Genomic DNA, 72089 nt, shown 5'->3' with positions numbered 1-72089 from the left:
ACTGTATCTGGGACATTGTCATAAACACAGTGACAACCCTGCAGCCACACTTTAGACCAGATGATTGATCAAGCTATTTCTGTCACCACCCCTTTGAGATCCAGAAAAAGGGAACTGCAACCACAGTGGTCAGCTCTCATATAACATCAGACCAAGTCATAAGAGAGCCAATGTACCATCTTGTTTCACTGATTGGATTCTGCTGAACCAGGACATTGTTAAGTATTCTCACATTCAACTCTTTATTGAGATTGTAGGACACACCCTTAAAACTCGATAAACCCCAAATACCATAACTTAATTAAAACAACGAAACCACCTTTTGGCAAAAAATTGGCCTTTATTGGTTTTTTAAACAACGTATTTAACATCACTTTTTTAATAAATCACGTAAACATAAATTCAACCACACAGAATTCTGTCTGCTCAGTTTTTAGAACTCGAGCAGTAGCACAATTTTTAAATATAAATAACAGTCCCCCCCAGAATCCGGGGTGACCCTACCACATACCAGGTGCTTGCGACTGGGGCGGGAGGGAGGGCACTCCAATCTTCTTGCTGATTCCAGGGCAAAGAGGAAAAACCCCTTTCCTGCTATCCTTATATAGCCTCACACATACCTTCCAGAAAATTCCCTATAACCTGATTGGCTCTTCCTAAATCCTATGCTTAGAGGGGCCACATCCCCATTAATACACCTAATGCTATAGCTACCCTGACCTGTAAAGGGGGAGTCCATGATCTCAAGAAAGTGGACCCATATTGTGTCCCCTTTTTCCATTCTCTGTTGCATTATTGACTCTTTGTCTCTTTGTAATATATATTTTTTTAAATATTATTATTTGCACTATTTTGACCTTTTCCTTATTAAACTATATTTTGAAAAGTGTTAAAACTGTCTATAATGCGCTAATGCAAGCTCTGTCTGAAGAGCGCTACTGTAGTGTCAATATTTGAATAAACCTGTCTGCGGTGCCAATGTGTGTCAGATGTTTATTCTAAAATCATAAGTTGCTATTGCTAATCTTGTGAAAGTTTACTACTTTTCTATGAACGTAATTGGTGGTGGCAGTTTAAAGAGTCAATTGCTTATTAGCCACTTCAGCCCCGAAAAGTTTACCCCCCTTCTTGACCTGGCCATTTTATGCGATACGGCACTGCATTGCTTTAACTGACAATTGCACGGTCATGCTGTACCCAAATAAAATGCATGTCCTTTTTTTCCCCACAAATAGAGCTTTCTTTTAGTGGTATTTGATCACCTCTGCGTTTTTTATTTTTTGAGCTATAAACAAAAAAAGGCCGAAAATGTGGAGAAAAAAAAAACAGTGTTTTTTACTTTCTTCTATAAAACATATCCAAAAAAAATATATAAAAAATCAAATTTCTTCATCAGTTTAGGCCAATTTGTATTTTGTTACATGTTTATATCCCAAAAAGCATAGATTGATTGTTTTTATTACAGTTATAGCGTCTACAAGCTATGGGATAGATTTATGGACTTTTCTATTGTTTTTAGTAGTAATGGCGGCGATCAGCGATTTTTGGTGGAACTGTGAAATTGCAGATGAAAAATCTGGCACAAAGTGACACTTTTTGGGGACCAGTAAAACCAATACAGTGATCCGTGCTAAAAATAATTCATTATAATACATTTATACTCTATAACTGACATTGGCACGGAAGGGGTTAACATCAGGGGCGATCAAAAAGGTTAAGTGTGCTACCTGGGTGTGCTTTATTACTGTGTGGGGGGTGGACTGACTGGAGGAAGAGAGAGATCTGTGTTCTTGATTTACAGGAAAACAGGATCTCTCTCTTCCTCTCTGACAGACCGACGATCTGCCTTGTTTGCATTGGCAGACTGCCATCATGCCTCTCCAACGAATGACTGCGGGTGGCCGGCGGCCAATGCGGCCGGTGGACCTGCTGACTGGCTCCAGCTGTGTTCAATCACAGGGGGAGTGTGGCTTTGCCGGTACCATATTATTAACCACTTGATGCCCGTGCTATAGCCCAAAAGATGCCTACAGCGCAGGCTCAGATTGCCGGAAAGGCGTACTTGGATATATCCTCCTGTGCTTACGCTGCCTACTGCCATGCTCTGTGATCACTGGCCTCTACCACATGATCAGCTGTCAGCCAATGACAGTTGATCACATGATGTAAACAGAAGTCCATAATCAACTTTTCTTCCCTCATGCTGACAGCGTGAGGAGAAAAAAATAAGACGATGGTGTAATTGAGACATCGGTCCCACACAGTGACAGCCATTGCTGCTAACCAGTGCCACCTACCAGTGCCCACCAGTGCCACCTGCCAGTGCCCATCAGTACTGCTATCCAGTGCCACCTGCCAGTGCCCACCAGTGCCATCTATCAGTGCCCACAAGTGCCATCTATCAGTGCCCATCAGTGCTGCCAATCATCAGTGCCACCTATCAGTGCCGCCTTATCGGTGTCTATCAGAACAGTCTGTAAGTGCCCATCAGTGCAGCCTCATCAGTGCACATCAATAAAGGAGAAAAATTACCTGTTTGCAAAATGTTATAACAAACTATGAAAACGGTTGTTTTTTTTCAGAATTTTCGGTCTTATTTTGTTTGTTTAGCAAAAAATAAAAAACCCAGTGGTGATTAAATACCACCAAAGGAAAGCTCTGTTTGTGTGAAAAAAATTATAAAAATGTCATATGCGTAGAGTGTTGTATGACCACAATTGTCATTTTAATGTCGCGTACACACAGTCAGAAGACCGGGCCACCGCCTGTAAAAGAGCTATAAGAAGGCGCGGTGGCCCGGCAGAAGAACCGAAGAGGGGGACAAGACCCCCGAAGTCGGGAGAAGGGGCTGGCGGCGAGGAAGAAAGCCGGACTCCTCCGCTAGCAAAAGAGCTACAAGAAGATAGCAGAGGAGTCCGGCGAGAAGACCCCCGAAGACGGAAGACCCCCGGAGCTGTGCAATAAAGTATTTTATCTCGTGTGTTGTGTTTTTTTTGGTACTTTTATTTTACAGGTGAATGGGTAGGGGTACATTGTACCCCATACTCATTCACATAGGGTGGGGGGCCGGTATCCGGGGGCCCCCTTATTAAAGGGGGCTCCCGGATTCCGATAAGCCCCCCGCCCGCAGACCCCGACAACCAACGGCCAGGGTTGTCGGGGAGAGGCCCTTGTCCTCATCAACATGGGGACAAGGTGCTTTGGGGTGGGGGGGCCGCGCGGCCCCCCCTTCCCCAAGGCACCCCCCCATATTGAGGGCACGCGGCCGGGTAGCGTGCTCGGACAAGGGTCTGTTGTGGACTTGGGGGGGACCCCCACGCCGATTTTTTTTGGCGTTGGGGTTCCCCTTTAAGTCCATACTAGGCGGCGGGGCCAGCGACGTCTCCTTTGCGGGCCCCGCCTACCTGGAGACGCGCTCGAAATGAGGGCGAGTCCGTTCATTTCAAAAGTAGGGCGGATAGTATGGCGGACTTAGTACGCCGTATTAGTCCGCTCAAAAAGTGGTGTGTGTGGTCAAGTCCGTTCATTCGAAAGTATGACGGACTGTCCGTCGGATTGTCTGACGGACTAAGTTGGCCAGACAGTCCGCCCGTGTGTACGCGGCTTTAGTGTTTAGTTTCTGGTTTTATTCGTTTTTTGGTTGGTTTTGAGAGATCATTTTTTTTTTTCATTTCTTGTTTCATTTAGTTCATATTTTGTTATTTTCTGTTTGTATAATATTTTTTTTGTACATTTGGTGATTTTGGTGTTAGTTTGCTGCAATCAAAATCATATTTTTTTTGTCTACATTTTTCTAACTTTTAAAGGAAAAATGAGCAGCAAACAAGGCCAAAAAAGCAGTAAGAGTGCTGCTGGGAGAGTCAGAGCTATGAGCTGTGTACATGAGCAGCAGGTGGGATGTTCTGTCTCTGCGCCCTCTGAGCTCAGCTCACCTTCCATAAAGCTGTGGCGAATGGGAGTGAAGAACGCTGGTGGTAAAGAGCATGGCAAACAGCAGACATTTGCATGTCGCCAGCTGTTCCAGGATTTACCTCCTAGAACCAGCAGCACAATTCATAGCAAAAGTGGCGCTACCACCTCTGCCACTGCTGCTGCTAACATGCTGCCCATTGGTACCTTTTATGGAAGAGGGCAGGGCAAAGGGGTTCCCAGTGCACATACATTTGTGCAGCCAAAGCTGGAGATCCTGGCCATGCAGCAGGAAACATGTCAGGAGGCCGAGGCTCATGATGATGTCACCACCACCATTGCTGCCAGTGCCATCACCATCAGCACTACAGGGAGCTTGGTAGTGGTCAGCAAGGAGACAGAGTTTACTGCTTCTAATGATCACTGTTCCCTTGGCAATGTGAAAGAGGTGGAAGCAGGCTTTCCTGACATTGTTGTAGACAAATTTAATTTCCAGCTCTCTACCCATGTTGGCACCACGACAGCCCAGAAAGTATCTCCCCTCAGTCCCCACTACTTTTTTCTCCTGAAAAGACCCCTGCCCAAGTGCTTCCTAAGCCTCCAGCATCAGAATGGGCCAATGCAACTATTAGACCTCAATCCATCACAGAACCCAAAATACCTGGGATGTTCAGGTCTCTTCCTCCCGCTCCTGCCGAACCTCAGAAAGAGAGTGTGACCACTGCAGTGGAAGGGATTCCATCAGGCAGTGTCCGAGGTGGTGGCTGCCGTTCCAGCATTTGGCAGCATTTTAAAAGAATTGGTGTCAGTCAGGAGGCCAAATGCAATCACTGTGGCAGGGAGGTCAACCCGGGGCCGAGACATAGGGAATCTCAGTAATAGTGGCATGAACCAGCACATGTGTGTGCACCACCATGCAGTGCTGTTAGGGGAGAAAAGTATTATGGCCACTCCTCCAAACACCAAAAGGGGAACCAATAGTGGCACCGCCACAGCCACCATGAGTGCCAGCACCACCAGCCAGTATAAGGCAGAAAAGAATGCTGTTACCATCCCGCATCTAATCCATACCAGCCAGGCCACCCTGGAAGATTTTGGTGGCTTTCAGAGTAAGGGTATGTCTCGGGTGCAGGTGCATAAAATAACACGCCTGATTGGCCAGCTCATTGCAGTTGGAGGAGCACCTTTCAACATGGTGGAAGGTGAGCCCTTCAAGCAATTGATGCAGGCTGTTGCACCACAGTACCGTGTGCCATCACGTAAGACCTTCAGCCAAACTGTGGTGCCAGCCTTATACAACTTGACAGAATCACTACTTCCCTTTCCTCTTCAGCCTTTCCTATATCAATGTGTCAAGGTCAGCCCAGCCATCCGACTGCTCCTGAAGGTTCGGGCCGCAAAGCCCCTGTTGAGAGTGTCTGTCGGCGCACGCGGGTGTGCGCTAACGCAGGTGGGCGCAAGCGGGTGCGCGCTGACGCAGGTGGGCGCGCGCGGGCGCGCGCAAACGTAGGTGGGCGCGCGCGGGTGCGCAGATGTCCTGATGGGCGCACGCGGGTGCGCGTTAACGCAGATGGGCGCACGCGGGTGCACGTTGACGCAGATGCGCGCTGGTGTTGTTGAGCGCGTGCGCGCGCTTGCGTGGGCGTGCGCGGGAGCGCGCCGTGACGGCTCTTGGCGCCAAAGGGGTTACTTAAAGGGACCTGTTGCCTTGCCTCCTTTCTGTCTGGTCTACAGCGTTCCTGTCGTGATTACTTTGCACCTGCTTGATACTTGTAACTCCTGTGACCCGGCTTACCCTGACGACCACTTGTTTGCTGCCTGCCCACGACCCTGGCTTGTCTGACGATTCTTCTGCCTGCTGATTCGGTACCTATCTGCCTGCCTGACATGCCCACCAGGTGGAACTCAACGTTGGCCATGCTGCAGCGGCTGCACACGCAGCAGAGGGCCATCAATAAGTACCTGTGTGACTACGGCACCAGGACAGGGTCAGGGGAGCTCGGTTTTTTCTTGTGTCGGGGTGCTCAAGGAGGAGATTGGAAGGGCAGGTGGACAGGCAGTGCACCTGACCACTGACCTGTGAAGTGCGTGTAGTGCCCAGCATGCCTTCCTGTCCCTGACAGCACATTGGTGGCAGGCCAAGGTGTCCCATGATGTAGTTCAAACATCTGGATCCTCGTCAGCAGTTGACAAACATAGGCACCGTTCCTTCCTCCTGCACGCTGAGGTGCTTGATGAAAAGCACACAGCGCGAAACATCCTGCAAGCCCTGCAGAAAATGTTGTTGCAGTGGTTTGGACAGGCAGACAGCAACTACTGGATTGGCTATGTTGTCACTGATGGAGGCAGCAACATGGTCAAGGCTGTAAGGGATAGCAGCTTTGTTGGTGTGCGCTGCTCAGCCCACCTTCTCCACCAGGTGGTAACTGACAGTTTTCGGTTGGTGGAGACCATTTCTGGCGGCGATGGAAGGCTGTCCAAAGTGGTGGACTCTTGTCGGAAGATGGCTGGCCACTTCCATCGGAGTGTGAGGGACAGCCACCTCCTCAGGGTGGAACAGAGGAAGGCAGACCTTCCTGAACACTGCCTAAAACAGGATGTGGGGACTAGGTGGAATTCAACCCTAGCAATGCTGGAACGCATCCTTGAGCAGCAGAAGGCTCTCCATGCCATGGCCTGTGATCATAACATTGGCATAGAGAGACCTTTAGGCAGGGAGGACTGGGCCACAATCGGGCAGATTGTGGCAGTCCTCAAACCTTTCCTCTCTGTCACAGAACACCTAAGCCGTGAGGATGCCAACATTGGTGATGTGCTCCCAATCTTCAACCACCTTCAGAGCAAATTGGAGCGGTTCAAGTCGGCTGAGGAACCTTTGCCTGGTGGTGGCCCTCAACCTGATGTGTTGGCTCTGCTAAACACATTTCTGATGGAGTTGGGCAGGCGCACGCAGGAGTTGACGCCTCTTGCCCAGAACTGATGCTGGCTGCCATGTGTGACCCTCGCATCAAGGGCAAAATGGCTGTGCAGTGTAGTACTCTGACAACATGGCGGGACAGACTAATCGACAGGGTGCGTCAGAGGGAGAGGCAGATGGTAAGTCTGGGAGAAGAGGAAGAGGAGGAAGAAGATATTGAAGACCCCCTCTCCCATGCATCATCTACATCTAGTGAAATGAGCAGAGCTCCTGCCAGCGGAGCATCTTCTGTCTTGGCTAAGGCACTTGACACCCTAATGGGAACCTCCAGCATAGTGCACCCCAAGAAACCCATATCAGCGAAGGAGGTTGTCATGTCCTATTTGTCAGCCCCACCGGTGCACCCCAGCACAAATCCAATGTTTTTTTGGCAGGGGAAGAGCGAGGAGTGGCCTGCCCTCGCAGATATTGTCATTGAGCTACTGTCCTGCCCTCCGACAAGTGTCCAGAGTGAGCGGGTGTTTTCTGTGACAGGAAACATCCTGTCACCCCAAAGATCCCAGTTGTCCCCCCAGCTAATGGAGCAGTTAGCATTTTTGAAAATCAATTTGCCAAAGCTGGGGTACCCCTCCCTCACTCTGAACATTCCTTGAACTGACTGTCTGCAGCAGAGATGGCCATTTGGTCTTAGTAGTTGGTCCCTGTCCCTCCACACAATCCCTCCCCTCGCTTCTCATCTACCCCTATTTGCTTGTGACATCATCTGGGATGGACGAGAAGAGAGGAGGTGCCACCAGGGAGGAGCGGAGAGAGAACTTATTATACACGCTTCCTGCGCTACTCTGCATGCTGGCTGGTAAACGCTGTGCCCTGATGTTCCCCAATGTGCCCTGATGTTCCCCAATGTGTCCCAATGTGCTCCAATATGCCCTGATATGCCCCGATGTGCCCTGATGTGCCCCAATGTGCCCTGATGTTCCCCAATGTGTCCCAATGTGCTCCAATATGCCCTGATGTGCCCCAATGTGCGTTTGGGGTCACCGGGGATGTGCGGAGAGCACATGCTTGGTAACACCAAACAATTTCCAGTGACCCCGCACATCCCCGGTGACCCCGTACAGTGCGGGGGATCAAAACTGGAGCAGCTGTGCATGGCAGTCATGTGCTCATTATGAGGGGCTCCCACCATCCCTGTGCTGACTTCCTCCTGGGGCTGTACCCCTGCTGTGCTCAGTATGTCAGCACAGGAATGGTGGAAACCCCTCATAATGAGCACAGCAGAGGTACAGCCCCAGGAGGAAGTCAGCAAAGCACAAGGATGGTGGGAGCCCCTCATAATAAGCATAATGACTGAGTCGTCGATGCGACGACAACTGATCCGAAATTCGTAAACAAAAGTTCGTATTGCGTACAAAATTCGGACGCATGGCAATTCGTATTTTGGATCCTCCCGAACATACAAATTCAGGGAAATTCGTACGAATTTGAGATTCGTACGGAACGAATCGCACATGTCTATTTGGCAGCAGCAGGATCGTGTTTCCTGGCTGTGAAGATGTCCAAACCTCCACCTGGATCCAAGATCGGGATAGGAGACTTCAGTCACCCCAGTGGAGATATGGATCTGGCATTAGAGTTTCCGGGGCTGCTGCGGATCCTTTCAGCATACACCAGGGCTGTGTCTGTGGATGAATATCTGAAGGTCAGGCAGCAGATTTGTGTAAGACATTGGATTAAAGCCATCCAGGTTGCTGCTATGCAACAGGGCAAGTACTTTCCAACCCCAGAGCAGCAGGCCAGTGAACAACGGGAGTTAGGGATACCATTCCTGGGAGGGCAGCCCCTTGAGCAATGGATGACTGAGTTGGACAGGCTGGTCCAGCAGGAAATAGAACTGGACAATCGGTATCAGTCTCTGCAATGGCACACAGAGGAGGAATATTTAGGGGAGACAACAGAATGCTCTCCGGAGGGATATGACTTTGGATTGCTGTGGGAGCGCCTTTCAGATTGTTGAGTGTATGGCAATGAAGGGGAGACAGGCAATGCTAAGTATTGCAGGGTCTCAGAGCTTAAATTCGATCTAGACTATCTGCTAAGGAAGGAACAGCATCTGGAAAGGGCATACATGAAACTGCTAGAATGCGTTCAGAGAATCAGCAGTGGAAACTCCGGAGATTGTCGTCTCCAAAGCGGAAGTGCTGACAACAGGGCAGAGCTCTGCTAGCAGCAGCTTCAGCCTCTCGGAGAGAAGAGGCAGTTGGCCTTTCTCCCACAATACTGACAGAGACATGGGATTTTCTGCCAGCAGCATCTGTGGCGTCACCAGAAACTTCTGCAGTTGAAGCGCTGACAACTGGACAGAGGGTCCAAGACCTCTGGGCTACACCTGCAGTGGTTCCGGGGTTCCATGGTGAGAAGGAGGTGGTCACTCCCCAAGGATTCATGCACCTGGATGACAGTGACAGAGAAATGTCATCCCAGCAGCCAGATGATGGAAAAGGAAGCAGCCGGCTCACATCCCCAATGGCAGCTACACCATTTGGGAGTGGAGGATGCCAGCCTCCTGCCACAATGGTTAACCGGAGCGGAGGATGTAGAGACCACAGTAGAAGTGGTGGCAACATGGCAGAGTGCTACCAACCTCTGCCCAGAACCAGCAACTGTGGACTCCTCCAGCTGAAGCGCTGGCCTCCAGACAGAGAGTCCAAGACCTCTGCCCCACACCTGCAGTAGTTCTAGGGGCCCATGGTGAGAAGGTGACGGTCGCTCCCCAACAGTTAGCTGGAGTGGATGATGTGGGGTCCTTAGCTGAAGTGCTAACAGGGCAGAAGGCTACTGGCCCCTACACACAACTGCAGCTTGAGCTGATATCGGGGGATGGGACTGTAGTCTCCACTCACAGCAACCCAGCAGAAAGGCTGGCAACCAGGCCGAGTGCTGCTGGCCTCTGCCCTCACCTAACAGAAGAGGGAGTTCCTGTGAAAGTGGATGGGATTTCGGTCTCCACTAACACAACCCCAGAAAATCGTGCGACACTGAGACAGGAGGATGTCAACCTTGCTTTGCAAGCACTGAGGGATTTTCACCTACCACAAGTGGATAGGACTTCAGTCCCTACTTGTATACTCCATGGATGCTGGGCAGTCGGCCCAGATCCCCAACAGCATGACGGAGTGAGCCCAGTCACCCTGTATTCTCTCCGGTGGCTGAAAGGACTCCAGGGAGAAGGGCCAGTCCATGCCTCTCCCCAGTAGCCGGCATGTTCTCTGAAAGAGGCAGAGGTTGGCTGGGTAAGTAATGCTATGTTTGTGACAATATATTTGGGGTACTGTGTGGATACCGGCATTGGGGGACTGAAACTACTGACTAACTTCGGAGTCAACCCATCTGGGGTCTCCTCCTGCGTTAATCTCCTGCCGAAAGGGAGACGTGTGACAGACCTAGCTGGGACAGAGGCTTTTGGAGAGGATTGAATGCTAGCCTCTTGATTTCTGATTATGGGCCTTGGATTTTAAGGGAACAATACTCTTTGCGAGGTGAATGAGAAATCCAGTCTGATCTGTACTAATTGGACTCAATCTTGTATATATGTATATATTGTATATTGTCTCATTTTGTTGTGAACTCTTTGCTGTGATTCATTTGGGGTGTGACTGTATTCTATTGTTCTACTGTGGCTGTCTGACTCAAATATTATGGGATGTGAAAGTGTCTTGCTATGAGGAAAGAGGGAGGGGGGATTCCTTCAGCAGCCCCCCTGGTTTTTAATGCCACTCATCAGGAGCAAGGACGTGTAAAATATTGAGGTTTGATTTGTTGCTGGTGTGGTGGCAGGGCCCTGTAAGCCGTCATCTCCTTTTCGCTTTCCTTTTTCTTCCCTGTTTTTCTTTCCTTTCTTTTTCTCCCCTCACTGCTTCACTCTATTCCCCATTTCTTCCCTTCTCTTTCATTTTCCTTCCCATCTCCCTCTCCTTTTCCCCTTTTCCACTTCCTTTCCCCTCTACTTTTTTTCTCTCTTCCCTCTTTCTTTCCTTTCCTTATTCCTCTTTTCCTTCCCTTTACTTCTATTCCTTCCTAGTTACACCTCGCTGTTTCTTTTCATAGAACATCCTCGTCTGCCATGCCTGGCCCGGGTATCGCTCCCTTTCAAGCCCATGAGGTCTCCACCTCAGCTCCCGGTTTGGAGCCTTCTCCCAGACAGCTTACAGGGCCCTGCCACCACACCATAGCAACATATCAAACCTCAATATTTTACACGTGCTTGCTACTGATGAGTGGTATTAAAAACCACGAAACGCGTAGAGCTACCGGTTGCCACGTCTTTATCAATTATATCATGATTCTCTAAGTGATTATGCAAATTTACTCCTTCAGGTCCAGTGAGGCTATATTATTTTAATATTGGTTTATATCTATTTCCGTGAGATGAATCTGGGAATTTTATGTGTATATATTATGAGAAACTATTTTTAACTTTATTGTTAATTCTCGCTTAATGTATATTACTGTTATTATGACATGTGTATGATGACTGTATTTAATGGTCTAAATACTATATATATATATATATTATCATGTATTATTCTTACCAGGAATGTGTATGCTTTTCAATCCATTTTTTTAATAAAATTCCTTGTTTCATCCTAATACTCTTTTGCTGGCCGGTGTTTCATATAAAGTCCCACCCCCTTTAGTGTTAAATACACTTCCCTGCTTGAGGTATATGGGATGGATATTCATGATCTTACCAGATCATGTTATCATTTAAAGTCCCTAGGGATGGTCATGGTTTCCTAAAAGTCCCTATTCCTTCAAAAACCCTTCTATTCTATTTCAAGTTGTTGGTTTTGCCTCAGTATGGTGGTCACTTTCTGACCTAACTCCTGTTATCTGGTGGCCCTCTTCACTTGTTAGCTCTGTGTTTACTCTTTGGATTTTCTGTCTACTCACTTCTGCTTTGCTGTACCTTGTTTTGTTTTGTTTCCTTTTTTAACCATGTTTGCTTTTCTCTTCTGTCTTTGCTTAGATTTACTATGTAATATTGCAAGCACCTTTGCATGTCCTGTTTTAAAGTCAGTTACTGTATCTCAGTTGTGTTTCCAGGGTCACAGCCTTGGAATGTTAGCTGCACATCTCCAACCCCACTACCAGCAGCACTGGTCAAGCATTTTAGGTTTGCCACCTCATGGAAAATGTTGCCACCTGTTGACACTAAGGCTGGATTCACACTAGCTGTGTCCGTGGCTCACAGCAGGGGGTCCAGTACATCTCTGTTCTCCATTTCAGGTACATATCAGGTACAAATTTTTGCCTGAATTTGGACCTGAAACAGAGCCAAAGATGCACAGGCCCCTTTCCTAATGTGGACCATGGCCGCCCTGGAGATGTGAGAACTGCGCCAATTGAGAGCCAGTTACACTCTCCTGTCATGCGAAATAGATGCGGGGGAAACAAAAGTGGGAACCCAGCCTAAATCTCTATTTGTGATAGTTGTATCTTCTCATTTTGTATTATTAATACACGCCTAATACCTGCTCTTGGCTGACTACTATTCCGCCACTTGACCCTCTTCATCTCCTTAGATCCCTTGTTGGCCTCCAGTTATACTAATGTTAATGCTTTCCCTTTTTTCTGTGCTAGTACAGCTCCCTACGCCCTCATTGACATCCAAGCAATTTGTAGCTCAAAGCTCTGAAAACACTCAACATCCAAAATCCCATGGTTTTCAAATATCCCAGTTCAAACCTGAAAAAGAAAATACATGAACACTTGCAAAAAAAGAAAAAACACACACAAAACCACACATATTGTACATTTACCCCCTAATAACTAGCTTTCCATTGGCTAAAAATAATTAAAGAAAAACACTGAAGCCTCCAGCTGCCAATCGCTCCTTGGTCCCCACACTTTTTAAAATATACTGTAGGAGTATGCCCATTAGATCAGAAATATGTAATTTCTCTTTTATGTCTGTAACTATATTATTCATTATACTGTTTTGACATGCATTTTTTCATATGATGCATGTAAACTTATAAAATGTAAAAAAACTAGTAATTAAAGATCACTGCCTTAAAAGGTTATATTTTTGCATGACACAGTCTTCTTGCATTTTCACTCTAAGGAAGTTATACATTATAAAGTGGTTTCCTGCCCTATTTTATACAAATCACAATTGACAGGCGACACAACAGGAGACATTGGTGACAGGTGCAGTGACAAATTTTACTTATATATCATGCTAATATATTGGCACAATATTATAACAATTTTAATTACTTACTTATATTGATTTTTGCATATAAAGCTGCTGCTTATCGGAATCTGTTCTCTGAAATGTAAGGTATTACATTTGACAAGTAATCTTTTTTGGTACATTATCTTTATAATTTATGGAAGTGCTAGAATGTCCAGGACACCTGGGAATACTGTATATAACTAGGTCATCGCTTAGGAGGAAGAGATGAACCCAGCAATTTTTTTTTTCTCAACAAAATAAAGGAAAGCTACAGCTTCAACTGAAATCTGAGTTTTTGGATGAACCCTTAACAATTGTAACATATATGTAACACAGTATTCTTTGAGTGAACAAAAATGAGCAATACCTCACTAGCTTTTCATCCATAAAACATTACTGTGGAAGAGAAAATATTAGTCATGCAAACATGCAGGAAGGGAAGTGGTAGGCAAAGGTAATGTAGGGCTACGTAGACTGATTGTTATAAGGTATTAGAGAATGCAATTTTGTCACTAATGCAATGTGCAGTTGTTTGCAGCTTTTAAAAGAAGCTTAGAGGAGGTGACGGGATCAAGAATGTCTTTCATTGAAAAGATAGCCCTCTATTCCAATGATGCATTGTTATTCTTAGTTGAAACTTGAAAACTATTCAACAGCTACATAAGGTTTTTTTTTCTACTTTAGCATTTCTTCAGCTTGTTAATTATCAGGGAGGGTGAAAATCTGTGTTTATACCATTGGGGGTCCTTTGAGGAAGGATGCAGTGAAGAGTAAGACCCCTTTCACACTGGGGCATTTTTTAGGCATTTTTCAGGAGCTTTAGCATTAAAAAAGCGCCTGTAATGCCCCGTACACACGAGAGGACTTTTCGACATCATAGGTCCGACGGAACAATTCCGGCAGACCACTCGATCGTGTGTGTGCTGCAGCGGACTTTAGATTTGTTTAAAAATTTTCCGCCGGAACTCCGCCGTACCCAGTTCCTACCGAGAAATACGCTCGTGTGTATGCTAGTCTGACGGACAAAAACCGATGCGAGGTCAGCTATTGGCTACTGGCTATGAACTTCCTTATTCTAGTCCGGTCGTACGTCATCACGTTCAAATCCGTCAGACTTTGGTGTGATTGTGTGTGGCCAAGTCCGTTCATTCAGAAAGTCCGTCAGAACTCCGTCAGAACTCCGTCGAAAGTCTGTCGGACCTAGTCCCTCGAAAAGTCTGGTTGTGTGTACGCGGCATTAAGCGCTTGAAAGAAGCTGCAACTGCAATCCCAATGTAAAAGCCTGAGTGCTTTCACACTGAGATCCCTTTCACACTGGGGCATTTTTCAAGCGCTTTAGCTTTAAAAAAAGCACCTGTAAAGCACCTGAACGAAGCCGCAACTGCAATCCCAATGTAAAAGGCCGAATGCTTTCACACTGAGGCGCTGTGCAGGCAGGGCGTCAAAAAAAGTCCTGCAAGCAGCTTCTTTGCAGCGCTTTTGGAGCGGTGAATACACCACTCCTAAAGCGCCCCTTCTCATTGAAATCAATGGGAAGCGCCTGTAAAGCCCCTGAAAATCGCTTTTGGCAGCAGCGTTTTGTGGGCGCTTCTAACCCTTTACCTGGCCACTAGCAGGGGTTAAACGTGCCCCAATAGCGCTCGAAAAACGCTGGTAAAGCACTGCTAGTTTAAGCAGCGCTTTATGAGTGTTTTTCGGGCGCTGACACTGTGAAAGGGCTCTTAAAGCACTTGGGCTTTCACATTGGGATTGCAGATGAGGTTTCTTTCAAGCGCTTCACAGGCGCTTTTTTTAATGCTAAGACCCCTTTCACACCACACCGCCCATAGCGTTTTTAGCGGCGTTTTACCGCCGGATTTGCGGCGCACTTCGGCCGCTAGCGGGGTGCTTTTACCCCTCGCTAGTGGCCGAGAAAGGGTTAAAACCGCTGGCAATACGCTGCAATAGTGTCGTTTTGCCGGCGGTATTACAGCGCTGCCCCATTGATTTCAATAGGGAGCAGTGGTGGAGGAGCGGTAAACACACCGCCCCTTCAACGCTCCAAAGAAGCTGCTGGCAGGACTTTTCCCTGACGTCCTGCCAGCGCACCACTGTAGTGTGAAAGCCCTCTGGGCTTTCACACTACAGACAATGGTGCAGCTTTTTTAGGGCGGATTGCAGGCACTATGTCTAACGCTATAGCGCCTGCAAAAGGCCCTGGTATGAAAGGGCGCCTGAAAAACGCCCCAGTGTGAAAGGGGTCTAAACATTTAGATATTTGGGTATATACATTTTTCCTATACTGTCAGAATTTTTTTTTTTCTAAAAATTCCCTTGACCCTGGGTAACATTTTAAAGTGCATGCAAAGCCAATGTTTTCTTGGTTTTGGCTAGACTGATAATGTGTTAGCCTACGTACACACGGTTGGAGATTTTGCCAACCAAATCCGTCGGATTTTGCCCGTCGGATTTAGTCCGACGGATTGTGTCCGAAACTGTTGCATACACACGGTTGGGCCAAGTTGGCGAAAAATCCGATCTTTCAGAACGTGATGACGTACTTTCGTTAAGATGGGACTACATTTAGGCTAGTAGCCAATAGCTTTGATGTAGGAATTTGATCTGAGCATGCGTGGCACTTGGTCCGATCAAAATGCTCTACACATGATCGGATTAGGTCCGTCCGGCCCAGTTGGTCGGGAAATATTTCCAACATGTTGGAAAATTGGGTCGGACGGAGATTCGGATGGAATCAGTCCGATGCATACCACACACAGTCGGATTATCTGACGACACAGTCCGATAAGACTCATTCCGACAGATTCTCCGACCGTGTGTACAAGGGCTAAGAACCCTTGTGAATATCTGATACTCTGTTTGCAGGTAGGAGTTGGGCTGCAGTTTAGCCACCAACCTGAAAGTGGCTATGTGTCATTTCTTCAGACTGGCAGATGGTCATTGCAGGCAAATTTTTCCCCTATTATGGGCTCCAGATGAACATCCTGGGCAGCCCTATTGATAAAGAAGTGCTTAAATAGCAGGGACTGCATCAATTAAAATGCCCACACTGTGGGAAAAGGGCGAGCCAAGAGCCCCACTGGTTAAGGAGATAGTAGAAGCAGTGTTAGGGAGAGGAACCGGACAAGGAGGGAAAAAGTAGGTTTTGCTTTACAGGGCTTTTCTCCCAGCTTCTTGGAACTGTATCCCACCAGCAGCTGGTCAAATGCAAGGACTTTTGGGATTAAAAGGTTACCCAGTAATCTGATACCACCCCCAAGGAAAGTGCTCCTCAGGCATTCTGTGGTCTGAAAGTTCATGTTATATCTCTATTGAAAAAGTGTCTTGTTGACAAACATTAACTTTCTGCCTGAAGAAGTGTATAACCTACAACATTTTTAGTGCTATTACTGTAAACTACAATATTTCTGTCATCATTCCAATTCTACAATATAAATAATGTTTAAGCATCAATATGTGTTGACTCCTGCCAATTCTCCTTTACAATTAAAATAACAAATATGTTTTACCTGCTCTGTGTAATGTTTTTGCACAGAGCAGCCGCAAACCTCCTTTTCTTATGTCCCCTGCCAATGCTCTTGGCTCCTCCTCTTGTGTGCCCCATAGCAAGCCGCTTGCTATGGGGGCACACCTACAGGCTTAATCCTGAGCCGGGCTGTGTGTGTCTATTGACACACACAGTGTGGCTCAGCCCTGTTCCCCTTTCTCTGCTCGCAGAATTTTGATTGACAGCAGCAGGGGCCAAGTGCTGCTGCAGACGGGCACAGCACTGGTTAGATAGGACTGAGATAAGTATGAAGGGGGTTGAGGGGGCAATACAAACACTGGGACATTTTTTGCCTTTATGCATACCCCAGTGTCTGTAAAGACTAAATGTGGATATTTTACCCTTAATCATCATATTGGTTCACTTGTAACCTTGTATATTCGTTCTGTATTTTAAATGATTGTGTACAATTAGCAAATAAAAAGTTTTTCTATTTTTAATAACTATACATTATCTGTGTCGTTGCACCTCCTATCAGGTGGTTTCTCTTTTAAATTAAGTGATTAGCACCGTAATAGTCCCGCTCTGTCCTCCTCTACTTTTTCAATTTGTGAACAGTATTTAACCACTTGCCGACCAGCGCACGACGATGTACGTTGACAGAATGGCACGGGCAGGCAAATGGGCGTACATGTACGTCCCTTTAAATTTGCCGCCCTGCCATCGGGAGCGCGCTGGTCGGGACCCCCGTGAGTCCGGTCGCGGGACCCACGGACTCGATCGCCGCGGGCATCCCCGCGATCGTCTCACGGAGCGCCCGAATGGAGAAGTGCCGTTGTAAACAACATTTCTCCATTCTGCCTAGCAACTAGTGACGCTGATCTCTGCTCCATGTGATTGGAGCAGAGATCAGTGTTCACTAAATGAAAGCCCAACCCCCCCACAGTTAGTAACACGCCCCTAGGAACACTTAACCCCTACACTGCCACCCACTGGTTAACCCCTTCACTGCCAGTGTCATTTACACAGGAATCACTGCATTTATATAGCTAAGCTAAGCTGATCGCCGCCATTACTAGTAAAAAAAAATAATAAAAAATTAATAATAAAAATGCTATAAAACTATCCCTATTTTGTAAACGCTATAACTTTTGCGCAAACCAATCAATAATCGCTTATTGCAATTTTTTTACCAAAAATATGTAGAAGAATACGTATCGGCCTAAACTGAGGGAAAAAATTTTTTTTTTTATATATTTTTGGGGGATATTTATTATAACAAAAAGTAAAAAAGAATGCGTTTTTTTTCAAAATTGTCGCTCTATTTTTGTTTATAGCGCAAAAAATAAAAACCGCAGGGGTGATCAAATACCACCAAAAGAAAGCTCTATTTGTGGGAAAAAAAGGACGTCAATTTTGTTTGGGAGCCACGTCGCACGACCGCGCAATTGTCAGTTAAAGCGACGAAGTGCCGAATCGCAAAAAGTGGTCTGGTCTTTGACCAGCAAATTGGTCCGGTCTGAAAGTGGTTAAGGAAGCTGTACTTACTTTAAATTGATATACAGCAGATCATTGGGTGATCTAGTGAAAATCATTGTCACATAAATACACACACTAATGCTGTATCTTCTTCACATGCAGCAAACATCTATTGCTGTCTTAAAGCGGAACTACACCGCATCTGAGGAATACAAACCTAAAACACTATTTACTTCATTTTTAATTTTCAAAGCACCCTTACCCATCCATCCATGTCTTCATGTTTTATTTTGCCGAGAAAACACTTTGAAAAACACCCCCCTAACATTTCTGGCTGTGGCCATCTTGAGTAAGGGGCAGATGATTCATGTAGCATTTACTTTCTGGAATCCATCTGCCCTTAGCTCAGGTATGCAGGCAAGAGGGTGAGCTTTACTGAGAAAACCCCATCTTTCCACCTGAAGATTACTGGGAAGTATGAGATCATTTGCCTAGGCCTGGAAACCAGGAAGTGACTGAAGAAATGTTAAAGAAAAGTTTGAAACATATAAGCATGATATATTTTGCCATATACTTACTCATGCTATAATAAAGGTCTTACTTAACCTTTATTATAAGTTGCCCTTAGGCTCTTTCCACTGCCAGTGGCGACTGGTGCTCCATCGGTCCGGGGGGGGGGGGGCAGCAAACAAACCTGAGACATCTACTGCTCGGTTGCTCCAGCCCGCCAGTCCACCACGAGCCCCCCGGTCGCTGGCTCGCTCGCCAATCAATCATCACTTACCCCATCCAGGTCACGGCTGCGGCTTCCCCTCTCCATCCCCTCTGTGTCCCAGCGGTCGCTGCTTCTCCTCCCGGCCAATGGGGTCTTTGGACTCCTGACCAATGGGGTTTTAGGACTCGCTTCCTGATTAGCCGGGAGGAGAAGCAGGAAGACATTAGCGAATATTAATTTACTAATGTCACACAACTGGGTGGGCTCAGGGTGCAGTGCTCTGCGCCCTGAGCTAACCCTTTTTTGAAGCCATTTAGGGCCTCATGCCACATACATGCGATCGGAATTTCAGGCAGCAAAAGGCAGATGAGAGCTTTTCATAGGAAAATGTGACCATGTGTATGCTCCATTGGAATTTAGCTGGCCAAATTCCCAGCAGCAAAAATTGGAGGGCATGTTCTCAATTTGTTCGGATGGAAAAACTGTCTATCGGACAGCGGCGGCGCGATCGCGTGCTGGTCGGCACCCCCGTGAGTCCAGTCGCGGGTCCCGCGGACTCGATCGCCACGGGCATACCCGCGATCGTCTCACGGGACGGCTGAATGGAGGAAATGTCGTGTAAACAGCATTTCCCCATTCTGCCTAGCAACTAGTGACGCTGATCTCTGCTCCATGTGATTGGAGCAGAGATCAGTGTTCACTAAATGAAAGCCCAACCCCCCACAGTTAGTAACACACCCCTAGGAACACTTAACCCCTACACTGCCCCCCCGCTGGTTAACCCCTTCACTGCCAGTGTCATTTACACAGGAATCACTGCATTTATATAGCAGTGATTACTGTATAAATGACAATGGTCCCAAAAATGTGACAAAAATGTCCGATGTGTCCGCCGCAATGTCGCAGTCACAATAAAAATTGCTGATCGCCGCCATTACTAGTAAAAAAATAAAATAAAAAATTATTAATAAAAATGCCATACAACTATCCCTATTTTGCAAACGCTATAACTTTTGCTCAAACCAATCAATAATCGCTTATTGAGCTTTTTTTTATCAAGAATATGTAGAAGAATACGTATCGGCCTAAACTGAGGGAAAAAAACATTTTTTTATATATTTTTGGGGGATATTTATTATAACAAAAAGTAAAAAATAATGCGTTTTTTTCAAAATTGTCGCTCTATTTTTGTTTATAGTGCAAAAAATAATAACCGCAGGAGGGATCAAATACCACCAAAAGAAAGCTCTATTTGTGGGAAAAAAAAGGACGTCAATTTTGCTTGGGAGCCACGTCGCGCGACCGCGCAATTGTCAGTTAAAGCGACGTAGTGCCGAATCACAAAAAGTGGTCTGGTCTTTGACCAGCAAAATGGTCCGGTCTGTAAGTGGTTAAGGGTCCAGAGCCCACGGGTATCCTGAACAAGCAGATACCTACACATACAGTGCTCCCCTGTACCTCACTTGTGGTCACAAAGCTCCTCTCTGCTCACGTGGTCCAGCCGGCAGTGCAAGGACAGAGTAGAGCCCACAATATTTTGCCCTGTCATTACACAGGACACTGCAGAGGGAGAGGGGGGCAGGAAAACTGGGCGGGACAGAAAGGAACTGTGAACCACTCTGAATGTGTGGGGAGGAGAGAGGGACAGACCAAACCTTGAACTAAAAACCGGAGAGAAGAGAGGGCAGACCACTGAGGTAAGGGTGCATATGTGTAGCTATATAACTATAGCATCCTTTTCATTTTAAAACATGTCATGTGACCCCAAAAAACACACCATAAATCACAACCTGGGATTTTGCTGCATTTTTGATGCGGTTTCCATTGATTTCAATGGAAGGTGCAGCTTTGGTGTGCTTTTGGGAAGTTCACCAAAGATGCCACTTGCAGGACTTTTCAGAATACAGTGCAGTGATGTGAAAAGTTACATAAATACGTAGTAGGTGAGGTTGAAAAAATACACAAGTCCATCAAGTCCAATCTATGTTATATGTCAGTTTTACATTGTATATCCCTGCATGTTGTGGTTGTTCAGGTGCTTATCTAATAGTCTCTTGAAACTATCAATGCCCCCAGCTGAGACCACCGCCTGTGGAAGGAAATTCCACATCCTTGCCGCTCTTACAGTAAAGAACCCTCTACGCAGCTTAAGGTTAAACCTCCTTTCTTATAATTTTTATGAATGGCCACAAGTCTTGTTAAACTCCCTTCTGCGAAAAAGTTGTATCCCTATTGTGGGGTCACCAGTATGGTATTTGTATATTGAAATCATATATCCCCTCTCAAGCGTCTTTTCTCCAGAGAGAATAAGTTCAGTGCTCGCAACCTTTCCTCATAACTAATATCCTCCAGACACTTTATTAGCTTTGTTGCCCTTCTTTGTACTTGCGCCATTTCCAGTACATCCTTCCTGAGGACTGGTGCTCAGAACTGGACAGCACACTCTAGGTGTGGCCGGACCAGAGTATTGTAGAACGGGAGAATTAGCGTTTTATCTCTGGAGTTGATCCCGATTTTAATGCATGCCAATATTCTGTTTGTCTTGTTAGCAGCAGCTTGGCATTGCATGCCATTGCTGAGCCTGTACTAGGACCCCCAGGTCCTTTTCCATCCTAGATTCCCCCAGAAGATTTCCCCCCAGTGTACAGATTGCATTCATATTTTTGCCACCCAAATGCATTATTTTACATTTTTCTACATTGAACCTCATTTGTCATGTAGTTGCCCACCCTATTAATTTGCTCAGGTCGTTTTGCAAGGTTCCACATCCTGCAGAGAAGTTATTGCCCTGCTTAGCTTAGTATCATCCGCAAATACAGAGATTGAACTGTTTACCTCATCCTCCAGGTCGTTTATGAACAAATTAAATAGGATTGGTCCCATTTAATGGGGACCCCACTACCCACCTCTGACCATTCCGAGTACTCCCCATTTATCACAACCCTCTGAACTCGCCCTTGTAGCCAGTTTTCAATCCATGTACTCACCCTATGATCCATGCCAGCGGACCTTATTTTGTACAGTAAACGTTTATGGGGAACTGTATCAAATGCTTTTGCAAAATCCAGATACACCACAGGACTTCCTTTAGCTAGCTGCCAACTGACCTCCTCATAGAAGGTTAGTAGATTGGTTTGGCAAGAACAATTCTTCATGAATCCATGCTGATTACTGCTAATGATACTGTTCTCATTACTAAAATTTTGCATATAGTCCTTTATCATCCCCTGCAAGAGTTTACATACTATTGATGTTAGGCTAACTGGTCTGTAATTCCCAGGGATGTATTTTGGGCCCTTTTAAAATATTGGTGCTACATTGGCTTTTCTCCAATCACCTGGTACCATTCCAGTCAGTAGACTGTCAGTAAAAATTAGGAACAATGGTCTGGCAATTGACTCATAGACTCAAAAGTCTTATAGAATTTAAAGGGAAATAATTCTGATGCTTTTGTCATGCTGGAAAGGTGCTTTCTAGCGTGGCAAAAGCCCATCAGTATGAAAGGGCCCCCCAAAATAGTCAATGTTGAATGAGATAGTGAAGTTCCACTTTAAAGAAGCAAAAATTAGTCTATATAAAAATAGTAAATAGACTTGGATCTCTGTTAAGCTCACTCAAGCCTGCTAATGTCCATTCCCACCAGTTTTGATTATACCAGTTACTGTTGTCTATGAAATAGCTTAGGCCACACATATACTAATGGATTTTTTATTTTATTTTTGTTATTTGTATACACACAGCTTAATTTTGTGTCCAAGATATATTGTTGTATTCATACCGACGTTACATGATAGAGCTGCTAATATTGACTATTATTTAATTAATTTGTCCAAAATATCATTTGTGATTGATGTACCTTCAGGATTTCCATTTGAGGATTAGAGATGGGCCGAACACCTCCTTGGTTCGGTTTGCACTAGAACTCTCGAACTTCACAGAAGTTCGGACCTGAGCGACACACCCATTAAAGACCCGGACAGGAAAAATCAAAGGTCTCCATTTTGAAGGCTTATATTCAAGTTATTGACCATAAACATGGTATGGGGCCCAGGTACTGCCTGGGGAACATGTACCAATGCAATATATATATATTTTTTTTTAAAAAGCTTGTTTTTAACCACTTCAATCATTTTTTTCACATAAATAGAGCTTTCTTTTGTTGTTATTTGATCACCGCTGCATTTTTTATTTCTTGCGCTATAAACAAAAGAAGAGTGTCAGGTTTGAAAAAAAACACAATATTTTTAACTTTTTGCTATAATAAATATTCCAATTTAAAAAAAACAAAAATAATGTTTTTCCTCAGTTTTGGTCAATATGTATTCTTTTACATATTTTTGGTAAAAAAAAAAGGTATAGATTTATGGCATTTTTATTATTATATATTTTTTTACTAGTAATGTCGGCGTTCTGTGATATTTATCATAACTGTGACATTGCGATGGACACTTTTGACACTATTTTGGAACCATTCACACTTACACAGCAGTCAGTGCTATAAAAATGCACTGATTACTGTATAAATGTCACTGACAGGGAAGGGGTTAAAACTAGGGGGTGATCAAGGGGTTAAATGTGTTACCTAGGGAGTTATTCTAATGCCCTGTACACACGACTGGACTTTTCAACAGCAAAGTTCCGATGGAACGAATCTGTTGGACAATTCAATTGTGAGTGGGTTTCATCTGACCTTTTCTGTCAAAAAAATCTGATGCACTTTAGAAATAGAATGTGTTTCAAATCTTTCAGCCAGAACTCTGTTGGAACCAGTTCCCATCGAGAAAACCACTTGTCTGTATGCAGGTCTGATGTACCAACAACGAAGCAAGGGCAGCTATTGGCTACTGGCTATTGAACTTCCCTTTTCTAGTCCCGTCATATGTCATTGCGTTAAACGATTGGACTTTGGTGTGATTGTGTGTAGGCAAGTCTGTTTCAGCAGAACGCCATTGGAACTCCGTTGGAACTCCGTCAAAAAGTCTGTCAATGTTCATTCCGATGGAAAGTCTGGTCGTGTGTACGCGCCATAACTGTAGGGGGAGGGGACTCACAAGGGGAGGGGATCGATCAGTATTCCTCTGTACTGGGAACACATGATCTGTCTCCTCTCCCCTGACAGGACATGGGTCTGTTTACACACACAGATCCCCATCCTGGCTCTGTTACCAGCAATTGCGGGTGCCGGGTGGACATCGTGGTCACCGGACACACGCACCGGCTCCCAAGTGATGTGGCAGTGCGTGTGCCCCCTATACGTCCGGCAAGCCCAGGACATCATATGATGTCTGCCCGGGATGGGGGATCCCTCCTGCAGACGTCATTTGACAATAGCTGGGATGTGAAGTGGTTAAAGGAGCAGGGATTTTAATGATGCTTAAAGTAAAAAAATAAAAATGAGAAAATTTCTTTAAATACAGTGCCTGGGGGCCCCCTTAGTCTGCCTGTAAAGTGGTGCATCTGTACCATTTATAGAACCTGCTGCAGCAAAACTGACATGTATAAAGAATAAAACTGACATTTAAATAGATTTTCCCCGCAAGCTTTCTCTATTTTGGAAACAATGGCTTGGGGAGCCAGTCTGGTGCACTCAGAACAAAATTAGAGATTTTTTGGATAAATTCTGGTGTCTCTTTGGCAGACAGAAATAACCAAGTTTTGCACCACAGTAATTGCTTATGTGAAGAGGCCAAATTATAGTATGTTCAGGCCAAAATTAAACATTTTTTATTAGATAGTCTGGTGTCTCTTTAGCAGACTTTGGAAAAAATAAAAGATGTGGAAAAATTGGGCTTTGGGTGTTGATGTTGCCTTCACATCGTAACCCTATAGAGGTACTGTTGATCAAAGCAAGAATTGGCCTTGCTGTAAAAAAAAATTAATTTGATGTCTCTCTCACACAGTTGCAGAAAAAATGGTCTTCAGGTGTTGGTGGTGCCTTCACACTGTAACCCTACAGAGGTACTCTTGATAAAAATCCAGATTTGGTCTTGCTGTAAAAAATTTAAATTTGAAGCCCCTGTCAAACAGTTGCGGAAAAATTGGTCTTTGGGTGTAGCAGGTGCCTTCACCGCATAATCATAACTCTTGATGAATCAAGAATTGGCCTTGCTGTAAAAATTTGAAATTTGATGTCTCTGTCACACAGTTACAGAAAAAATGGTCTTTGGGTGTTGTTGGTGCCTTCACTCTATAACCATCTAGAGGTACTCTTGATGATAGCAAGAATTTGGCCTTGCTGTCAAAAAGAAAAATTTGATGCCCCTGTCAAACAGGTGTGAAAAAATTGGTCTATGAGTGTGGTTGGTGCCTTCACCCCATAACTTTTTAGCCCTTGTACACACGGTCGGACATTCCGATGCAAAATGTCCAATTGGACCGTGTTGTCAGATAATCCGACCGTGTGTGGGCTCCATCGGACTGTTTCCGTCTGAATATCCGACCGACAACGTTTTAGAGCTGGGCTATAAAATTGTCCGACAACATGATCCGATAGGACTTTGTCCGATCGTTTGTAGAGAATTACGATCGGACAAAGTGCCACGCATGCTCAGATCAAATTCCTAGACCAAAGCTATTGGCTACTAGCCTGAACATAGTCCCGTCGTAACTAAATTACGTCATCACGTTACGAACGATCGGATTATCTGTATGCAACACCAGTTTCGGACAAAATCCGTAGGACAAAATCCGATGGATTTTGTTGTCGGAATGTCCGACCGTGTGTACAAGTGCTTAGAGGTACTCTTGATGCAAGCAGGATTTGTCCCTGCAGTAAAAAATTGAAATTCGAAGCAACTGTCAAACAGGTGTGGAAAAATTGCTCCTTGGGTGTTAATTTTGCCCATGAAACCTATACCAAAAAATGACTTCAAGATAAAATCAACACCCACAAAGCTAGGCAGCCGATAGTCTTGCAGAGATTCAAGATCCCAATAACACTAAATCAGTGACATCAGCATGCTGTTAATCCAGAACTGATTCATTTTTATAAATGTCAGTTGGTTAACGGTGTCGGCGGGCAGATGCTCTCTTTTGTCTGTCACAAAACTTCCGGCAGTGCTAAATGCCCATCCGGAAAGCACGCTGGATGCAGGGCAGCCCAAATGCATACTAGGCAGGTTCTGGCCAGTGGTCTATCTCATGACCCAGAAGCCCAGTGGATCGTCTACTGGAAAGTTCTCATGTCTGTTTTTGCCCCTATATAATCTTCCATCATTTGATGCAGTCGCTGCCAATGGGATGTTGAAGCTGAGAGCCCTGGGCACGAGGACTGAAACATGTTTGAAATGCATCATTGAAGTGGCACCCTTCTCCACCGCTCCTCCTTTGATCAACAGAAGCCTCAAAATGACCTTTTCCATGAGACTGTAACCTACCAGGCGTTACACAAACTCCTTTTTAACCACTTCACGAATGGCGCGCGCCAATGTATGTCGGCAGAATGGCACGGACAGGCAAATGGGCATACAGGTACATCCCTTTAAATGTGCCATCATGCCATCGCGTGCGTGCGCCGGAGGGACCTCCATGAGTCCGATCGCGGGTCTCGCGGACTCGATCGCTGTGAGGATACCTGCACTCATCGTACGGGGAGGAAGAACAGGGAGATGCTAAAGTAAACAAGCATCTCCCCGTTCTGCCTAGCAACAGTGTCACTGATCTCTGCTCCGTGTGATTGGAGCAGAGATCAGTGATCTGTAAAACACAGCCATGCCCCCCACAGTTAGCAGCACGCTGCTAGGACACACTTGCCAGTGTCATTTACACAGGAATCAGTGCATTTGTATAGCAGTGATTTCTGTATTAATGACAATGGTCCCAAAAATGTGTCAAAAATGTACGATGTGTCCGCCATAATGTTGCAGTCACAATAAAAATCACTGATCACCGCCATTACTAGTAAAAAAAAAAAATATTAATAGAAATGCCATAAAACTATCCCCTATTTTGTAAATGCTATAACTTTTGCGCAAACCAATCAATAATTGCTTATTGCGATTTTTTTAACAAAAATATGTAGAAGAATACGTATTGGCCTAAACTGAGGGAAAAAAAATGTTTTTTTATACATTTTTGGGGGATATTTATTATATCAAAAAGTAAAAACAAATGCGTTTTTTTTTCAAAATTTTCGCTCTTTTTTGTTTATAGCGCAAAAAACAAAAACTGCAGGGGTGATCAAATACCACCAAAAGAAAGCTCAATTTGTGGGAAAAAAAGGACGTCAATTTTGTTTGAGAGCCACGTCGCATGACCGCGCAATTGTCAATTAAAGCGACGCAGTGCCGAATAGCAAAAAGTGGTCTGGTCTTTGGCCAACAAAATGGTCCGGGGCTTAAGTGGTTAAGGTGTCCTCTATATATTTCATCCTCTGCTTCCTTTGTAAGGGCAGGATGAGTTCCGAGACTTTTCCCTTATAACAGTGATCAAGGAGGGTTGCCAACCAATAATGATCCTTATCCTTGATGACACTTATTATTGGGTCCTTTCACAGGCTTTGAAGAATAATGAAGCCCATGCACTGCAAGTTTGTGGAGGCATGAGAAGCGGAGTCCTCAGGGTCACTGAAGATTTCAGTATCTGGAACTACCACCTTCCAGCCATGTACTACTCCCAAGGTTTCTGGGAACTGAAAACCATTGCTTAAGGTTTTACGTATGTCTTCCTCTGCATCAATGCCTCCAAAACTGCCCGAATCCTCCTCCTCCCTGTCCTCTTGCGTGTTCTGTGGCTTTGAAGATGCCATTGAAGATGCCACGCAGATGCCAAACAGAGTATGCTCCAGCAGGAACACAAGAGGGATTGTGTCACTGATACATGCATTGTCACGGCTCACCTTCCTTATTCCCTTCTCAAAAGGTGACAGTACAGTGCATGTATCCTTTATCTGCAGCCATTGGCGTGGGGAAAAAAAGCTGAGGTGACCTGAGCCGGTTTTTGTGCCATACTCACACAAGTACTCGTGGACAGCCCTCTGCTGCATGTGCAGTCACTGTAGCATTGCCAAAGTTGAGTTCACAAATCAGTCGGTTTACAGGCAGGGGGAATTCTTGCTAAATTTCAGCCTACCGAACACTGGCTGTGTATGACCACCTGAAATGGCTACAGTTTGTTATGCCCTGCTTTAGAAGATCTTGTAAACCTGGGTACCTACTTAGGTACCAGACATGACACATGTGCCAACTTTCCCTGTCAAAGGGCGGACAGAAGGCTAGTGCTTTTGTCGCACACCACCATTCCTGGCTCAAGCTTCCATGGCATTAACCACTTCTGGGCCTGCCCCTGCAGAGCTGAAAGAATTGGTGCTCTGGTGTGGCTCTTGTCCCCTAGACAGACCAGCTGAAGCACTGCATGGCATCTTTTAGCCTGACTCGTTGAATGGCCCCTTGAATGCTTAGGGGGTACTGGTGGTTCATAGGACTATCCAGCAGAGGAGAGCATGGAGGAGGAGGAGGAGGGGTGCAGCTGACAGATCTTGCATCATCACCACCAGCTGTATGGAGACATGGCGATAAAACAAGCTTCAGCACTGAGCCCTGCCCTGCATCCTTCCTAGTTGCAAGCAGAGTTACCCAGTGTGCTATGAACACAATATATTGTCCCTGACCATGCTTGCTGGACTACGAGTCAGCAGGTAAGGTGGATATTGTGGCTAACTGCCTTGCCCAACAATGCCAAAACATTCCCTTCCGAGTGATGGTAAAAAGCTGGAATGGCCTTACGTGAAAAAAAAAGAAACTTGGAACCACCGTTGTGGTACAGCACATTCTACAAATTCACAGAAGGGAGCAAAATCCATCAGACAGTAAGGCAGAAATTGTAAAGTCAGCAATATGGACAAGCTGGAATTTAGATGCTGGGCGTGTGGATGGCAGGGAGTGTATTTTATTTTCACTGCAACAGCTGGAACAGAGAAATTTGCCTGCTATACTCAAAAAGTTAATGGTTTGCTGCTGACAGACATGTTGCAAGGATCTGTGACAGCCTTTGCTATACCATCATGCCTGTCAGTGGAGGCTGCTGAGAGGTCAAGAGATATAGTGGGGTTAGACATGAGAGCTGAGGAGTGAGGAGGAAAAGAATTGTGTCCCTTGTGTGTGGCTTTCAGGTGCTGTGGTAAGTGGTGGGAAGTTAAATGCCTTGTCAAGCATGTGGTACCCAAATGGCTGGTGTTTTTGCCACTCTTGATTGGCTTGCGGCTAATTGCAATAGCGCGACCGACTGCGCATGTGCACAGCTGAGCTGTGGAAAGTGGGCTGGGAGATAAGAGCTCCACAATCTGATGGAATAGGGTGGCTGCTCTATACTCTATGATGCTTGCCTCATGAGGTCTTCCTACCACGTTGGGGTTGTTTCTCCCCCTCAAGTCGCATCAATGACATCATCATCAAATTCAGTATCCCCTCCATCCCCATCATCACTGGAGTCAACTTGGTAATGTGCTGCGGTTGGGGGAACAAGACTGCCAATTTGTTGTTTATCAGTGTTCTTCCTCTCTGTAGGCTCATGTTACTCCCTTCCACTCCTCAGGACCAACATTAGAATCAAGTAATGCCTGTGCATCCTCAAGAAGCAAGTGGTTGATGCTGTGTTCAGACAATTTAGCTGACCCCTCCATGCATGATGCTAGGGCTATGGGAGGAGTAGCTGTGGACAAGTAGGCAAAATAAGCTGTCGTATTCAGAAAAACTGTGTCTGACAATTTAAACAAGAAGGCAGATGGGACAAAAAAAGACAAAAACATGTAGCAACCAAAAAAAATATACAGCACAGTATGCAGTACTAAATGTTATGTAATGTTGTGTTAAATACTGCACTACACTAATACACTACACTGACACACTATACTCTCACACTATAGTAACACTAAACTTACACTCACAAGTGAACATACTAGCTACTAGTAGCAAACTGTGCCCTGCTCTACAGTATCTATCTCAACTCCAACACACTACAAGAGATTTCTATGGGAAGCTTTTATAGTGTGGGGTGGGACTATGAGCACTGAGCCATGATTGGAGAAAGTAATCATCACTTTGTCCAATCGGCGCTTTGACAGTGCTAATTGGTGAAGCTTTGCACCTGACCACTTTATCTAATTAGGGCCCTAGAATGTGCTGTGAAGCGTGGAGTGCATTGTAGGGAACTCGGCGGGCTGAACTACCCTCAAATTCCAATGTTCGCCGAAATGGCGAACAGGCGAAGTTTGTCCCAAAATTTTGCTCGGCTCAAACTGTTCACCCATCTCTATTGAGGATCTTTACATTTGTAAAATTCTGTTTAATAATAATAATAATATGTATAGTATATTTCATAAGCAGCAGGTATACCTTTAGTATGCTAAAATGCATGTGAGTTTTATAAGAATGTCACATCTGCCTACATGTTACATTTACTAGTCATCTAATGCTGCGTACACACGGTCGGATTTTCCGACGGAAAATGTTCGATGGGAGCTATTTGTCAGAAACTCCAACCATGTGTAGGCTCCATTGGACATTTCCATCGGAATTTCTGACACACAAAATTTGAGATCTGGATCTCAAATTTTCCAACAACAAAATCTGTTGTCGGAAATTCCGATTGTGTGTACACAATTCCGATGCGCATGCTCGGAATCATGCAAAAGAGCCACACTGGCTATTGAATTTAAATTTTCCCAGCTCGTCTTTCGTCACCGCGTCCCTGTCTTTCGGAATTTCCGACAACATTGTGTGACCGTGTGCAAGAAAAGTTTGAGCCAACATCTGTCAGAAAAAATCTCACGGATTTTGTTGTCGGAATGTGCGATCGTGTGTACGCAGCATATCTCTGTCCAATCTAGCTCACCTCAAGAATCTGATCAAAGCACACGTACAGTTGTGTTCGAAATAGTAGCAGTCCAACACCATTAACCAGATCAATCACAGTTTTTGATATAAATTATATTTCCACATGGCAAATAATTTACTAGCAAGTGTAGTAGAGTAATAGAAAACCAACAGACCCAACAGTTATGACATGCATGCTGCTGATTCTGTGTAATTGAATCATTAATTGAAAAGGGCGTGTTCAAAATAATAGCAGTGTGGATTTAAATTAGTGAGGTTATTCAGTCTGTGAAAAAACAGGTGTTGAACAGCTGGCCCTTATTTAAGGACGAAGGCAGCAAATGTTGTACATGCTGGGTATAGGGCATTTCTCCCTGAAAATCTGAGTAAAATGGGTTGTTCAAGATATTGTTTAGAAGAACAGTGTACTTTGATTGAAATGTTGATTGGAAAGGGAAAAACATATAAAGAAGTGAAAAAACTGATAGGCCGCTCAGGTAAAATTATCTCAAATGCTTTAAAATGGCAACCAAAACCAGAAAGACGTGGAAGAAAATGGAAAACTACAATTCAAATTAATCGAAGAATAACCAAAATGGCAAAGACTCACGACAATGATCAGCTCCAGGGTGATCAAATAAGGTGTAAAGTTACCTGTGAGTACTGTAACAATTAGAAGATGCCTATGTGAAGCCAAGATACCGGCAAGAAGCCACCGTAAAGTCAGATTGTTGAAAAAGCAACATGTGCTGAAGAGGTTACAATTTGCGAAAAAAGACATTTGCTCCTTCCAGAGCTTTAAATAAATTTGAAACATTTATTGACATTCAAAAATGTATTTGTAAGGTCAATATTCAGCGCTACATGATTTCAAACCCCTTTCGCCCTAATATTGCAGAATCTGCTGATATGAGGAATTCTAACCTATCCAATGTGCCATTATTTAACCCCCCTGGCCATTTGGCTTCCTCAATCTCTGTTTTTAGAGATTTGGTTAATAATGATCTATAGCTGTTGCAGGTTAAGAAGAATAGGAGGGAGTATACCTTTAAAAATGGATTGGAGCACAGAACGCAAAGATATTATTGTGTGTCTCGCCCATAAGGGGAAGCTTGTTATTTTAGATAGGGAGGCTTACAACAATAAAATGCTGAGGCTTCTCTCTGATCGAAAAACCTATGTTCCCTTGAAAGGAAACTCTACCTCCTCCTATTATAAAAAATAATTAGTGGGTTTGGTGGAAGAGGGATCTCAGCAGAGGATTATTTCCAAAAAGGAGAAAGCTATCGTAGTTCCAGTTGCAACTAGGGTTCCGGTAATTTATTACCTAATCAAAGTGTATAAAAATCCGGTTTGCCCCCCCTGGGAGGCCGATCGTTAGTGGGATCGATTCGGTGACTTACAGGGTGGACAAATACATAGATAATTTTCTGAAACCCTTGGTGATTAATACTCCATCTTATCTAAGGGATTCCACACAGGTTATTAATGCACTTAAGCTTGTGGAATGCCACTGCTGATGTCTCTTCATTATATACGGTTATTTCATACCAACATGGCAGAGAAGCAGTTGAATGTTTCTTGAAGAATGATTCTCTGCATGATAAACAAAGATCCTGTATCCTAAGCTTGTTGGACTATGCTATGGAGCATAACTATTTTTGGTATGGTGGTTCCTAGGGGTGTGGCCATGGAGACTAAATTTGCCCCCAGTATGGCCAATCTTTTTATGACCAAATGGGAGGAGGATGTCATGAATCCAGTTCAGAGTTGGTCTTCTGGTATCATATAAATGTACTCACCGAGGCCAAGATGCCAAGAGCGGTCGCTGTTGGTCTTACTTCCGTGTTCGAAATTTTAAGGAATATTACACTTTTATTGTTTCACTTTAAGCATTATTAAAATCACTGCTCCCGAAAAACGGCTGTTTTTAAAACTTTTTTTTTTTTGCATTAATACAGGACCATTGATGCAGGACTTTAAAATTAGCACTTTTGATTATTCATGTTTGTGTCCCATAGACTTTAACAGTGTTCACATGTTCAAACAAATTTTTTGCCTGTTCACATGTTCTGGATGCGAACCGAACAGGGGGGTGTTCGGCTCATCCTTATTCACCATTCAGAAAGAGTTGACGAGCAATGGATAGGTACAGAAATCCCACAGCCAGTTCCTAAAATATAAGGAAGCTGCTTTTATTTTTCACCCCAAGTATTAACATCGATATGTTTTTTTTTTTTTTTTCAACTGCCTGTGTATCAAAAAAAAAAAGCATCAGCACATCAATAAACTCATGGTACAATTTTTATAATGTATTTATTTGATGCCCTGTGCTAAGTGCAAATTGCTGGAGAAAAATTGCTAATAGAGGGAAACCCAGGTGAGAACCAGACCCAATAAAAATTTATTGGACTGCTGCAAAATGCCTCAGTGGCCCCAAAAAACAGCTACACTTGACTTCAGACCACCCCATAACTATACTTACCCAGTGGAGGTCTGAGTCCTGAGGAGAGTCTGGAGACTGTGCCAGGACATGCAGAGTTAATAAGCAGGAGCCTCCTGCTTCAAGTAGCACAGAAGCCCTGTCAGCGAATCTGAGGCATGTCACTTGGGGAGGCTGTCTGTAACACTAAAACCACATGTTGCTGAAGAGGAGGAGAGCTGGCTTGCATGCAGGCTGAGGCAGGGGTGCAAAGAGTTAATAATCAGTGCCTCCTGCTGTATGGAAACCTGATTTCTCACACATGCAGTGAGAGTAGCTGAGTGAAATGCTGAAGGGGATGAGAGCTGACAGTATGCATCGGTTCCTGCCCTGTAAGGCACAGGGAACTCAGTCTCTCTGACAGAATCTAGGGCGTGAGATGCTGCAAGTATCCAAGGTCTGAGGTCCATTCACACATGATGGCAATGCTCTGGGAATCCTAGGATGGGGAAGGCTGTGTCCATTAACAGAGGCAGATGCTGTATTAGAAGTCTTCACAGGTTGTGGGCAGAGGAGTGAGTATTGAAACTAGGAGAGGAGACAGTAGGTGTGGTGAAGGAGCCCCATCCCATTAAGAAATGAGCATAGGTGAAGGCTGCTGGGTGTAGAGGAGAGACACCTTCTGATCAGAACAGCAGTTTTCAGGGGATATGATGGCTGAGGGACACACTCTGGTGTGGGTGGCAAGAGGGGTCCATGAATTACAGGAGAGGTCAGGGCTATGTAAATGATCCTGTAGGGCAGAGGGGGGATTGTAGGAGTGGAGCTAGAAAATTAATTGCCAGTGGCTCCAGTACTAATCCAATGTCTGAATGAAGTACTTGGGACCCTGCAGGGGCTGGGGATCAGTCCGTATGGTGGATCAGAGCACCTGTGAGATTTTGGTAGTGAGGGGGTAGTGCGGGGCCTGGGAACAGAGGTGGGGTACTCACCTAACAATTCTTGTGACAGCTGAATCTCCTCAGAGCAGTTGGATGTGCCCCAGCGTAGCCTTACCCTAGAGTTCAGGGTAAGAGCTCCAGAGCTCCACCCAGTCACCTTAAGTCTTTGTAGCCAATCCTAAGGGAGCTACTTAACTTCTCTTTTAGGTTCACACCCACAGTGATGCCATGCTTCCAGCAGTCAAGGCTCCCTTTCCCTAAGGTTCAAGGGGCCTTCACTATGAAGACAGTGAAGCATGGTGGCGAAAGCATCATGGATCAGTTTGAAAACATCAAAATACTTGAAGGGTCATGTTGCCTTATGCAAAAGAGAAAATGAAGTTGAAATGGGTGTTTCAACAAGACAACGACCCCAAACACACCAGTAAGCAAGCAGTATCTTGGTTCCAGACCAAAAAGATCAAGGTTGTGGAGTTGCTGTCAGAAACCATGAATCAGACCGAGACAGAAGTACAGTTAAATCACACTTGTTTATTAAATAAAAATAAAGAGGTAAATAAAAAAAGTGTAGTCAAAGCATAGCCAGAGTCCATTAACCGGATCGAGTAGTCAGCCAGGCCAGAGTTCAATAACCACATTGGGTAATCAGCCAAGCCAGAAGTCAGGGATCCAAGTAGGGCAACAGCAAGCAGGATAAGGAGCCAGAAGGGATGTCAGCAAGCCAGTCTTTAAACAGAACCACAGGAGAAAATTTCTTGTGATGTGACCAAGGCAAAGGCAGAGGTGAAGTGAGCTGGACAGCTTTAAGTAGGCAGGTCAGACGAGCATGATCAGGAACAGCTGGTAACTGTGGAGAGAGATGAGAGCTGGCAATTAGCCAACAGCTGAGCAGACAGCCTGGAGAAGGAAGGGTTAAGCCAGCCCTGACAGTTGCCAGCCCAATACCCGGATCTTAAAGGCTAAGTTCCAATTTTTTTTCTAAATTCCAGCCCCCCTATAGCATTAATGTACTTTTTTTTCAAAAATATCAAAGCTTTCCATAAAATCTACAGACACGTACCTTATTGTCCTTCATCTATGATTCCAAATGTATCTATTGCTTCTGTCTTACGTCCTTACAGACTGTAGGTTATGACACAGGAAGGAGTTGACCAGCTGGTCTCATTAGCACACACCCTGCATCATCTACCCTCCCACTCACAGCTAGCGCAGGAATAGAGAGGGGAAAAAAGGGAGAGGGGTATGCCTATATAATAATAATACCAATAATAATGTACAAGTGAATGTGAGAGATGACATCACTAAGAGAGCTAGGGAGGAGGTGGAATCCTTATATGTAGAGCTCCAAAGGGATGAAGCTAAGGGAATATGGTATAGGCCCCCTAACCTGAGGGAGGGGGGGGGAATGGATCTCCTATCACAAGTTAGATTAGCATCAAGGATGGGAAGTGTTATCATAATGGGGGATTTTAATTATCCAGACATAGACATAGACTAGGCAGAGGGAACCACGCATTTGTCTAATGCCGCGTACACACGATCAGACTATCCAGCGGACTTAGTCTGGCGGACAAACCGCCATAAAGTCTGCCGGACTGTCCGAATGAGCGGACCTGCCCACACGTGGGACTTTTCTGGCGGACATAGTCTGCCGGACTATCCGCCATACCATACTTTTGAAATGAACGGACTTGCCCACACACGGAGGAAAGTCCGTTCATTTTGAGCGTGGCTCCAGGTAGCCGGGACTAGCGAAGGAAGTCAATTTTGCCGCCTTTGGCAGCGAGATTGACACTTCGCTGGCCCTGTCACCTGGTATGGACTTAAAGGGGAAGCCCTATGCCAAAAAAACGGCGTGGGGGTCCCCCCCCTAGGCCCATATCAGACCCTTATCCGAGCACATAACCCTGCCGGCCAGGAAAGGGGGTGGGGACAAGCGAGCACCCCCCCCCCCCCTCCTGAGCCATAGCAGGTTGCGTGCCCTCAACATGGGCGGGTGCTTTGGGGAAGGGAGGCTGCATGGCTCCCCCACCCCAAAGCACCTTGTCCCCATGTTGATAAGGACAAGGGCCTCTTCCCGACAACCCTGGCCGTTGGTTGTCGGGGTCTGTGGGTGGGGGGATTATTGGAATCTGGGAGCCCCTTTTAATAAGGGGGCCCCCGGATACCGGCCCCCACCATATGTGAATGAATATGGGGTACAATGTACCCCTACCCATTCACCTGTGAAAAAAATGTAAATAAAACACAACACACAAGGGTTAAAAATAATTTATTGCACAGCTCCGGGGGTCTTCTTCCGTCTTGGGGGGTCTTCTCGCCAGACTCCTCTGCTATCTTCTGCTAGCTCTTTTACTAGCGGACGAGTCTGGCTTTCTTCTTCGCTGCCGCCCGGGGGTCTTCTTCCGACTTCGGGGGTCTTGTTCACCTCTTTGGTTCTTCTTGCCAGGCCTCCACTCCTTCTTCCAGCTCTTTTACTGGCGGTGGCCCGGTCTTCTGTTGCCGGACATAGACATAGGGTTAGGGTTGGACGTTTGTTCGAGACATTTTTTATGTATTATATTCTGCTGGTTGCTATCATATATTTTTTCAAATGCTTTATATGTATATTCAAAGAAACTTTTGTACTTAATAAAATATTGTATTAATACTAGATATCAGTGTTTTCAGTCACTTATAAAGTCCCGCTTTACCTGGGGGATTATTCTCTCTTTTTCTGTACAATTAACCTAGGATGTGGTGACTGATAACCTTATTATTTTCTGCAATTATTGGGATGTTTTTCCTCATATACAAGATTTTAGTAATGAGTACAGTATCATTAGCAGTGATCAGCATGGATTCATGAAGAATCATTCTTGCCAAACCAATCTATTAACCTTCTATGAGGAGGTGAGTTGCCATCTAGATAAAGGAAGACATGGTGTATATGGATTTTGCAAAAACATTTGACACAGTTCCCCATAAACGTTTACTTTACAAAATAAGGTCCATTGGAATGGACCATAGTGTGATTACATGGATTGAAAACTGGCTACAAGGGCGATTTCAGAGGGTGGTGATAAATGAGGAGTAATCGGAATGGTCAGAGGTGGGTACTGGGGTCCCCCCGGGTTCTGTGCTGGGACCAATCCTATTTATTTTGTTCATAAATGACCTGGAGGATTGGGTAAACAGTTCAATCTCTGTATTTGCGGACGATACTAAGCTAAGCAGGGAAATAACTTCTCCACAGGATGTGGAAACCTTGCAAAAAGATCTGAACAAATTAATGGTGTAGGCAACATGGCAATTGAGGTAGAAAAATGTAAAATAATGCATTTGGGTAGAAAAAATATGAATGCAATCTATACACTGGGGGGAGAACCTCTGGGGGAATCTAGGATGGAAAATGACCTGGGGGTCCTAGTAGATGATAGGCTCACCAATGATATGCAATGCCAAGCTGCTGCTAGCAAAGCAAACAGAATATTGGCATGCATTAAAAAAAGGGGATCAACTCCAGAGATAAAACAATAATTCTTCTGCTCCAAAAGACTCTGGTTCGGCCGCACCTAGAGTATGCTGTCCAGGCCTGGGCACCAGTCCTCAGGAAGGATGTACTGGAAATTGAGCCAGTACAAAGAAGGGAAACTAAGCTAATAAAGTGTCTGGAGGATATTAGTTATGAGGAAAGGTTGCAAACACTGAACTTATTCTCTCCGGAGAAGAGACGCTTGAGAGGGGATATGATTTAAATGTATAAATACTGTACTGGTGACCCCATAGGGATAAAACTTGTTTGCGGAAGAGAGTTTAACAAAACATGTGGCCACTCATTAAAATTAGAAGAAAAGAGGTTTAACCTTAAACTACGTAGAAGGTTCTTTACTGTAAGAGTGGCAAGGATTTGGAACTCCCTTCCACAGATGGTGGTATCAGCGGGGGGGGGGGGGGGGGGGGCGGGCATCAATAGTTTCAAAAACTATTAGATAAAGCACCTGAATGACCGCAACATACAAGGATATACAATACAATACTGATATATAATCACATACACATAGGTTGGACTTGATAGAATTTTTTCAGCCTCACCTTCTATGTAACTATGCAACTAGTAATGGCAGCGATCAGCGATTTTTAGTAGGACTGCAATATTGCAGCAGACAGATCAGACACCTAACTGACACTATTGACACTCTTTTGGGGACCAGTGACACTAATACAGTGATCAGTGCTAAAAAATATGCACTGTTACTGTACCAGTGACACTGACTGGGAAAGGGTTAACATCGGGGCGATCAAATGGTTAAATGTGTTCCTAGGGGGTGCTTGCTAACTGTGTGGGGGGGGGGGGGCGGTGGATTCACTAGGTGAACACAGTAATTTGTGTTCCTGGTTAGCAGGAATACAAGATCACTTTGTTCATCTCTGACAGAATGCAGGGAGCGATCGTAGGTGGCCAGAGGACATTGCCTCTGTCAGACCCACTGATTGGCTCCCCCTCTGGCCAATCAGTGTGCGTGCCTTCACTGGTTATTGCACGAATTGGCGTACAGGTATTTTCTGGCAGTGCCCCTCCCGAGAGTAAACTCTGGATCCGCCCCTGACACAGATGTAAAGCAATTGTCAGAAACAGTGGTTATACAACAAATATTAGTTCAGTGATTCACAGGAAAGCTAAATCTTCAAGCATTTTTCAGTTTATACAGTAAATGTTTGAGTTTGTAAAGAAAAATGCAGACAATGCAATTTTTTTGGGAAAAGCTGAATATTCCTTTTTCTTTACTTTCTGTAAAGTAATAACAAATTTGAAACATTTTTGTTATGATTTGGAATAGACTGTGCAGTGTTCCCAATCCATTTGCGTGTATGGAAATAAAAGCTATTATAAGGATTTTGAGCTTTAATAACTGCTATTATTTTGAACACAACTGTAGTAAATCTAATCCGTTTGTAATCTGTGTTTGGACACTGAAGATAGTTATCATTCAAAATGAGTATCCTGATAATTTTGTAAGGCTGGGTTCACACATGTGCGGTGCGAATTAAAGCTCTGTTTTCACAACAAATTGAGTAGTTGTTCAGTGTTTCAGGTCGGTTTTAGATCAGGATCAGGTCAAGTTACATAACTTATCCTGTTCATAACTGAATGACATGTGCGATTCAGAAGCATTCCCATAGAAGTCAATGGGCCTGACTTTGCACCTGAGCCGGACCGCACTGTCAGAAAACTGATATGACTCTTTTTCACTGAATCCGGACTCCGCCTGCACCAGATATATGTGAACAGGCACAATACAAAGCAATGTTCTTCCACATGTCATGCGAATTGGATGCGGTTCAAAATGCATCCAATTCGCATATGTGTGAACCTAGCCTTATACATTAAAGTGGAGGGCCACCCTGAAAAACAAAAGTACATAAAAAATTAGCAAAAAATCAGAAAAAAAATGAATTTTTTTTTTTTAAACTTACCAGAAATGCCTGTTGCTAGGCATATCATTCTAATCTGCCTCTTCCTCCTCCGCGGTGATGTTCTGCCTTCTCTCCTCCATGCGGTGTCTTCTGGGTAATGGGTCGCGCTGTGTTCTGGGAACTGTGTGTCCCAGAACACAGCATGCCCCATTCACAAAGCGCTGCGCGACTCGCGCATGCGCAGTAGAAAACGGGCAGTGAAGCCGCAAGGCTCCACTGCCTGTTTCCCTTAGATAGAATGGCGGCGCCGGGACCCGAGAGCCGAGGGACGGGTCAGCCTCGGGTGGCCGACATCGCGGGTGCCCTGGACAGGTAAGTGTGCTTATTAAAAGTCAGCAGCTACAGTGTTTGCAGCTGCTGACTTTTAAAAAAAATTTTTTAAAGCTGGCCCTCCTCTTTAAGTACAGTAACTAAGCTAGTATTGCTTTTGAATAGAAGGGAGAAGGATTTGAACATCTGGCAGGTGTTCTTATTCTTCCTTCTTCACACACTTCCTGTGTGGTCACCACCACTAATAAAGAGTACTTTTATAGTAAACTGGTCAAGAGTTAGAAGTTCAGGCTTGTTTTCAAGATCTGCAGATGTCTCTAAAGAGGGCCTGTCATCCATTATTTCTATCACAAGAGATGTTTACATTTCTTGTGATAGGGATCCAAAAACAAAACAAAGGGACAGTGTAAAAAAATAAAAATACATTTTATATATATATACATTTTATATATATATATATATATATATATATATATATATATAAATAATAAAAAATAATAATATCCTATCCCTCCACGCTTCCACGCAGAAGCCAATGCATATGTAGGTCTCACACATATATGTAAATAGTGTTTGCACCACACATGTGAGGTATAACCGTGAACATTATAGTGAAAGCAATAATTTTAGTACTAGACCTCCTCTAAACTGGTAACCTGTAAAATATGTTAAAGCGTCACCTATGGAGATATTGTTGTCGTTCCACAAGCATGCTCAATTTTAAAACATGACATGATATCTATCTATTTACTCGATGTACCATTTTGTTTATGTTACCAAAAATTGGGTTATATATTGTGGGGTTTTTTTGCATTGAAAATCATTAAAGTGTATTTTTTCCAAATAAATTGCGTTTGAAAAATCGCTGTGCAAATACCGTGTGACATAAAAAAATGGCAACAACAACCATTTCATTCTCTAGGGTCAATGCTAAAAACCAATATAATTAATTTTTTTGGCATTCCAGGTAATTTTGTAACAAAAAATACAGATTTTTAATTGTAAACAAAAATTGTGAGAAAAGGCTGGGTCTTACAGTGGTTAATGATTGGTCACAGAATTCATGGAAGTAAATGTGTGGGGATCTTCAAAACGTAAGTTTACAAACTACGTGACCATGTTATCTACTTTCTTCTACTCTAACAGTAATAAAAAGTCAGAAACTAATTTTTCTTTTTTGTTTACTTTATAGATTATCGCTGCTTTAGAACTTTACAGTGGTTTACAGTTTCCAAATCCCAAGTAAGTGTTTCACAACCATTGCCTTACTCATTACTGAAACTAGTGGAGTTCGAATGGGGCAGCTATTCATGTTCCCACAAGGCTGGATAGGGACCTGTCTAACAAATTCCACAATCCTGCACAATTATGTGGCTTCACCAAGTATACAGTACAGTACAGAGCCTGTGTGTGGGATGGCTTTCTTTGACTCCCAGGCCATCAAGGACAATTGGAAGTCCCTCCACTCACAGGTCAACATGTAAATCCCCCAAATCGTTTTAGAATGACATTGTGGGATAGACGGTAGCCTGGTAGTGTCATCATACTGTGATTGCAACTTCAATACTTGTCATATTGCAAACAGGATTCTTTCTTTGACTCACAAGTGAACTGGCTGCTTTTGTCTATGGTAAGGGAGGTTAACGTTGAGTAACCCATTGTAGAAATAATAAACGTGTTACATTAGTCTTATCTCAGTAGTTTTAACTTACTTGAAAAATAGTTATAACTGAGAATATTTCCTTCAAAGAAAAAGCATACATTATTGAGCCTCTCCTCATTCATGTTAATAACTGGCCCTTTGTTTTTCTGCCTATTAAGGCCATCATTTATCCAGGTCATAGTATATCTAGTGCAGGGGTCAAGTCCTGGGGGAAAAAGTATGGGAACTCCCACCCAAGATCCACTCCCCCACCAAAAAAAAAAAAAAATGATACGCTCATATGCACAAACGCTTCAAAAGTGGTATTTTTCATCCAATTTTCGTATTGTGTGTATGAAGCTTAACTGTTAGTACATAAAAAAAACAATCCTCAATAAACATAAATCCGGTAATTCTCTGAATAATCAGCATTCATTCATTGTGCTTCCATGCAAATGTGAACATCATGTTCTGATCTTTATTGGGGAATGTTATTTTGTATATAGAGTGTTTATGTGGTGAGTTTACACTTTTTTCATTGAACAGAGTTTGGATAACACAGGGTTAAATGGAAAGGTCATAAATGAAGTGCACATTATCTGGACAGAATGCTTGGGGAGATAGTCATGTGTTCCTGCTTAGGAGATGTATGTTAGCTTGGGGGGCTGCAAACTCTGCAGGGGCTCCAACACACACTCGCTGCTATTCTAACCCTTCACATATTTCCACATAAACTTCCCTCCTGGCATTAAACTTTGCCAGGTATTGTGCCCAGCTTACCACCCCAAACTGATGTTCCTCCCTCAGCTCACCTCTCTCCCTGCATGTCCTGTGAGCAGAATAGCTGATCTACCCGTCAGCTAGACCTAGACCTGATCTACCCATCAGCTAACTGTGATTGACAGGTTGATCGAAGAGGAAGCTGTCATGGGGCCCCCTACTGGCAATGCCTGAATGGTTAGGTGTGCGGCACTTACTATTGCGAGCTGTGCCGGCGGCTGCTGGTGTAGCACCTGCCATACAGCTCACATACTTCAAAGTCTTGCAGGACATGGCTGCTAACGGGAACTGAGTTCCTGTTGTGGAAAAAGTACAGGAACTCCGTTCCCGTGAGTTCCCGCAGGACTTGAGCCCTGATCTAGTGATAGTTAGTTACTAGGGCCAAGCCAAATGTATCTGGGTTCAGCGTGAGGCAGGTTCAATGAACATTTGAGAACTTTGGGTGTGGAAAACAACTTATTGGGGTAAAATAGAAATGAAAGGCAAAACGTGTTTGCATAGCTACAAAAAAAAATTATAAATACCCTTTTCCCTTTTTTATAGGTGATCACATTCCATCTGTTCTCAGCTGCATAAGAGCTGGGGCAGCAGGGGCATGACAGGACAAGTCTGATCATTGGAGGAGAGCAGGCTGAGTTCCCAGCACAGCTAGAGAATTGAGATAATAAAAAGGAGCTGCACTAACAGTGGTCGAAAAAAATGTGTTGTGTTAAAACCATAGGTTTATAACCTTAAAAATGTCAAATAAATTGCATAACTCTTAGAATAGCATTCAACACCACAAAGATGATAATGTGAATTAGTCCATATGTCATAATCCCATGTGTAAAATCTTGGTATAACCAGTGACGACACCAAAAAGAACTCGTGCACCTCCACCACATAACATGTGTGCTTACCAGAGGCAAGCTAAAATGGGCTTGCGGCTGTTAACCTCGCCAAGGCCTTGATCCAGGGGAAGTGGAAAGGTGGCTCCCAAATACTTGATATGATGGTGCAGGAACACACAGCAAACAGTCAGGGAGACTTGATTATTTGATTATTCAGTGGTCACAATGAGGACCAGGCGATTACCCAGAAAAGAGGAACTCACCATAGTGTAAATCGTATAAACAACATTTATTAGAGTTTAAAAATTGCACTTACATGCAGTAAGAAATAAAGTAGCAAAGATTGTGGAAGCCGGCCTGGCAAGCGAACACCCATCCACTAATGTACACAGCGCGATGACGTCAGCACTCCAATTCTCCCGACGCGCATTTCGTCACAATCTGACGTCATCCAGGGGTACGGGCGACACACTGACTCATCGCACTATATACTATACAAACGTAAACCACGCCTCGATCTGAGACTTGGGTGGCGAAACCAAAACCTCCATATTGGAAACTGGAAAGGATGACCACGCCAATATGGAGATTGTCTCTATTAAAAATAGAGTATAAAAAAATAAATTTGGAAAGTGATCTCGAGGAAGAGAACAAGGAAAACAGTAACCAAAAAGAACTTTAATGTCCCGTACACATGAGTGGACATTGATCGGACATTCCGACAACAAAATCCATGGATTTTTTCCGACGGATGTTGGCTCAAAATTGTCTTGCATACACACAGTCACACAAAGTTTTTGGAATTTCCGAACGTCAAGAACGTGGTGACATACAACATGTACGACGGCACTAGAAAGAGGAAGTTCAATACCAAGTGTGCCACTCTTTGGGGCTCCTTCCGCTAATCGCGTGTTAGTAGAAGTTTGGTAACAGGCGATTTGCGCTTTTCAACCTCGTATCTGATTTTAAACTCCGACCTTTCTGTTTTTTAGTGCTTTCTGTTCAGCTGATCGTTTTGAAGCCATGAGGACCCTCACCCCGGACCAGAGGGTTTATAACTACCGTCTGGCCAGAGCCAGAAGAGTGGTGGAGAATGCTTTTGGGATAATGGCCAGCCGGTTCTGCCTATTCCTTACGCCAATCAACATGGCGGAATATAAACCTAACCATATAATCCTTGCATGCTGCATTCTACACAACTCTTTAAGGAGAAATTCAATGAACTATATTGCCTCAGTTGGGCCTGAAGCTGGACTTAAAAAAGAAACTCTGACGGAGCTTGAAGCTGGCTGCCCTGGCTTGCCCCCCCAAAGCGCCCGCAAAGTAAGACAGAAGTGTGTTGAGTACTTTGCGGGTGAGGGGGAGCCATTGATATGCCAGAAACTGATTAAGAAACATTTTATCTGAAATTGTTAAACTTAAACTAAAAGAATATTTCCTTTGATTTACTGCCTGGGTATCTTTTAGCTGTCTCCTAGGTTCTCCAATAGGCTTTTCTTTTTGAACATTTTCTTCAATAGTACAAATGTAATTTATTTGATACATGAGGTGACAATCTCTTCTTCAGCAAAATATTATTATGTTGTGAGTCTGCTACACACACCATGTTTTTGTTGTTAATGTATATAATGCATTACTGACAAAAATTTTCATCATTTTCAGCACCATGAATGATTTTTGTAGTCATGAAAATGGCATGATTGAGGCAAATTAGAAAGAACTGTGGGTGTTATTTACTAAAGGAAATTCCACTTTGCACTTTAGTAAATAATCCCCATTGCCACTGTAAACTCCAACTTTTACTCCAAAAACTGCTTTTGATAATTCGAAGAAGAAGCCACACATTGCATTTAACTCAAAGCACATTCACATGTGCGTTTAGAAAAGTGTTTTTGAACAAACCAACATCTTTGGTGTATAACATTATTTTTTGAAACATTAATTAGAAATAGCCTTTTTTGGTTAAACAGGCATTTTTTAAAACATAACATACAGAACTCAGGAACTTACAAAGTTAAATTTTGACAAAGTGAAGGCAATATCAAACATGAGTGTTGATATTGCCTTCATCAGATGGGGTGATGTCACCCCTGTAAAAGCCAAATTTTGAAGGTACACACAAATTGCAATTAAAAATGGGGATTTCCCTCCTGATCCCATGCCTAATAGACATGAAAAATGTAATTTCAAAATTTCGTTTCATCCGTAAAATAAATTTATTTAGTTACTCCCAAAAATTTGTTTTTATTTATTTAGTTTTTCATTAAAAATTGCATTCATCCGAAAATCCAAATTAATTAAGGTCAAATCTGTCATTGAAGGCTTATGGTGTCTGTCGAATGTTCAAAGAAGATTACACAGACACCATAAGCTAAAGATTCAACATTTGTATGTTTTTCGCTGCTTTGTCGAATCTTTGTCGTTCATGTTGAATGGATATAGTTCAAACAGAAAATGGACTGGCGATAATGATCACTGATCAGACAGGTAACAAGCTAGGGTATATAGAATCTATATAGAATCTCAAGCTATAATATAGAATCTATAATAATAAATCCCCCCCACAACACTGGCAGCCTCTGAGGCTATCACCACACTAGCAACACTAGTATCACTATCAAGTTCACAACACTAACACAATAGCAGCAGATTATTATGAAAAAGTTAAGCTGAACTGTAGCTTGCTTCACTATTCTGCTGCTCTGCTTATGCTTAATTGCTAAATAATTCAGGTTCTCTGACAAACGGACCAGCTAAGATTGACTGTCTTCTGAAATGATTCAGTGTGTGCGTGTGTGTGTGTCTCTCTCTGCTAGCAGACGTAAGTGAAAGTAAGCTGGCTGTACGTGTGTACTTAGTTCTAGCTGTTTTACTGCTCCTACTCTTTGGTTACAATCAGCCAATAACATTCATCATCATCATTATTTTTATTTTACTTCCCCCACCCAATTCCAGCAGCGATCTTTACTCTCTATGGCAAATCTTTTCTATGTCGAATAATCCTGGACTAATAAAGTTAAGGTTAGGCACATTCGACCACAGGTTTGATAGACACAGATTGTTATTGTCAGCGTCATGTCGAATCTCCTATCTATATCGAACTGTTGTCACAACAAAAATGAAAATAAAGCATTTGTTTATGTCGGATCCTTTTTCAAATTCTGCACTTTCGTTATCGTTTGTTAAAACGATAACGAAAATACCTGAAATTCGGATGAAAAAATAATAACCAACCAAAACAAAAAAATACATGAAAAAAAGGGTTACATTTTTGTGTGATTTAGATTCTCCTTAAAACATCAATGACGTTCTTCATTTTTTGTTGAACATCATTGATGTTTTGCTTTAGATTTTCTAAATCGCGATTGCACCCCATTCTCTCCCCAATGAGGATCTGAGCACTTTGACTGGTGAAATTAGATTCTTCTTTCACAACATTCACATCACCTAAAAAAAAACTAAAAGACACACCATGTATTATAAATATGCAGGAACAGATATCTTACCTAAAGCTGTGGTCTCAGACGCTCACCTGTTGTGGTGACAATTTTGCACACTTTCAAAACGTCTTCTGCATCTTCTGCTTGTGTTTTGGTGACTTCCCCTTCTTTCGGAGGTGGGGGGTCCCTGGTGTCTTCAGACGTAGCGAGTTTTTTCTCCCCTGTGTGAATAAAAAAAAGGTATACTTAGCACACAGATATTGGAGGGCAGAAATAGAAATATGAAACATTACTTGGTCGTATAATTGTCTGTTTTGGCAGAGTTCCAAGATGAAGATATTTTTATTTAATTTCCAAAGCTGGAATACTTCCCTTTTTTGTACAAGTTTTACACAGGGAAATACCCCTAGTACCCACTGGAGCACCTGTGTGGGACACCCTAAAAATTTTGATTCTGGTTTCCCACACTAGTGCTCCTGTGTCCAGATGTGTAAACTGCTGAGTGTCCTCTCCTTACACTGAATCAAGTTTGCATTTCATTCTAGTTACAAACTCATCTAGACAACAAACGTATTTTAATACAAATAGGCATGAACAAATGTAGTTAACCTGTATCTGCCTAAAACATCTTATAAGTGGGCGAACGAATGATGTTTCCTATGACCGATTACTGTGCCCATGAACATGAAAGTTGCCATTTTGAAATGTACAACAGTAAAGAAAAGCACATGGAGCAGCACGAACATTAAGAAGAAGAATAGGAACACACGACAAAATACTTAATTTTTTGCAGCACTCTCTTGATTCTGCTGTACTGATCCTGCTCCCTCAATTTGATGTCTGATCATCATTTCCTCAGGTGATCTTTGGATCGCCGTACCCCAAAATTCTTGTGAAGACTCTTCACAACTTTAGGCATGATCTTGGCCTTTCTAACATTTGGGTGTGGTTAAGGTCCATACTTCCCATCACAGTTGGCCCTCTTGAAGATGTCAACCGTCTCCACCATCTCTATAAAGGCCATAATTAAGGCCTTCAATCTCCTCTGGGATCGGGCGGTTCGGGGCTCCGACCTTTTGTCTTTGCTGGTCTCCTCTGCATGCAGCTGTTGTCTCTCCGCCATGTGCTCTCCCAACGCTATTCCCATCTGGAGGAACGTGTTCAAGCCCTCTCTCCACCTGCTACTACCCAGGGGTCACCATCTGCCTCTGCCAGCATGCCTGCTCCACCAGCAGTGGTGATGTTACCCCCTGAACCTTGAATGCCCACGCTTGAGAGATTTTCTGGTGAACACAGCAAATTCAGGGCCTTTTGCAACTACTGTGAAGCTATACTTTGCTCTTCGGCATTGGACATTTTCTTTGAAAGCCACCAAAGTGGGCTTTGCAATCTCCTTGCTTCAGAACGAACCCCAGATCTGGGCACATCGCCTTCTTGAACAAAAGGCTGACAAACCTTCCAACCTGACCACCTTTTTTGACGCTATGGCCCGAATTTATGAGGACCTTCAGCTCTCAGCATCACCTGAAGCCATGCATTACAGCAGGGCCGCAGAGCCGCAGAGGACTACGTTGCAGAGCTCAGGCGTTGGAGTGCAGACACAAATTGGAACGATGCTGCTCTCTGCTACCAGTTCCCGTTGGGTCTGTCTGACCCCCTTAAAGATGAACTTGCCCGTGTAGGGGTTCCTCAGACTCTGGATGAACTTATCAATCTAGCCATACAGATTGATAGACGCCTACATGAATGCAGGTCAGAGAGAGCCACAGGTCCATCACGTCCCACCTGGATGTTGCCAAGAGTGCCCAGTTACTCCAGTACTATGCCACCAGCTCAGTCTACTCCTACTACAGATGTACCGGAGCCTATACAGCTGGTTTTGCTACGACCAATGCTCACACCTGAAGAACGTCAGCGTCGCCGCATGAATGATCTGTGCATGTATTGTGGGGAGCCTGGGCACTATGTGAGATCCTGCCCCGCCAAGATCCGTAAGTGGCTTCCTCCTTCTGCTGATCAAGTCCTTGCAATCACCAATGCTTCCCTTCATCTTGCTCTTTCCGTTTTGTTGCAGCTCCCTGGAAAGAACATCCAGGTTCCTGCTAACGTAGATTCGGGAGCATGCAGCTGCTTTATGGATTCTGCAGCAAAACATCACATTCCATTACGTTCCAAGACCCAAGGACTACTTATACATCTTGCCGATGGATCTGCCATCCGGTCTGGTCCAGTCACCCAGGAAACCATCCCCATCTCTGCCAGCATATCCAATCTTCACCATGAACTTTTATGTCTTAACATAATCTCTTCACCCTTGTTTCCAGTTATCCTGGGAATGCCCTGGCTTCAGGTCCACAACCCCATTGACTGGACTACCAAAGATGTTACCTTTCCTTCACCTTATTGCTTCCAACACTGTCTACCAAAGACCTCCAACCAGCCCACAGCTCTGATGTGCCTGGACACTAAAGCTCGCCAATTAGTCCCAGAGGCATACCACGACTTCATGGATGTCTTCAGTAAGAAAAGTGCAGAGACTCTTCCCCCTCACCGGGTCTATGACTGTCCTATCGAGCTCCTTCCTGGGGCCGAAGTACCTTTTGGAAGAGTTTTTCCTTTAACTGAACTGGAACTGGCAGCACTTAAAGACTATATTGACGAAAATCTTAAGAAAGGATTTATCCGCTCTTCCACATCCCCTGCAGGAGCTGGCATTTTCTTTGTGGAAAAAAAGCACCATACCCTTCGGCCATGTGTCGATAAACAAGGTGACCATTAAAAACCGCTATCCTCTCCCTTTGGTGCCAGAACTCCAGAGACTGGGGGCAGCAATAATTTTTACTAAATTAGACCTACGGGGGGCCTATAATCTGGTTCGCATAAGAGAGGGTGACGAATGGAAAACAGCTTTTCGCACTCGATTCGGACATTTAGAATACCTTGTGATGCCTTTTGGGCTCTGCAACACCCCTGCCACCTTCCAGCATTTTATAAATGACGTCTTCAGAGACTTCCTGGACTTATTCGTCATAATCTACCTAGATGACATTTTGATCTTTTCTGCCTCCATCAGTAGCCATCGTCAACATGTCAAGTGTGTGTTAGAGCGACTCTGACAGCATGGCCTTTATGCAAAGCCTAAGAAATGTGAATTCGAACAACAGAGCATATCGTTTCAGGGACTAATCATTTCTGTTGAGGGCATTAAAATGGGCCTTCAAAAAATTTCCGCTATCCTTGAGTGGCCTGCTCCTGTGGATAAAAAGGGGGTTTAGCGGTTTGTGGGCTTTTCAAACTTTTATCTGAAATTTATTAAAGGATTCTCAGCCATCATCTCGCCTATTACCCAGCTGATCAAGCAGGGAGTTCGATTTCATTGGACTCCCAAAGCCCAAACTGCTTTTGACACCCTCAAGAGACTTTTTACCTCTGCTTCTGTACTGAAACATTCCTACCCGGCTCACCCTTTTGTTCTGGAGGTTGATGCATTCGAAGTCGCCGTTGGGGCAGTACTCTCGCAACGACAAGGTCCCAAGGCTCTTCTGTTCCCTATAGGCTTCTTTTTTCACGCAAGCTGTCTGCTCCAGAAAAGAAACTATGATGTGGGAGACAGAGAACTATTAGCAATAAAAGGCTTTGGAGGAGTGGTGGTCCCTTCTGGAAGGAGCAGCTCACCCGATCCTGATCTATACGGATCACAAAAACCTGGAGTACCTGAAATCTGCAAGAAGGTTGAAGCCGCGTCAAGCCAGGTGGGCTCTGTTCTTTTCCAGGTTTGCCTTCCATGTCACCTACAGACCGGGTTCTAAAAATACCAAACTGGACGCATTGTCCCGCATGTTCAATGATCCCAAAGTACCTACCTCTCCGGACACTATTCTGTCGGCAGAAAACGTTCTTCTTCTTCAAGAAGATCTTTTAAGTCAGATTAAGCAAGCTTCGAGTGATGACCCCCCTCCTGTTCTGGCTCAAGGACAAAATCTTCATTCCAGAAAATCTTCGGGCCACCATACTTGAGCTCTGCCACGACCATGTACTAGCCGGCCACTTTGGTGTCTCCAAGACGTCTGACCTAGTGCAATGCGCGTTCCGGTGGCCGCAAGTTGCAAAGGACTGCAAAAGATACGTGGAGTCTTGTACCATCTGTACTCGCAACAAGGGTAATAAGGCCAGGGCTTGGGGCTTGCTCAAACCTTTACCTGCTCCAGAGAGACCCTGGAAATTAATCTCCATGGACTTTATTGTTGAACTCCCCCCTTCAGAAGGCCATACTGCCATATTTGTGGTAGTGGATCGGCTGTCCAAGATGGAACACTTCATCCCCTTGAAAAGAACACCGTCGGCACTGGAAACTGCACAAGTTTTTATCAGGGAAGTCATCAGACTTCATGGAGTTCCAGCCAACATCATATCAGATAGGGGAGTGCAGTTTACCTCTCGGTTCTGGAAAGCACTATGTAGTTCCCTTGGCATCGAGCTATCTTTTTCCTCTGCACACCATCCTAAGACAAATGGGCAGACAGAGAGAACTAACCAGACTCTCGAGCAGTATCTTCGCTGTTTTTCCTCCTTTTCTCAGGACGATTGGTTCTCTCTGTTGCCCCTGGCCGAGTTTGCATATAATAATTCTACCCATTCTACCATCAAGCAGACCCCGTTTTTTGCCAATTATGGTTACCACCCATCATTTCTACCTAACTCTGTTTCTGAATGTTCTGTGCCAGCCATTCTCAAGACTGTGGATTTTTTCAGTACCAACAATAAACTGTTGCAGGAAACCATGACCAGAGCACAAGCACTAAACAAAGAGACTTTTGATAAAAACAGACGGAGGGAACTGATTCTGAAACCTGGCAACCAGGTTTGGCTGTCTACAGTTAATCTTCAACTGGCTTGCCCTTCAAAGAAATTGGGCCCTAAGTTTCTGGGTCCTTTCACCGTCAAGAGGAGAATCAATGAGGTGGCCTATGAACTGAAACTGCCAGAATCACTCTGGGTACACCCCATTTTTCATGTTTCTCTCCTGAAACCTGCCATCTCTAATCCTTTCCCAGGACGAGCCACGGATCCTCCTGCTCCTATAATGGTCAATGGTGAAGAGGAGTTCGAAGTGGAGGCAATAATGGATTGCAGGAAGAGAAATAACTGTGTCCAATTTCTCATTAAATGGAAGGGGTACAGTTCCGAGGAAAACTCATGGGAGCCTGAAAGCAACATACATGCCAAGCATCTGATACAAGCCTTCAAGAGATCCCATCCTGAGAAAATGGCCTGGTTGGGCATCCAGAGGCTGCTCCTTGGGAGGGGGCAATGTCAGGAAAGGCTGGCTGGGGACAGTGGTCCGTCGCCTGTCTGTGCGCGCCTGCGGGTGCCTGGGCACGTGCGCGTGGGTGCACGTGTTCGTGTGCAAGCGCGCACGGTTACCAGCACCAGGAGGGCTATTTCAAACCCAGTTCTCCATTCAGATCTTGCTGCTTGATCTACAGCGTTCCTGAGTCTATTGCCTGAATCTGACCTGTTCGTGTATTGACCCGGTCTGACCTGTGACCTTCCCTGCCTTCTGCCTGCCTCTGACCTCCGGCTTGTCTACGACTCTGCACCTGTCTTATCCTCTGGTCCATCCATGCTCATCTGTTACCGACCCGGCCTGTTCCACGTTCTTGCCTCTGCCTGCTGCATCTGTTCCTGTACTTACTGTCTGGTTGACCCGGTTTGCCCGACTCTGCTGTGTGCCTGCTCCAGAGCGATCTACCTGTTCCTTTTGGTCTCCTGCTGTTTACTGATTCCTCTCCACTGCCACTAGGCCTGCTTGTCCAGCTACAGTTCCTGAAGTCAGCCTGATCCATCCTCCGGCTGTTGATCCTGCCAGGCACTCCTGCTACCTTTGGCTCCCGTGCCTCCTGTCACCACCATGAGTCGGGGACGCAAGAGAGGTCTCCTTCTGCATTCTGGGTTCACCACTAGGTGCGTGATAGTTTCTCTTGTGTTGTGTCTTGCAGAGAAAACTGATCTATTCAACGATGAGGACTTTATCCCCATATTCATTGATACATACAGGGAGCTGAACTGTATGTGGCAGGCAAACCACCCCTTTTATAACAATAAACAAAAGAGGAAGGCAGCACTGGATCAATTAATGGAATTTGTGAAGCCGGTGATCCCCACGGCAGACATCCCCTATAAGAAGGCCCTAATTGGTGGCACGAGGAACACTTATATTAGGGAGCTCAAGAAGGTCCAGGATTCCCTGAGATCAGGAGCTGCAGCAGATGACATTTATGTACTCATGCTGTGGAACTATGCCAGACTACATTTTCTGGCAGGCCAGACTGAACCCAGGCCAGCACTCTCCAGTCTTCCTTCAAGGCTTCCTTCCCCCCCAGCTGAGGCTTCTGATGACCAACCTGGGCCTTCCAGGCAGCCACATGTGGAGGAACCCAGCTTGAGTCAGGTATAGCATTCTTCAAAATATTTCTGGTTGTCAAATTAATGGTGTTAAATATATGTTAGTTTTGATAACTAATTTCTGATTTCCCAAAGTGTTTTACATATCAATAGACAGTAGTGGCCACAAATGATTGTGACAAGAATTAAAAATGCTAGCGTCAGAATGATAGTCTTTTCTATTTATTAAATTCAATTTGCAACAGTCATGAGCAGAAAATTGTGTGTGATTGATGAACAAAAAACTAAAACTATGTCCCTTTTTCATACACATGAAAGCCTCAGCCAGGAGGAGGCCGTGGAAAGTGGCAGCCAGGAGGTGGCCGGGCCCAGTAGCCTGCCTGAATCGCAGGTCACTCCCCTCGGCCTTCCACAAAAAAGTGCGCAGGAAGAGGAGTAACCTGAAAGAAGCAGCAATTGGCCTATTTCTGAAGGCTACTGCAGCCTTCAGAAACCCCCCCCCCCCAGTGTTCAAGAGGACTATGCCTACATGACAACCTGCAAAATGCTGGAAATGGAGGAGGGCCAATGCCTCTTATGTGAGGAAGTGATCTTGCAAGCCCTAAATAAGGGGTTGAGGGGCAAACTCACAAGCCAAAGCCACATTTGTGAGTTAAACCATGGCCGTCCTCCTCCAGGTCCTCCTCCTCCACCTCCTGCCACACCTCAAACACCAGAGCCACACCCTGGAAGGAAGCGTGTAAGGAAGACCAGAGAGTGATGGCCTGGGTTCAGTCTGGTCTGACAAAAGATGCAGGCTGTGGTATGACCACAGCCTGGGGCCAGATATGTCATCTGCTGCTGTTCCTGATCTCTTGAAGTCCTGGACCGAATTGTGCTCACTATTATATGGACTCCTCAGACCACCAATTTTGACTGTAAAATAATAGATGTGTGCCCTGGGTTAGAAAGGCTTTGCAAATCTCACCAGTTTCTCCAGCATTGCCTTCCTCTTTATTTTGTTATGACCCAGAATAAATGGATATTTATTTTTGCCTATGTGTTTTACATCAAAAAGGACAGTTTTTTGTGAGTAGGCAGATACATTTCTAAAATACAAGGTCAAATTTACAAGGGACACCAACCAACCTCCTTGAGGTAAAAAAAATACGAGATAATAATGGTGTTGTGGTAACTTGACACACAAAACAAGAAATAATATCATGGAGAGCACTAGAAAAAAAATGCAGATCTTGATAAAAAGAACAAATAAAAAAAAAAGAAAGTATTATGGAGATCTGACGAAAAAAAAAAATATATTATTCACGTGACCAGGAGAAATTATGAAGAAAGACGTTTGTGAGAACTCTGTGTGAATATGAGCAGCAAAACAACTTCATTCTTCTAGCATTCTAAAGAAGAGAATGCGCTGCATTAAAAGATTTCAAAATTTGCAGCGTGACAAATTCGCTATGTCCATTACGAACGCTAGTTTTACCAGACCGAGCACTTCCGTCTCGTAATTTATTCTGATCATGCGGGGCACTTTGTGCATCCGAATTGTGAACACACAATTGGAATTTACGCAAACAGATTTTGTTGTCTGAAAATTTGAGAACCAGATCTCAAATTTTGTGTGATGGAAATTCTGATGGAAACTGTCTGATGGAGCCTACACATGGTCGGAATTTCCGTCAACAAGCTCTGATCGCACATTTTACGTCGGAAAGTCCCACCGTGTGTATGCAGCAAGTGTGTGAGCAGACTTAAGTAAGTGTGTGAGCAGACTTATGCCACGTACATGACCGGACTTTCCAGCAGACTAGGTCTGATAGACTTCCAGGCGGACTTCCGACGGAGTGCCGATGGACTCTCCGAACGAACGGACTTGCCCACACATGACTGGACTTCCCGGCAGACTAGGTACGCCGGTCTTCCCGACGGACTTTCAATGGAGTAACAACGGACTTCTAAATGAATGGACTTGCCCACACACGGACTAAAGTCTGTTTATTTATTGAGTTATGACGAGACTGGAAAAGGAAGTCAATCTCACCGCTTTTATCTGCGAGATTGACACCTTGCGAGCCCTGTCCGAGCATGCAGCCAGGCCGGTCAGGAAAGGGGGTGGGAACAAGCGAGCGCCCCCCGAACCCTACCAGGCTGCATGCCCTCAACATGGGGGGGATTTCTTTGGGGAAGGGGGGCGCTCTGCGGGACCCCTACCCCAAATCACCTTGTCCCCATGTTGATGAGGACAAGGGCCTCTTCCCGACAACCCTGGCCGTTGGTTGTCGGGGTCTGCGGGCAGGGGGCTTATCGGAATCTGGGAGCCCCCTTTAATAAGAGGGCCCCCAGATCCCGGCCACCCCCACCCTATGTGAATAAGTATGGGGTACATCGTACCCCTACCCATTCCCCTGGGGGAAAGAAAGTCAATAAAAAAAACACACTGGACAGGTTTTTAAAGTAGTTTATTAGGCAGCTCCGGTCTCTTCTGTCTTTGGGGGGTCTCTTCCGACTCCTCCGCTCTCTCCAGCCTCTTCTCTTGCTCTCCAGCCTTCTCTCCCAGTCTCCGGATCTTCTCCCGTTCTCCTATTGCAGCGAGAGCGAGATGTACAGTACCCTGCAGCCGAGAACCAGCGCAATAGGATGGTGCTGGAAACATTCTCGCAGGCAGGTGCTGTAGCTGCCCTTGCGTTGTATTTGGTCCATCGGACCAGCATACAGAGGAATGGGTTTCCCACTAGGGACTGGGTCTGGTGGAATTCCAGTGGAAAGATTTAAAACATGTTCTATACACAAACTACCAGACACAGTTTAAAAGGGGGTTACGGGGACAGGGAGCAAACCCACATCAGCGCCCCCAGTGGTAAGAATTGAATATACCAACTAAAAAATCAATAAAAATATATATAAATTAAAAAATAAAATAAAATGAACCCACTCGAACCATAGCAGAAGTATTTGCCTGTAACTATCCCAAAGGTGATGCCACGGAAGTCTCATATCGAGTTCACATAATCACAGCATAATCAGGGATACATCATTATACACAAACCCACGTCTATGATTGGTCAATAAATGCGTTCACATCAACGCCAACATTTAATCCAAATATAACATAACTTTTAATCTTATGTATCCAAGACATCTCAAGCCTGGATATGCCTCTAACCATAGAGCTTCCTCTCCATTGGGGCAATATTTGTCTATACCTAAAAATATTGTTTTTGAAGGGTCTCTATTGTGGGCCACTAAGTAATGTTTGGAAACTGAATGTTTAGGGAAACCATTTATTATGTTTTTAATATGTTCATTTAACCTCACCGAGAGGGATCATTTAGTCCTGCCCACATATTCAAGCCCACAAGGACACTGGAGCAGGTAAACGACCCCCTTGGTGGAGCATGTAATGAAGGGTCTAATTTCATATTCCATGGAGGTGCTAGATGAGGTGAATTTTTGGGTTCTCCTCTGTGTGCAGCCATTTAAGGAGCACATACGGCACCTCCTACACTGCTAATATCCTGTCAGGATAAAAAAAAGTCCATTAAAAACGCCTTTTTAATGGATGGGGGATTAAGAATGTTAGGTGCTACCCTATCTTTTAGAGAAGAAGCTCCTTTGTAGATAACCTGAGGTTTTCCAGGTAACACTGTACCTAGAACCTGATCACGACCCAAAATATGCCAATGTTTGTTGATCAACCTTTTTATACTCATGTGTTGCACAGAGTATGTAGTGATGAATGGAACAGTGGGTGTTCTGTCCTCCTGATTTCATCAAGAGTCGTTTTTAGAGACTCACTCGAATAGCCTTTCTCCACAAATCTCTTTGTTAGAGTATGTGCCTGTACTAAAAAATCTTCGTTGTTCGTACAATTGCGTTTTAACTGCATAAATTGTCTTTTTGGGATAGATTAAAGCCCCAACTCATGATGACAACTATCGACAGGAATATATGAGTTACAGATGGTAGTTTTGAAAAAAATGCGAAGTAGTAAAGTGGTCTTCCTCTACTCTGATCCTGAGGTCTAGAAAGTTTATTTCAGACTGGCTAGTCTCAAAATTGTATTGGATACCCCTAGTGTCGTTGTTCAGGTGTTCCATGAATAGATCAAGATCGAGTCGGCTACCATCCCAAAGGAGGAGGATGTCGTCTATATATCTTGCCCACAGTATCAACTGCGGTTTCTGTTGGGCATAGATGACATCCTCCTCCCATAGTGCCATAAAAATATTAGCTAAACTGGGGGCATATTTAGCCCCCATTGCGACCCCTCTATCCTGGCGAAACAATTGACCTTCAAACATCAAATAGTTGTATGAGGCCACGAACCCTAGCAATTACAAAATTAAAGAGATTTGTTCATGATGTAGACCAGAGTCACACCTCAAAAAATATTTGACAGCAAAAAGCCCCAATCATGTGGTATAACAGTGTAAAGAGAAGAGACGTCAGCTGTCACTAACCACATCCCTTCCCTAGGAGATCGACAGACTTGACTAAGTCTGCTCACACATTTAAAGTTGTTTTTGGTTACTATTTTCCTTGTTCTCTTCTTCTGGATCACTATGCAAATTTTTAATTTTATTTTTATTTTCTATACTCTATTTTTAATAGAGACATTCTCCTTATTGGCAGTGGACATCCTTTCCAGTTTCCAATATGGCAGTTTAGGTTTCACCACTTAAGTCTCAGATTGAGGCGTGGTTTCCGTTTGTATAGTATATAGTGCGATGAGTCAGTGCATTGCCCATGCCCCTGAACAAAATCAGAGTGTGATGAAACGCACTTTGGGAGGATTGGCATGCTCACGTCATCACAATGTGTACCTTAGTGGACGGGTGTTCGCTTGCTGGCCGGCTTCCCCAATCTTTGCTACTTTATTTCTTACTGCGTGTAAGTGCAATTTTTAAACTTTAATAAATATTCTTTATACAATTTACACTATGGTGAGTTCCTCTTTTCTGGGTTATCTCCTGGTTCTCATCGTGACCATTGAATGATCGAATAATCAAGTCTCCCTGGCTGTTTGCTGTGTGTTCCTGCACCATCGTATCAAGTATTTGGGAGTCGCCTTTCCATTTCCCCTGGATCAAGGCCTTGGTGAGGTTAACAGCCGCAAGCCCATTTTAGCTTGCCTCTGATAAGCACGCATTTTATGTGGTGGAGGTGCACAAGTTATTTTTGGTGTCGTCACTGGCTACAGCTGGAAAATTGACCTTGGTATGTTCTGCTTAGTGTGGTCAGTTTTTAATAGGAAAGCAAGGGAACTGGAAGGAACACTAGAGATTTCACATAAAGGAAGCAATACAAAGCGAAAAGGATACTTTCTCATAGACGTACATGGTACATATAGCTCAAATCAGGAATATGAATTTTTGGGATAACAAACACTTTAAAAATCAGTTCAGGGCATTTTCTATGTTAATAGACAAGGGATTATAAAACAAATGGTGCATCGACTCATGCAAATAATCATATGCAAACAAAAATTATAAAATGAACTAAATTATTTAACCACCTCAATACAGTGCACTTACACCCCCTTCCTGACCAGACCAATTTTCAGCTTTCAGCGCTCTCACTGTTTGAATGATAATTACTCAGTCATGCAACACTGTACCCATATGAAACTTGTGTCCTTTTTTCCACACAAATAGAGCTTTCTTTTAGTGGTATTTAATCACTTGTGGGTTGTTATTTTTTGCGCTATAAATAAAAAAAACTAACATTTTGTGAAAAAAAATTCTTTGTTTCTGTCATAAAATTTAGCTAATTAGTAATTTTTCTTCATAAATTTTGGCCAAAATGTATACTGCTACATATCTTTGGTAAAAATAACCCACATTAGTATATATTATTTGGTCTTTGTGAAAGTTATAGAGTCTACAAACTATGGTGCCAATCACTGAAAATTGATCACATCTGATCAGGCCTTCAGTACATCAGGTGTATCTCATTTCTTGAAACACTAACAAGTCAGGAAAGTACAAATCCCTATGTTTTCCAAAAAGCTTAAAAATAGATTTTTTGACTGGAGCTACACTTTAAAAATTTCTAACGGGAAAAAATTACAAACAGATTCTACTTAACACAACAAACCTAGACAGTCCCTGTCTTGTTTGCACCGCCTATAACCCTGCTGTTTTGAGTATATAGGGCCTGGGGGCCCCACGCCTTTTTAATTTGGGTACAGGGCTCCCCTTAATATCCGTACAAGACCCAAAGGGGCTGGTAATGGGCAGGGGGCTGCCCATGCCATTTTTCTCAATGATTTTCATCCGTATTGCTGGAACCAGACATTACATTAAAACCGCAAGCAGTTTTAAATGACTTTTTTTCCGTTAGAAATGTAATTTTGTGCAGGGACTGTCCTAAACACGGGAAACATGTGCCACTTCACAGGCATACTATAGACACCCCCCAGGCATGATATTTAAAGGAATATTTCACTTTTTCTGTCCCCAAACCCCTTTTGGGACAATAACTTGCATATTAGCCTTTAAAAGTATCACTTTTGATTTTGAACGTTCTAGTCCCATAGACTTTAATGGGATTCTAAAGTTTGCGCACATTTTCGGTCCGTTCGCAGGTTCTGGTGCGGGTGTTCAGCTCATCCCTACTCCCAATATTACATGGTGTAATGGTTAACAATGGTTAATCAGTGAATCATGTGAAAAATAAGCAAATGGAGCCTGTTATAAATAACATAACATCCTTCACAACAACAAAGTCCTAAAACTAAATATAAACGTGATGATAAATTATTAAACACAATAAAAAAGAAAGAAAATGAGATATAATAATGTGATGAACCACAGTGCACAAATATCTCAATAGGACAGCATTGATTGATGAGTTTAGGCAGGTTTCAATGAGTAACCCCAATAATAGAAATGCCTTGCTCATATATTCAGCTGCTCTTTAGCATGAACACTGAAGAAATCATAAGTTTGGATGCTCTTTAGCATGGACTGGCTTCTGGCTTTCAAACAACTTCCGCAGTATGAAACAACAAAAGAAAAAGACCATTGCACAGATAGTATATTGAATATTCCCTATAAACTAAGGGTAAACTTCACTCACACTTTCCAGCAAAATTAATTGCATAGGGTAAGGTCAGTTGCATACAGCTAACAGTTGTGTTCTCCTCACACACCAACAGTGCACACACAGCAATGCTCGTCACTGGCTCCTCCCGGTTTCATCACAGCAGTGCTTTATATAATATTAATATATATATATATATATATATATATATATATATATATATATATATATATATATAAAATATTAACCTCCCAAACCCCTTTTCCAAGGGGATTGGGAGGTTAATATTAGGACATTATAAATTCTAAATATAAATAACACTTTTTGTGTAATATCAGTTCACATACACAATAATTGCAGCTATATTATTTGGTCATCTTCTAGTATTTGTAACGTATTTATTTATTTATTAGTTCATATCAGCACTTTAGTGCACTTTTTACTACATAGTTGAGTTCCTGCACCTATTCTCTGAGAAAAAAAGCCCTGATCACCAGGGTATGTAAACTTTTGATCAGGGCCATTTTGTAAACGTATGAGCACAACTGTATATATATATATATATATATATATATATATATATATATATATATATATATATTTATATATATATATATATTTAAAACATCCACCAGCTTCATGATGTCTTCATGGAGGAGTGGAAGAGGACTCCAGTGACAAAACTGCGATAGGTAGTGATCAGGGCAGGACTTAGGGTGGTGGGGGCCCCTGGCCTTGAGTCACTTTCGGGCCCTACCTTCCCTTCTATACATGCCGGCGTATAACACGCACCCCAAGTTTAGGAGGGAATTTTAAAGAAAAAAACTTTTAGGAGGGAAGTTTAAGGAAAAAACTTACAAAGTTTTAAATGCTCATCAATGCAGCCTTATCAGTGTCCATCTGCAGCCTTGCCCATCTATCTGCAGCCTTGTCCAGTGTCATTGTAGCCTTGTCAGTGTCATTTGCAGCCTTGTCAGTGTAGCCTTGTCATTTGCAGCCTTGCCCCAGTGTCATTTGCAGCCTTGTCAGTGTAGCATTGTCATTTGCAGCCTTGTCATTGCAGTCTTGAAGTTTAAAAATGGCGCTACTGAGATACAGAGTCCTATGTATCTCGGGGGCTCTCGGGTCCTCTGGCAGTCCCGAGCGGAGCCAAGAGTAGCTGAGTGTAGTCGGCTTGGCTCACAGTTACGCCCAATGATGGACATAACACAGGGACTGGGCGTGACTGTGAGCCGAGTACACTCCGCTGAAGCACATCCTGAAGGTGGTGATTGGTTTTCGTGGTCCTTACGTGGCTAGGCTCCCAAAAAAACTCACACATGTGGTATCCCCGTACTCAGGAGAAGCAACAGAATGTATTTTGGGGTGTAATTTTACATATGCCCATGTCAGGTTTGAGCAATATATCATTTAGTGACAACTTTCTGTAAAAAAAAAGAAAGAAAAAATTATTTTTTTCCAGAAATCTGTGGCAAAATATAAAATATTCCATGGACTCAACATGCCTCTCAGCAAATAGTTCGAAGTGTCTTTTTTCCAAAATGGGGTAATTGGGGGGGGGGGGTTTGTGCTATCTTGACATTTCATGACCTCCGTAACTGTGATAGGTAGTGAGGAAGTAAAATCACCATTTTACGCCCTTAGAAAGCCTGAAGGCGGTGATTGGTTTTTAGGGTCCTGTACATGGCTAGGCTCCCACAAAGTCTCACACGTGGTATCCCTGTTGTCAGGAGAAGCAGCAGAATGTATTTTGGGGTGTAATTCCACATATGCCCGTGGCATGTTTGAGCAATATATTATTTAGTGACAACTTTGTGCAAAAAAATTTTTTTCTTTTTACCGCAACTTGTCTCAAAATATAAAATATTCCATGGACTTGACATGCCTCTCAACAAATAGCTTGGGGTGACTACTTTCCAAAATGGGGTCATTTGGGGTGGGGTTTGAACTGTCCTGGCATTTTTTGTACAATATTTAGAAGCTTATGTCTCACGTCACCCACTCTTCTAACCTCTTGAAGACAAAGCCCTTTCTGACACTTTTTGTTTACATGAAAAAATATATATTTTTTGCAAGAAAATTACTTTGAACCCCCAAACATTATATATTTTGGTTAAAGCAAAGGCCCTACAGATTAAAATGGTGGGTGTTGCATTTTTTTCACATGGTATTTGTGGAGCAATTTTTTTAATGCATTTTTTTTGGAAAAAACACACTTTTTTAAATGTAATGCATTAAAACACACTATATTGCCCAAATGTTTGATGAAATAAAAAAGATGCTCTTAGGCCGAGTACATGGATACCAAACACGTCATGCCTTAAAATTGCGCACAAACGTGCATCGGTGACAAACTACATACATTTTTAAAAGCCTTTATAGGTTACCAGTTTAAATTTACAGAGGAGGTCTGACCTCCGCGGTGATACCTCACATGCATGGTGCAATTGCTGTTTACATATGATGCCAGACCGACGCTTGCGTTCGCCTTTACGCATAAGCAGGGGGGCTCAGGGGTGCTTTTTTTTATCATTTATTTTTATTTTTTATTTTATTTTACAACTATTTTTTTATATATATATATATATATATATATATATATATATATATATTTTTTTTTTTGTGTTTTTTTTTTCTTTTTTTACACTTTTATTTGTAACTGTAATGGTTCGGTTCCAGGTTCAGGTCTCTCAAAATGCGATGGCATCTTGGGAGACCCTGTGAAAGTGTGTCCTATTCTGTGCAGTGCTGTACCCTACGCTAAAACTCCACTAGTGTATGGTAGCGTTCAAAACATTCACCAATGCAAATACCAGGATTGTCAGGACAGGAGGGACAATAATAGTGGGTGCCACGGCTATATCTGCGCTTGCTACAGACATGATATCTTCTTTGGGGGGCTCGTTGGGTAGGGGTACTAGGGAGGACATACAGAGAATGCCTCTCATGCAGCCGGCTTACTGCATTTGGATTGGAATGGTGAGGTGAAGCAGCAACTGGAAACAGAAGGGCTCTGACGATCTCTTCCTGGAATTTAAGGAAGGATCCAGCCCATCCTGAAGCTCTGGTGAATGGTGAATTGGGTCAGTGGACCAATATGACCTCAACTCACTCTTTTTAGTTACGCCCATGAGGAGGGATAGTCCCATAAAGGTCTTAAATTTGGAGACCGTAATTGGTCTCCAATCTCTGGCAAGGGTCAGCTGGGGATTAGCGGTGATGAATTGACTAGTATATAAATTGCTTTGGTCCACAATAGAGCTATAGAGGTCTTCGGGGGAAAAGCAGCGAATAAAAATCAAGTGATGTAAAATCAACTGTTTCCACCTGAATTCTGGGTTGGCCAGTGAATGGGGGAAGTACGGATGCTGCAGAAGAGGTGGGCTCCCAATTAGGATTGGCAAATTCTGCAGGAAGGACACTATGAGCACGATGGGCCTGTCTTTGTCTTCTTGGTGGCAGCGGGACACTACTTGTGCTTGCCACCTTGCCAGCTTGAACTGTACTTATGGGACTCGCCATGTCACCATATGATACTGCAGTGTTGGATGTACGACCAGGGTGTACTAGGCTGCTGCTGCTTGCCAGTTCACCAGAAGGATAAGTGGCACTAGTACTTCTCTGCTCCATAGGAGAGCCCTGCGGTTCTTGCACTTCAACAACAGCAGAAAAAGATCAGGGTCTGGTAAACCTGACCTTGACAGGGACCACAACTCTGTCATCAGAGCTATCTGTCATGGAGCCGCTGTGGTCTACAGGATCGTATTCTAAGCCTGAATCTGACAGATGAGTGACTTCCTCTTCACTATCTGTCATGCTCAGAAATGTGTAGGCTTCACTGGTGTACCTTCGATTAGCCATTTTGGGCTCCAAATTTACTGGTACACCAGTGGGATTCACAGGAAAAAAAGCTCCTAGGCTGTCAGCAACTGTATCAAACGCTACCAAAAAAATTGTTAGCGATCGCAGGGATCAGGCCTGACTCTGCGAACTCTACAGTTATGTGTTTAGTGGTTTGTAAGTGACAGTGATCAATCGATACTGCACTTGGGTGGGCTGGGCTAGGCGGAGGAGCAAAACGCAGGTGCAAGCAGGTATCTAGGCTGATCCCGCTAACACTGTGTTTTTGGAAACCCTAAACTGCTGGGGATGCTAGATATTGATCCGTTCAGACACTATACCACTAAGGGAGGTGTATTCTGCGTGTTTGGGTGTTAGCGCTACTGGCACTAATCTGATGCTGCCTGGGGCGACACAGACCCTAACTGACCCTAACTGACCCTAAAACCTAAATGATATTATCCACTGGGCGATCAGGGGGTTAACCCTTTATTGGGTTATAAACGGCGGGTGCCCTGATGCTATAAAAAACAACCTAACTAACCAGCGTCACCTGTAACACTTATACGGTGATCACTGGTGACAGGGGGTGAAAGGGTTAACTAGGCAGCAATCAGGGCACTATAAAAACCTGACGGTGACCCTAAATAACTAACAGGCTAACTAGCGTCACCTGCGACACTAATACGGCGATCAGAAAAAAGATTGCTTAGTGACACTGGTGACAGGGGGTGAAAGGGTTAACTGGGGGCGATTAAGGGGTAAACCTTTATTAAGGGGGTTAAGGGGGTACCCTAGACCTAAAAGGGCCTACCACTAACAGCCCTAACACTTATAACAAACTGCTGTTGGTGTCACTGTGACAGGGGGTGATAGGTGGTGCAGGGGGGGTGATTGAGGGGTGATTTGTGTGAACGAAAAGGCTTCACGAGGAGAGATGACATCACTTCCTTTGCTTCTGTTTACAGTTTTAGAAGCAGAGGAAGCTTCTCATTCAATCAGTGGCTTCCCCCTCAGGACGGGTTGCTCCTGGAATGATGCCGACCGCCTTGGGTACCAGGAGGGGGGATCGCGCCCCCTGCCTGTGGGAGGGCAGTAACGTACAGGTACATTACTCTGCCTGCCCATGCCATTCTGCCGACGTATACCGGCGTGAGGAGGTCGTCAAATGGTTAAGGCAGTGCTGGAAAATAATGGTGACCACACAAATATTACTTTAAGCCCATTTCGGACATTTTCACTTAGGGGTGAAAAACATTGAAAACAAATAGTAAAAAAATAAAATTGACAACAGTTTCATACACACTGACACTAATCTCTGTCCATATAGCGCAGAACCACCCATACAATACCACATTATTGTAATGTAAACTGAATAATGTGCCCCAAAATACAAAAATTGCTGTTTTCCTTTTTGGGTGATTTATTGTTTCTCCATTTTGGGTGATTTATTATCTGTACAATAAATCTTATTTGAAAAAGAGGGCAAAGTTCCTGGAAATGTGTCATGCACACCCCCTCTCTACCATGCATTTTGACAACCGTCACCCTCGTGTGTCATCCTTGTGTGCAGCCTGGAACGCTGCCGCAAATATCCATACGTTGAGCTGGCTGGCTGGCTTCCTGTCATACTCGGTCTCTGTTTGCTCAGTAATGCCTACACACTAATTGCAGCTGCTTGATCTCAGGTGTTCCCTATCCATGCTGTTTCAAGCTAACTTCAATGTAAGGTCCCTTTCACACTGAGGAGCTTGAAAACTGCCCATAAAATGGCGTTTTTTTTTTTTTTTTTTAAGGTCACGTGACTCAAAAGAACCATTTTGAGGTGCTTTTAAAGCACTTCCTATCCAATTCAATGAAGAAGGGTGCTTTTGAGATCCTTTTTAGTGCTCCAAAGACGCTGCTTGCAGGAGTTTTTTCACCGCCCCACCAGCGCACGGCCCCAGTGTGAAAGCATTTATTGATTTTAATGGAAATAGGTTTTCATGAGCTTTTCAGGTGCTTTTTTTTTAGCGCAAAAGTGCCTCAGTGTGAAAGGGGTCTAAGTGTGCTGCTTATTTTCATAAAGTGTTTTTTATTTGATACTGACCTCAGCGCCCTGCTGTTCATGTTCTTCTACATTGAGGTGTGCCGGCATACTAGTATTTTTCTAAAACATGCAACGTGGGTGCTACTTTGATGATGAAACAATACATGTTTTCGTAGAGCTAAAATAAATGTCAAAATTTTGATTACATTGTCTTTTTTTTTTTTTCCATAGGTGCAGTATACGTACCCTGAAAAATATGACAGACTTTATTACAACAACATATTTTGCTTACTTTGATGTTGATGAAGAAGATCAAGATAGCACATTTTGCCAAAAGGAGAGCGTCAGAAAGTCATTGAAAATCTTTGGACCTATTGCCTTGTCCCTCATATTTATTTTTGGGCTGGTGGGTAACATACTGGTTGTTGTGACCTTCAGCTGCTACAAGAAAAGTAAGACTATGACAGACATCTTTCTTTTAAACATGGCAATAGCAGACTTACTGTTTATTTTCACTCTTCCATTCTGGGCTGTGTATTTGGAAAAAAACGACTGGATTTTTGGGGATGTTATGTGCAAATTAACTAAAAGCATCTACACAATTAATTTCAACTGCAGCATGCTGTTATTAGCTTGTGTGGGTGTTGACCGATATGTGGCCATTGTGCAGGTTACAAAGTCGTTTCGAATCAGAAACATTGCACTGAGTCATAAAGGAGTGATCTGCTTGGCAGTTTGGATTGTAGCGGCTTGCCTCTCCATCATAACATGTATATTCAGTGGGGCTTACAAATTGGGAAACTATCAGTCCACAGTTTGTGACGCACGTTACCCAGATCATTTCTCAGCATCCGATTGGAAATTTGCTGTCATAGCTTTGGAAATTGGTACAGGCTTTTTTATCCCTTTTATTGTTATGCTATTTTGCTATGCATGTATCATTAAAACATTGCTGCAAGCAAAAAATTCCCAAAGATACAAGGCTATCCAAGTAATTGTGACTGTAATGATTGTGTTTCTAGTCTGCCAGGTCCCATACAATGTGGCACATTTGATAAAAGCTATTAATTTGTTCCAGATAGATAAGACATGTTCTATATTATTCGAGTATGCATTCCAAAGCACAAGATTGCTAGCCTTTTTTCACTGTTGTCTGAATCCTGTCATTTATGCCTTTATTGGTGTAAAATTCCGAAATTATTTTGTGAAAGTAGTGCAAAACGTGTGCTTTTTTTATAAGTCTCCCCTGTCTAGAACACGGAGCTCCAGGTTTTTCTCTGATATGTACACATCAAGAAGGACAAGTGAGATATTCCCAAGTGATGGTGGTTCATCTTTCACAGTATAGGACACAAGCAGAAATCATTTGATGGCATATCTTCCCTGTGCACATATAATATAAAGCATCACAGTTACCAAGATGTACTGTACAGTATATAGCTCAAGTAATTCAATTTCTTATTGTAGCTCCCCATGAAAATCATAACATGCAAATACTGGATTTCTGGGGGATTTTTATGTGTGTTGACTATACATATAGAAGAAGCAAATGTTGTTGCACACAACATGTTGTCGTAAAATGGAGGCCAAAACTTTTTGGTTTTTAGTTTTGTAAAAAGTGGGTACAGATAGACTTGTCTTTAATCACATTGGAGAGATTTTCCATCATTTCTTGTCCATACAGGAAGTGATAAGAACTCTCTCCAATAGTGACACAGACTAAAACAAAACACTTATATTTCTCAGTAAAATAGGGATAGGGTTGAAAACCTTTTACAACTTATTGTTACCGATGGCTTCTTCCTGTCTCGATGACAACTGCTTCCCTCACTTCTTGCTAGGTCGCCACGTTATCAAAAGGACTGGAGCTGAGGTGAAATCTCTTTAATAAGGCCAAACATTGCAATAAAAATCTGACAGATCCCCACGCATACACATAAACAATCAAAAACTACAAAAAAGGGGTTCACTATTTTTAATCAGTTGCTCCTGTATAGGATACTCATTCATTAATCTAGCAGCAACAGCAGTACCCACATCTTTCACCCAAAGTTCAAATGTAATGTTTCAGATATACAGTTTTGCTCAAAGGTTTGCATACTCTGGCAGAAATTGTGAAATGTTGGCATTAATATTGAAAATATGACTGATCATGCCAAAAAATGTCTTTTATTTAAGGATAACAATCACATGAAATCATTCATTATCATATCGTTTTTTGGATCGTTTTTAAATCATAATGATAACAGAAATCACCGAAATGGCCCAGATAAAAAGTTTACATACCCTAGAATGTTTGGCCATGTTACAGACACAGAAGGTGGAGCACACACAGGTTTAAATGGCAATTAAAGGGGAATTGCTCACATTTGTGGCTTTTTAAATCACAATTAGTGTCTGTGTATAAATAGTCAATGAGTTTGTTAGCTCTCACTTGGATGCCCTAAGCAGGCTAGACACTGAGCCATGAGGAAGACAGTGAAAAGACCAGCGTAACAAGGTAATGAAAAATGGAAAAGTATATAAAAACATATCCAAAGCCTTGAATGTGCTAGTCAGTACTGTTAAATCACTGAATAAGAAGTGCAAAATTAGGGGATCTATTGATAACAAACCAAGGTCAGAAAGATTTCAGCAACAACTGCCACAGGAACTGTTTGGTATACAAAGAAAACCCCACGGGTAACCTCAGGAGAAATACAGGCTACTCTGGAAAAAGATGGCCTGGTTCTGTTTAAGGAGCACAATATGATGATACTTGAACAAAAAAGAGCTGGATGGTCAAGTTGACAGAAAGAAGCCTTTACTGTACAAGTTCCACAAAAAAGCCTGGTTACAATATGCCCAACAACTCCTTGACATGCCTCAATGTTTTTTTGTGGCATTGGCACAGTAAAGGCTTCCTTCTGGCACCTCAACCATGCAGCTCTTTTTTGTTCAAGTATCGTTGAATTGTGCTTCTTAAAAATAACCACGCCATCTTTTTAGAGAGCAGCCTGTATTTTGCCTGAGGTTACCCGTGGGTTTTTCTTTGTATCTCGAACAGTTTCTGTGGTAGATGTGGCTGAAATCTTTCATGATCTACCTAACCTTGGCTTGGTATCAAGAGATCCCCTAATTTTCCACTTAAGTGATTAAACAGTACTGACTGGCATATTCAAGGCTTTGAATATCTTTTTATATCCTTTTCCATCTTTATAAAGTTTCATTACCTTGTTCGCAGGTCTTTTGACTGTTCTTTTCTACCTCCTCATGATGCCATGCACTAGCCTGCTTAGTGCATCCATGTGAGAGCTAACAAAAACACAGACACTAATTTTGATTTAAAAAGCCACAAATGTGGGAAATTAACCTTTTAATTGCCATTTTAACCTGCGTGTGCCACTTTCTGTGTCTGTACCAAGCCCAAACATTCCAGGCGTAAACATTTTATCAGGGCCATTTGGGTGATTTCTGTTATCATTATGATTTAAAAGGGATCCAAAAAACTATGCGATAATAAACAGCTTCATGCGATTGCTATCCCTAAATAATATACAGTTTTTTGGTGTGATCAGTCCTATTTTCAATAGTAATGCCAAAATGTCACAATTTCTGCCGGGGTATGCAAACTTTTGAGCACAACTGTATTAGCATTTATGAACATATAGACATAATAATATTTGTGTGTTTGGGTCACCCTGCTGGCTGCAAAGTCTAAAAATGTATTCCACTGTTTTTTTTGATTTTTTTGGGGGTATTAAGAGGTAGGGTAAGGGTTGTTCTGTGTCACCATATAAAGGGATCTCCAGCAAGGGATTACTTTTAGCTCTTGTCAGAAACTACCCACATTAGCTAAACTCCATTCATTATTTCAATCGTGTGTCAGCCATTATACTTGCAACATGTTAAAATGACACAGTATCGTGTTCACTTTCCACATCTTCACAAATTTCTGGGCTGCTGTAAAACAATACCACTCAAAAGAATGCATATTAAATTAGTTATTTCACTTAAATACAGCAAACAAATGATGGATGTAGTGAACAAATGGGACAATTTACTAAAACTGGAGCATTCAGAATTTAGTGCAGCTGTGTATGGTAGTCAATCAGCTTCTACCTTCAGCTTGTTCAATAAGGATTTGACAGTAAAATCTGGAAGCCTAGGTTTCTATACAGAGCAGCTCTAGATTTTGCACACTCAGTTTTAGTACATCCCTCCCCAAAGAGCTATCCGTCCTTTCTCTTATGGGCAAAAACAATCGTTCATGCACTTTCTCCCCATGTTTTTAGCACCTATAGCAGCTTTATGCACCCTCTATGACAATATAGCATGAATAAATGATAGTATGAATAGCTGCTTGGCGTCTTAACAGTAGGGTATGAGCAAAATTGATCAACCAAAATTTTGTTATAACAGTGAAATGCATTATCGTCAATAGAGAACGCAAAAGTACTGTGCATTTAAGAAGAAAACAACAGCTGCATGATCAATAGGTCTTTGCTTTAGTTGCTAACTATAAGTGTATTATTTGTAAATGTTTTATAAATAAAGAAATGTTTTTGATTCATTTTTGATGTGAGTTTTTTTACACAGAAAAAAAAACAGCAACCTATAAAATGAGGATGTGTTTTAAAAATATAATAATAAAATATACCAAAAATAATCATTGGAAAAAAACATTGCGCACACAATTTTTACATTTTTCATGCAGCAGTTTGGACTATGTAGAGAAACAGAAGCATGAGCCCCGCATTAAAAGTGCAAACGCTGCTCTATTCTCTTTTTTCTTTGATGGTTTAAAATACCTCAAATAAAAGAATATGCCTGTATTTATGGTTGGGGGCATTCATTTCTATATTTAGATTTTATTAACCACATCATACATGACATGATTATAAACCAAAAAACAAACAGACAACACCCCCCCCCCCCCCCAAAAGAAAAAAATCAATTATCTTTATCTTTTGTTTTCATTTTTAAAGATAAAGGAAAAAATTTAATTGAAAATAGCAACGTTTGCACATTTAACATTGGGCACGTGCTTGTGTTATTCTCTCCAACTTTTTTATATACAGTATCTCACAAAAGTGAGTACACCCCTCACATTTTTGTAAATATTTTATCATATCTTTTCATGTGACACATGTGGCAACCTGTGAAGCTCTGGTGAACTCCATGCCCAAGAGGGTTAAGGCAGTGCTGGAAAATAATGGTTGGCCACACAAAATATTGACACTTTGGGGCCAATTTGGAAATTTTCACTTAGGGGTGTACTCACTTTTTTTGACAGAGGTTTAGACATTAATGGTTGTATGTTCAGTTATTTTGAGGGGACAACAAATTTACACTGTTATACAAGCTGTACACTCACTACTTTACATTGTAGCAAAGTGTAATTTCTTCAGTGTTATCACATGAAAGGATATAATAAAATATTTACAAAAATTTGAGGGGTGTACTCAGTTTTGTGAGAAACACGCACACATACACACATACATAAACACACACAATTTTTTTTTTTATCAAAACAGGCAAGACAACAAGCTGCGATTGATATGAATAGGATCTATTACCTAGAAACCCATTCATATTTAACAAAGGGGTTTATAGGTAAACAAAACCACCATTCATATTCATTAAAGCAAGTCAAATGAGGACAATAGTGATTCGCCGGTATTCTTGCTTGACAATGCAGTGGTTTTATGTATAAAACAGAAGATGAATTCATATGTAAAAAAATAAATAAAAAATAAAATGATATATAAATAAGAAGATTGGCCCATAGCTTTTTTTTAACCATACATCTCTTGAGGTTTATAGGAGCCTTGAGTTTGCTCTCCTGTGACCCAGAGTCAGCTGATACAAAGATATTGGCCACTATCACCTGAGGTTGTAGAGACACTCCAGGCTCTAGAACAATTCCCAACTATATTGAAAGGGTCCACCCAGCTGCCTAATTGCAACTGGGAGGCAGAGCCAGCTGCCTCTGCCCCCCTGCTGGTGCCCCTGTGACTTCTGGGCAGTCCAAGAACTAAGCAGTCCTGTGAAATTGTGAAACTGAGAAATCAGTAGTCCTGTGATCGCTCAGGTCTCTGAGTTAAGCTGGCCATACATTATACAGTTTTCTTGTTCAATTTCCTTTAGATTTAACTTCAACTATATAGTACAAGGGCCTGCCTGATTGCATACAAATTGAAAGTGTTTAGGTTTGACCTCAAATTATATGATTTTGGTAAATCTAAAGGAAAGTGTCCAAAAAAAATGTATAATGTATGGCCAGCCTTAGAGCTGACATGGGGCAGCTGCAGCATCGGGCGAGTATGGATGTTTAGTTTTTTTACAAGCCCATATTTCTATTTTAAGTATTTCATTATATAAGTCTAAATTACCAAACTGGAACCAGTATTACATTAGGACAGCTTAAAGGTTAACTTCACTTTTGTGAGAAAAAAATA

The 72089-nt window shown here is 43.3% G+C and overlaps 1 protein-coding gene across 1 annotated transcript; it reads left to right on the top strand.

Annotated features, from left to right (window-relative positions):
• The first annotated feature begins 12981 nt into the window (after positions 1–12981).
• On the top strand, positions 12982–67800 carry CCR6 (C-C motif chemokine receptor 6). Its single transcript, XM_077486629.1, has 3 exons — positions 12982–13039; positions 40838–40887; positions 65881–67800. Exon 3 carries the CDS (start codon positions 65906–65908, stop codon positions 66995–66997), a length of 1092 nt encoding a protein of 363 aa, XP_077342755.1. The 5' UTR covers positions 12982–13039; positions 40838–40887; positions 65881–65905; the 3' UTR covers positions 66998–67800.
• The last annotated feature ends 4289 nt before the right edge of the window (positions 67801–72089 follow it).

Source organism: Lithobates pipiens, unplaced genomic scaffold (assembly GCF_037356315.1).
Source record: "Lithobates pipiens isolate NorthernLeopardFrog02 unplaced genomic scaffold, aLitPip1_a1.2 Scaffold_18, whole genome shotgun sequence".
NCBI classification, from domain to species: Eukaryota; Metazoa; Chordata; class Amphibia; order Anura; family Ranidae; genus Lithobates; species Lithobates pipiens.
This window is presented reverse-complemented; position numbering and strand designations above follow the sequence as displayed.

What these genes read in the sequence shown, in the direction of transcription:
- CCR6 (XM_077486629.1), top strand. Translation starts at nt 65,906, where the DNA reads ATGACAGACTTTATTACAACAACATATTTTGCTTACTTTGATGTTGAT.